We start from the raw sequence: 62,124 nt of genomic DNA on the forward strand, positions 1-62,124 counted from the left end.
CAATGTGATTTCCTGGATTTTTTTCCTCATATTGTCTCTCATAGTTGAAGTGTACCTATGATGAAAATTACAGACCTCGCATCTTTCTATCTTTCTAAGTAGGAGAACATGCACAATCAATGGCTGACTAAATACTTTTTTGCCCCACTGTATAGTCCAGAAGCTCCCTTTTGGTAAGCAACCAACCTACATATAGCAGAGAGTTTTAAGCAAGAACTCAGAGGAACAATTGGTGAGAGTCCTCTCTCAGGCAATGCTGGATGCTGGATCTTGATGCTGTTCTTCTTTGTAATAAATCTTTTTATATGCAAGTAAGACGGTGTCAGCGGAGAACTTGTACTGTTGGAAGTAAAGGCTTTTATTCATTTACTGTTTAAAGACTGGCAAAATAATTCAGTAAGTTTTGTTTGTGCTTTTTTTCTTGTGTCTTAAATCCCAATTAAGTCCAGAGTCAGTTAAGCGGGAGTTTGTGTGGAGTTACGAGCCAGTTAAGTGGGCTCCTGAGTTGTGAGTTGAGTCAACATGTGACTCAAGTCCCCATCTCTGTGTGAAGGTTTATTTACAGGGACACTGAGTATTTGTTTGTGTCCGTTATTTTTGACTTTCAGGAAAAAACACCCCTTCAAATGAACTGACCCTTTGCTAAATGAAGACTTGATAATACACCACCCAGACAATGCTATACTGTTCCCAAAATAGATGGCATGGCCAAATTATTCTATCAAACCCTCATGTGACCAAATCACCAAAAAAAAGTGAAATCAGATGCTAGAAAGTGGCTGGAATTTCTCCAAGAGATCTCCAGGTTCTTCCTGTTTGGTTTACTGCTCTATGGGTGGAAACCTCGAGGTACCTAGACATCGTCTGCAAACACGGGGAGGGTGGACCTTGAATCAGCAAAAGTGAAGTGTATCCTGCTTCTGAGCGTGAAACCCTACGTCTATAATGCCGGAGAATTTGGTCCAGGCTCAAAAACATCAATCTCAGCACAACAAGGGTACTGAACACCAGCAACACCAGTTTACTTTACCACAAAGTTGATTTCACTCTCCACATCAACCTCTAAATTACTCACCATGTGGCAAGGTCTGTTTGAGGTCCCATACCAGAAAGGGCAACTATGAGGTAAGGTGTACAGGTCTAGTCTGCCATCTCCTAAAGAAATAGTAAGACATGCAGCCCTGTTTCTTAGGTTACTGTAATTCCAGAGAGCGATGAGCTGAACTTAGTTTAAGAAAATGCTCTTCATGTGGTTATGCACAGCCTCGAATCAGAAAGAAGTGAAAAAGTCAACATGTCTAAATTTGATGGTTATGCAATGCCATCCTGTTCTACCTCAGACAAGCTGTTCAAGGATTCAAGGATTCAAGGAGATTTTATTGTCATTCGCATCACATGGTACATGAGGTGGAACGAAATTAAGATCTCATGGTCCAGTTTACACCCAAGAGCTGTTATTAAAATAGATAAATAAATAGAAAGTACACAAGAGAGGGAGAGTAGGAGAGTAGGCAGTTAGCAGCAATATGAAGTCCAGAGTGCAAGTTTGCTATAGCAGCATGATATTGACTTAGAGCAGTGGATAAAGTGTCTAGATAAAGTGTCTCAGTGCGGTTTAAAGTGACAGTGTTTGTAACAGTACTTGTTCTTGTAAGTGTCAGTGCAGTGTGTTCAGTTGAAATTTAAGAGCCTTACAGCTTCTGGTATGAAGCTGTTTCTGAGTCTGGTTGTTTTGCACTTGATGCTCCGCAGCCTCCTGCCTGAGGGGAGTGGGACAAAAAGTGCGTGTGCTGGGTGGGTGGGATCCTTCCTGATGCAGGTAGCCTTTTTCCTGCATCTGGAGGTGTAAATGTCTGTGGTGCTGGGGAGGCTGACTCCAACAATCCTCTGTGCAGTCTTCACCACCCTCTGCAGTGCTTTCCTATCTGCAGCAGAGCAGCTTCCATGCCACACGTTGATGCTGGAGCACACGACGCTCTCCACCACACATCTGTAGAAGGAGGTGAGGACTGCCCTCCCGAGTCCAGCTCGTCTCAGCCTCCTGAGGAAGTAGAGCCGCTGATGTGCCTTCCTGACCAGAGTGGAAGTGTTGTTGCTCCAGGTGAGGTTGCTGCTCAGGTGCACACCCAAGTACCTGTAGCTGTTGACCACTTCCACCTCAGAACCTCCAATGTGCAGAGGGAGGTGGTCATGATGGCCCCTTCTGAAGTCCACAATCATCTCCTTCGTCTTCTTTACGTTGATGCAGAGGTGTTTTCTCTGCACCAACCCTCCAGGTGTTCCACCTCCTGCCTGTAGTTGGACTCATCTCTGTTTGTGATGCATCCAACCACTGCTGTGTCGTCCGCAAACTTCACAATATGACAGCCTGGATGGATAGGTGAGCAGTCATATGTAAGCAGTGTAAACAGGAGGGGGCTCAACACACAGCCCTGAGGGGAGCCAGTGCTGAGGGTTATGGTGGGGGAGGAGATGTTGTGGATCCTCACAGACTGCGGCCTGTTGGTCAGGAAGTCTAGGACACAGTTGCACATGGAAGAGCTCAGTCCAAGTGAGGAGAGTTTTGTTATCAGGGTCTGAGGAGTCATGGTGTTGAAAGCAGATGTGAAGTCCACAAAGAGCATACGAACATAGGAATCCTTCTGCTCCAGGTGGGTGAGGGCAGTGTGGACCACAGAGGAGATGGCATCCTCTGTGGATCGATTCCTCCTGTACGCATACTGGTGTGGATCCACAGTGACGTTGATGGTGGCTTTGATGTGGGTCTGAACCAGTCTTTCAAAGCACTTTGTTACTATCGGCGTGAGGGCCACTGGCCGGTAGTCATTCAGACCCGTCACTGCAGAGCTCTTGGGGACCAGGATGATGGTGGCAGTCTTCATGCAAGAGGGGACTGCTGCCTGGATGAGGGAGGCGTTAAAGATGTCCGCCAGGACGTCCGAGAGCTGGTCGGCGCAGTCTCTTAGCACCCTTCCGGGGATGTTGTCCGGGCCAGCAGCTTTCCGGGGGTTGATCCTCCTCAGCGTCCTCCTTACTTCTGCTGGTGTCACGCTGAGGGGCTCCTCTCCTGGTGAGTGTGTGAGTTTGGTGCTGGGGGGGGTGTCAGGATTCTCAAAGTGGGCGTAGATCTTGTTGAGAGCCTCAGGCAGGGATGGGTCTTTGGAGCTTTGTGCAACGTTGGATTTGTATTATTTTAATTATTTTATATTATAATTTGGATTTCGGTCAGTTAAGTGCAGCTCACATTTACTGGCAGATCGCACTGACTCCAGTATATCAAGAAAAAGGCCTTCTCTATGTCAGCTGCTTGACACTAATATGTAATTGCTCTAAGAGTTATTCTTATTTTTTTTATTCTCTTAAGATTATATTAAGATTATATTTGGTGAATGGAGGAACAGCAAAGTAAGAATTTGATTGTACAGTGTAACTGCCTGCTCTGCTGTGCACACGATAATGAAACTCTTGAATCTTGAATCTGGTTATTCAGAGGTCAGGTGGTGGGTCATGTGACTGTAGATGCATAGTTGATATTTGGCAGTAGGGCAGTGGTCTTGAGGAAATAGCAGGTAATTAATAATGGTTTACACCTGTACACGGTTAAGGGAGGCCAATATATGTGTGTGGTTTTCCTCAATAAGCTGCCAGATGCCAGAGAGACTGGATTCCTCATACACAGAGCACAGAAAGCAGCCAGACAGTCTACTGTGTGTATGAGAGCTGATAAACAGTCCAGCTCTGTGTTGAACTACCTCTGCCTCACGTATCTTCCTCCAAATGTTGCCAGAGGCTTTACAGAGATCTACCCAAGAAAGGCATGTAGGGATTTGTAAAGACACAAAGACACGATAGGGACTTTCTATCCACAGATCCTAATAACATAAGATAACCACATCATTGTTGGTATGCAAATATTGATGATGTGAGGAGTCAGGGCAGAAACAGAAAGTTACACACAAGACCAGGATGGAGCCAGAAAGTTACACACAAGACCAGGATGGAGCCAGAAAGTTACACACAAGACCAGGATGCACCCTAGAGGAGTTGCAGAGCTGGAAGGATGTTGACAAAATCAGCAACCACAAGGTGCCAAAGCACCGAACACACACCTGTTGCCATTGTTGACCACTGTTGTATTCATAAAAGTCGTAGTCATAACAAAATATCAATTGAGTAAAATTTTTATAAGTGTATTTGATGATTATAAATTTAATTACTTAGTTCTTCATATTTTTCTAAATCCTAGAGCTATGACCTGCTCCACAGCTTCCTCTTAAGAAGAAACTCTGTTTCTTTCTAATTTGCTAAAACCTGGTTGTGCCTGAAGTCCACCACCATTTCTACAGTCATTTGGGAGGGAAGCAGAACCAGGAGACCACCTGCTTGACTTCCTTTCTGTAGGCGGACTCATCTCCATTGGCTATGAGGCCCGGCACAGTGATGTCATCTGTAAACGTCAGGATTCTCAGAGTTGGTTCCTTGCAGATGTAGTCATTGGTATAGAGACTGAAGAGAAGGGATGAGAGCACATAACTTTGTGCTACGCCAGTACTGAGGGTCTGGGGATCTGAGGTGTGTTTTCTTGCTGCACCTGCTGTTGCCTGACTGTCAGGAAATCTATGATCCACTGGCAGACAGGATGAGACAGTGTGACCTGCAGTAATTCTGGCATTGTGTTGTCATCAAACAGAACTTTGGCATAGGTTGCAGGACATGTCGTCGACCTTGTCTTTACCTTTTTACTCCAACTACAGGAGACTCAGCAGGAGGTGTATAATGGCCTTTAGATGGGCTAGGACCGGGACGATCTACTGGCCTGTAGTCATTCAGTCCAGTAATGTTCACTATTTTTTTGTGGACTAACATGGTGATTGGGGTTTTGAAGCATGTGGGAACAGATCAAACCTATTTGACCTCTACACAAGGCACTGACCTAACACGGATGACTTTGAGAGTACATCAGATGTGGTCATTGCAGCAAGGGTCACTAAAATCTGTGGATGACTGTCAGTGCCAGGGGAAGTTCAACAATGGTCGAAACAAATGTGATGTCCTTATTCATCTCATCTATCCTTTCTTGGGTCAGGGTCCGCTATGTTGCTGAAGATGGGGTTGATTTTCGGCAGTAGGGCAGTGGTCTTGAGGAAATAGCAGGTAATTGATAATGGTTTACACCTGTACACGGTTAAGGGAGGCCAATATATGTGTGTGTTTTTCCTCAATAAGCTGCCAGATGCCAGAGAGACTGGATTCCTCATACACAGAGCACAGAAAGCAGCCAGACAGTCTACTGTGTGTATGAGAGCTGATAAACAGTCCAGCTCTGTGTTGAACTACCTCTGCCTCACGTATCTTCCTCCAAATGTTGCCAGAGGCTTTACAGAGATCTACCCAAGAAAGGCATGTAGGGATTTGTAAAGACACAAAGACACGATAGGGACTTTCTATCCACAGATCCTAATAACATAAGATAACCACATCATTGTTGGTATGCAAATATTGATGATGTGAGGAGTCAGGGCAGAAACAGAAAGTTACACACAAGACCAGGATGGAGCCAGAAAGTTACACACAAGACCAGGATGGAGCCAGAAAGTTACACACAAGACCAGGATGCACCCTAGAGGAGTTGCAGAGCTGGAAGGATGTTGACAAAATCAGCAACCACAAGGTGCCAAAGCACCGAACACACACCTGTTGCCATTGTTGACCACTGTTGTATTCATAAAAGTCGTAGTCATAACAAAATATCAATTGAGTAAAATTTTTATAAGTGTATTTGATGATTATAAATTTAATTACTTAGTTCTTCATATTTTTCTAAATCCTAGAGCTATGACCTGCTCCACAGCTTCCTCTTAAGAAGAAACTCTGTTTCTTTCTAATTTGCTAAAACCTGGTTGTGCCTGAAGTCCACCACCATTTCTACAGTCATTTGGGAGGGAAGCAGAACCAGGAGACCACCTGCTTGACTTCCTTTCTGTAGGCGGACTCATCTCCATTGGCTATGAGGCCCGGCACAGTGATGTCATCTGTAAACGTCAGGATTCTCAGAGTTGGTTCCTTGCAGATGTAGTCATTGGTATAGAGACTGAAGAGAAGGGATGAGAGCACATAACTTTGTGCTACGCCAGTACTGAGGGTCTGGGGATCTGAGGTGTGTTTTCTTGCTGCACCTGCTGTTGCCTGACTGTCAGGAAATCTATGATCCACTGGCAGACAGGATGAGACAGTGTGACCTGCAGTAATTCTGGCATTGTGTTGTCATCAAACAGAACTTTGGCATAGGTTGCAGGACATGTCGTCGACCTTGTCTTTACCTTTTTACTCCAACTACAGGAGACTCAGCAGGAGGTGTATAATGGCCTTTAGATGGGCTAGGACCGGGACGATCTACTGGCCTGTAGTCATTCAGTCCAGTAATGTTCACTATTTTTTTGTGGACTAACATGGTGATTGGGGTTTTGAAGCATGTGGGAACAGATCAAACCTATTTGACCTCTACACAAGGCACTGACCTAACACGGATGACTTTGAGAGTACATCAGATGTGGTCATTGCAGCAAGGGTCACTAAAATCTGTGGATGACTGTCAGTGCCAGGGGAAGTTCAACAATGGTCGAAACAAATGTGATGTCCTTATTCATCTCATCTATCCTTTCTTGGGTCAGGGTCCGCTATGTTGCTGAAGATGGGGTTGATTTTCGGCAGTAGGGCAGTGGTCTTGAGGAAATAGCAGGTAATTGATAATGGTTTACACCTGTACACGGTTAAGGGAGGCCAATATATGTGTGTGTTTTTCCTCAATAAGCTGCCAGATGCCAGAGAGACTGGATTCCTCATACACAGAGCACAGAAAGCAGCCAGACAGTCTACTGTGTGTATGAGAGCTGATAAACAGTCCAGCTCTGTGTTGAACTACCTCTGCCTCACGTATCTTCCTCCAAATGTTGCCAGAGGCTTTACAGAGATCTACCCAAGAAAGGCATGTAGGGATTTGTAAAGACACAAAGACACGATAGGGACTTTCTATCCACAGATCCTAATAACATAAGATAACCACATCATTGTTGGTATGCAAATATTGATGATGTGAGGAGTCAGGGCAGAAACAGAAAGTTACACACAAGACCAGGATGGAGCCAGAAAGTTACACACAAGACCAGGATGGAGCCAGAAAGTTACACACAAGACCAGGATGCACCCTAGAGGAGTTGCAGAGCTGGAAGGATGTTGACAAAATCAGCAACCACAAGGTGCCAAAGCACCGAACACACACCTGTTGCCATTGTTGACCACTGTTGTATTCATAAAAGTCGTAGTCATAACAAAATATCAATTGAGTAAAATTTTTATAAGTGTATTTGATGATTATAAATTTAATTACTTAGTTCTTCATATTTTTCTAAATCCTAGAGCTATGACCTGCTCCACAGCTTCCTCTTAAGAAGAAACTCTGTTTCTTTCTAATTTGCTAAAACCTGGTTGTGCCTGAAGTCCACCACCATTTCTACAGTCATTTGGGAGGGAAGCAGAACCAGGAGACCACCTGCTTGACTTCCTTTCTGTAGGCGGACTCATCTCCATTGGCTATGAGGCCCGGCACAGTGATGTCATCTGTAAACGTCAGGATTCTCAGAGTTGGTTCCTTGCAGATGTAGTCATTGGTATAGAGACTGAAGAGAAGGGATGAGAGCACATAACTTTGTGCTACGCCAGTACTGAGGGTCTGGGGATCTGAGGTGTGTTTTCTTGCTGCACCTGCTGTTGCCTGACTGTCAGGAAATCTATGATCCACTGGCAGACAGGATGAGACAGTGTGACCTGCAGTAATTCTGGCATTGTGTTGTCATCAAACAGAACTTTGGCATAGGTTGCAGGACATGTCGTCGACCTTGTCTTTACCTTTTTACTCCAACTACAGGAGACTCAGCAGGAGGTGTATAATGGCCTTTAGATGGGCTAGGACCGGGACGATCTACTGGCCTGTAGTCATTCAGTCCAGTAATGTTCACTATTTTTTTGTGGACTAACATGGTGATTGGGGTTTTGAAGCATGTGGGAACAGATCAAACCTATTTGACCTCTACACAAGGCACTGACCTAACACGGATGACTTTGAGAGTACATCAGATGTGGTCATTGCAGCAAGGGTCACTAAAATCTGTGGATGACTGTCAGTGCCAGGGGAAGTTCAACAATGGTCGAAACAAATGTGATGTCCTTATTCATCTCATCTATCCTTTCTTGGGTCAGGGTCCGCTATGTTGCTGAAGATGGGGTTGATTTTCGGCAGTAGGGCAGTGGTCTTGAGGAAATAGCAGGTAATTGATAATGGTTTACACCTGTACACGGTTAAGGGAGGCCAATATATGTGTGTGTTTTTCCTCAATAAGCTGCCAGATGCCAGAGAGACTGGATTCCTCATACACAGAGCACAGAAAGCAGCCAGACAGTCTACTGTGTGTATGAGAGCTGATAAACAGTCCAGCTCTGTGTTGAACTACCTCTGCCTCATGTATCTTCCTCCAAATGTTGCCAGAGGCTTTACAGAGATCTACCCAAGAAAGGCATGTAGGGATTTGTAAAGACACAAAGACACGATAGGGACTTTCTATCCACAGATCCTAATAACATAAGATAACCACATCATTGTTGGTATGCAAATATTGATGATGTTAGGAGTCAGGGCAGAAACAGAAAGTTACACACAAGACCAGGATGGAGCCAGAAAGTTACACACAAGACCAGGATGCACCCTAGAGGAGTTGCAGAGCTGGAAGGATGTTGACAAAATCAGCAACCACAAGGTGCCAAAGCACCGAACACACACCTGTTGCCATTGTTGACCACTGTTGTATTCATAAAAGTCGTAGTCATAACAAAATATCGATTGAGTAAAATTTTATTTAAAAAAGTGTATTTGATGATTACCAGCCATTAGGGGTGTACTTTGTGTACTTCTGGTGCCGGTCCCAAGCCCGGATAAATGGTGAGGGTTATGTCAGGAAGGGCATCCGGCATAAAACTTGTGCCAAAACTATCATGCGGATCACAATTATGATTGCCATACCGGATCGGTCGAGGCCCGGGTTAACAACAACCGCCTCCGGTGCTGTTGACCAGCAGGGTGCCAGTGGAAATTGGACTACTGTAGGTCGAAGACCATCAGAGAGGAGAGGAGGAAGGCGGGTTAGAAGGCAGTGAGAGAGAAGGAAAGGCAGGAGTGTGGAGGTTAGAGTAGGGACTCTGAACATAGGGACAATGACTGGTAAAGGCAGAGAGCTTGCAGACATGATGGAGAAAAGGAAGGTAGATATTCTGTGTGTCCAGGAGACCAGATGGAAAGGAAGCAAGGCCAGGAACATTGGAGGTGGATTCAAACTGTTCTATCATGGTGTAGAGAGGAAGAGAAATGGAGTAGGGATAATCCTAAAGGAACAGCTTGTGAAAAGTGTTCTGGATGTAAAGAGAGTGTCAGACAGGATCATGAGCCTGAAGTTGGAGGTTGATGGTGTAATTTTGAATGTGGTCAGTTCATATGCACCACAGGTTGGTTGTCAGTTAGAGGAGAAAGAGGAATTTTGGAGTAAGATGGATGAAGTGGTAGATGGTGTCCCTAGAGAGGAGAGATTAGTGATTGGTGCAGACTTCAATGGACATGTTGGTGAAGGGAACAGAGGGGATGAAGAGGTGCTGGGTATGTATGGTGTGAAAGACAGAAATGCGGAAGGTCAGATGGTTGTAGATTTTGCAAAGAGAATGGAAATGGCTGTGGAGAACACGTATTTTCAGAAGAGGGAAGAACACAGGGTGACATACAAGAGTGGAGGGAGGTGCACACAGGTGGATTATATCCTTAGCAGGAGATGCCACCTAAAGGAGATTGGAGGTTGTAAAGTGGTGCCAGGGGAAAGTGTAGCAAGGCAGCATAGGGTGGCTGTCTGTAGAATGAGGTTAGAAACAAAGAAGAGGAAGAGAGTGAAGACAGAGCCAAAGATTAGATGGTGGAGGAGGATGGTTGCAGGCAGTTCAGGGAAAAATTGCAACAGGCCCTTGGGGGCAGTGAGGAGCTACCTGAGGACTGGGAAACTACAGCTAAGGTGGTGAGAGAAACTGGCAAGAATGTGTTGGGTGTTTCGTCTGGTCAGAGGAAAGAAGACAAGGAAAGTTGGTGGTGGAATGAGGAAGTCCAGGAGAGTATTCAGAAGAAGAAGGCAGCTAAGAAAATTTGGGATAACCAGAGAGATGAAGGAAGTAGGCAGGAGTACTGTGAGGCTAGTCGCATAGCAAAACGAATGGTGGCAAAGGCAAAGGCTCAGGCCTATTATGAGCTGTATGAGAGGCTGGACAGTAAAGAAGGAGTAAAGGACTTGTATTGCTTGGCTAAACAGAGAGATAGAGCTGGAAAGGATGTACAGCAGGTTAGGCTGATAAAGGATAGAGAGGGAAATGTACTAGTGAGTGAACAGAGAGTGATGAGTAGATGGAAGGAGTACTTTGAAGATCTAATGAATGAGGAAAACGAGAGAGAGAGGAGGACAACGGGGAGAGATAGTGGATCAGGAAGTGCAGAGAATTAGTAAGGTGGAAGTGAAGGCAGCTTTAAAAAGGATGAGGAATGGAAAGGCAGTTGGTCCAGATGACATACCTGTGGAGGTATGGAGATGTTTAGGAGAGAAGGCAGTGGACATTTTTAACCAGGTTGTTTAACAGAATCCTGGAGAGTGAGATGTTGCCTGATGAGTGGAGAAGCAGCATATTGGTCCCCATTTTTAGGAACAAGGGTGATGTTCAGAGCTGCAGTAACTACAGAGGTATAAAGTTGATGAGCCACACCATGAAGGTATGGGAAAGAGTTGTTGAAGCAAGGCTAAGGCGAGAGGTCCAGATCAGTGAGCAGCTGTTTGGTTTCATGACCAGAAAGAGCACCACAGATGCAATTTTGCATTGAGAGTGTTGGTAGAGAATTACAGAGAAGGTCAGAAGGAGCTGCATTGTGTCTTTGTGGATCTAGAGAAGCCATATGATAGGGTGCCAAGACAGGAACTGTGGTACTGTATGAGGAAGTCAGGTGTAGCTGAAAGGTATGTTAGGGTGGTGCAGGACATGTATGAGGATAGTGAGACAGTGGTGAGGTGTGCAGTTGGAGTGACAAATGGTTTCAAGGTGAAGGTGGGGTTACATCAGGGATCAGCTTTGAGCCCCTTCTTGTTTTCAATGGTGATGGACAGGTTGAGAGATGAGGTCAGGCAGGAGGCTCCATGGACCATGATGTTTGCAGATGACATTGCAATCTGTGGTGAGAGTAGAGAGCAGGTGGAAGAGAATCTGGAGAGGTGGAGGTTTGCACTGGAGAGGAGAGGAATGAAGGTCAGTAGAGACAAGACAGAATACATGTGTGTGAATGAGAGGGAGGCATGTGGAAAGGTGAAGATGCAAGGAGTAGAGGTCGTAAAGGTGGATGACTTCAAATATCTTGGGTCAACCATTCAGAGCAATGGACAGTGTAGAAAAGAGGTGAAGAAGAGGGTGCAGGCAGGATGGAGTGGGTGGAGACGGATGTCAGGGCTGATGTGTGACAGAAGGATAGCAGCAAGAGTGAAAGGGAAGGTTTACAAGACAGTAGTGCATCCTGCTATGATGTATGGTTTGGAGACTGTGGCTCTGTCTAAAAGACAGGAGGCTGAGCTGGAGGTGGCGGAGATGAAGATGCTGAGATTTTCGTTGGGAGTGACGAGGATGGACAAGATTAGAAATGAGCAGATCAGAGGGACAGTGAAGGTGGAGCAGTTTGGAGATAAAGCCAGAGAGGCCAGGTTGAGATGGTTTGGACATGTGTTGAGGAGGAATAGTGGATATATTGGGCAAAGAATGTTGGAGATGGAGCTGCCGGGTAGAATGAGAAATTGTATCTGAAAAGTGTAAAGCTGAACTTGAACTTTGATGGCTCTCCACTCCCATCTGATTGGAGAGAGAGGATAGAGAAGAAGCTGTGTGCAATGCCTGAAGTGTTCGCTCTACATGATTCAGACTTTGGTCGAACAGATAAAGTCAAACATCAGATCAAATTGAGTGATGAAACTCCCTTCAAGCACCAACCTCAACCGATACGTCCGCAAGATCTTGACGCAGTCCGGAGACACCTTCAAGAGCTAAGTGAAGCAGGAGTAATCCGTGTGTCAGAGTCGCCTTTCTCCTCGCCCATCGTAGTGGTCAGAAAGAAGAACGGAGATGTGAGGCTCTGCATCAATTACCGTAAGCTAAACCTCCAAACCATCAAGGATGCATACACGCTACCTAACCTGGAGGAAGCCTTTTCTGCACTCACAGGCTCTAAGTGGTTCTCCGTACTGGACCTGAAGTCCGGTTATTATCAGATCGAGTTAGAAGAAACTGATAAACCCAAAACAGCCTTTGTTTGTCCATTGGGATTCTGGGAGTTTAATATGATGCCTCAGGGTGTTACTAATGCTCCCAGTACTTTTCAAAGGCTGATGGAGCGGTGCATGGGAGACATCAACCTCAGGGAGGTCCTGGTGTTCCTGGATGATATGATAGTGTTTTCGGACACTATTGAAGAGCATGAGAAGCGCCTTCTTCGTATCCTGAGCCGTTTGAAAGAGTATGGGTTGAAACTCTCCTTGGAGAAATGCAAATTCTTCCAAACATCAGTTCGGTACTTAGGACATGTAGTGTCCGAGGATGGTGTCGAAACCGACCCTGAGAAGATTAAGGCCTTAAAGACCTGGCCTAGCCCAACGAACCTGAAAGAGCTACAGTCATTCTTAGGATTTGCTGGATATTACCGGCGTTTTATCCAGAACTACTCAAAGATCGTAAAGCCACTTAACGACCTCACTGCCGGGTACCCACCACTCAGAAAGACTGACAAGCAGAAAGACACCAGTGGTGAGTACTTCAAGCCGAGAGAGCCGTTTGGAAAGAGATGGACGGATACCTGCCAGACTGCGTTCGAAACAATCATTGACAAACTCACTACTGCCCCTGTGTTAGGATTTGCCAACCCTAAGCTGCCGTATGTATTACATACAGATGCAAGTACAACTGGGCTCGGGGCAGCACTCTACCAGGAGCAGGAGGGAGTCATGCGAGTCATCGCATATGCCAGCCGTGGACTGTCGAAGAGCGAATCCTGTTACCCAGCTCATAAACTGGAATTCCTCGCGTTGAAGTTGGCTGTATCAGAGAAGTTCGCGGATTACCTGTACCGCATCTCTTTTACAGTTGTTACAGACAGCAACCCCTTAACTTACCTGCTCACCACAGCTAAGTTGGATGCAACGAGTTATCGCTGGCTGTCTGCCCTCTCCAACTTCAGATTCCAGCTCCAGTACCAAGCAGGGAAACGGAACCTTGATGCCGATGGCCTCTCATGACATCCACATGCTGAACCTGTCAATGACTTGGTGTCTCAGAAAGAAGAGGAGCGAATTCATCAGTTCATTCACCATCACTTACCTGAGTCTGATGAGTTCACTCGTCTCTCTACCAAGACTGTTAGAGCAGTTTGTGAGAAGCATCTAGTCTGCCCTCCTGTGAGAACCAGCGAGAGGAGTCCCATCATCTCTCTTGTCACATCTCTTGCTATGACGGCTACAGCTATTCCTGAAAGCTTGGAGAGCTGCAGTGGTTTTCCTGTCATTCCCAGTGTATCAGAGGAAGATTTGCGACAACGACAGAAAGCAGATCCTGCCATCTGTGAAATTCTCCACCTGATGGAGACTGGGGAGACGCCCTCTCCAGCTGTCAAGAGAGAGCTGCCCGACCTTCCCATCTACCTGCGAGAGGTGAACAAGCTGGAGCTGAGAGATGACATTCTCTACAGGAAAAGGCAGATCTGCGATGAAATTCACTACCAAATAGTCTTGCCCGAGAAGTACAGAGACATGGTCTTGACAAGCCTTCACGATGACATGGGTCATTTAGGTTTTGACCGAACCCTTGACCTCACCAGATCCAGATTCTTCTGGCCAAGAATGGCTAATGATGTTGAGAAGAAGATCAAGAGTTGCAGCCGCTGTGTTCGTCGTAAAGCCCTGCCGGAGAAGGCAGCACCTTTGGTGAACATCCAAGTTGTTATGTATGAACCTGAGAGATGTCCTACCAATACTTACCACCAGGGGGGCGGACCGCCACTAGGGTATAGGGATTCTAAATGTAACTATAGCCCAACACACAGTTGAATAAACCAGTGAGTGATCCAGCAAGAAGTTGTCCTTCGTGCTCTGTGTGTCGAGTAATAATGTTTACTTAGTTACACTATAAGGGAGCAACATAACATAAATTGGCGACGAGTTGTGTATTTCGGAATAGTTCTCATCGACTGGCAGTGGACGTTTAGTCAGCTTTGAGTGAGTTTTAGACCGGAATGAACGCCCGCATTCTAGCTAATGTGCTAATCAACTATGAGCCAACCATTATCGGACGCCTCGAGAACAGCTAGTGCTACGTCAACAGATTCAACGACACCAAGGGCTTCAAGTTCATCTACAGTACGAATAATCACAGAAAGACGCATGATGGCTGGAATATATGGGCATATGGATGTTTTCGATGAGTCTGGTGAGCAATGGGCAACGTATATTGAACGTTTTGAGCATTATGTGGTGGCTAATGACATTCCTGAGGCTAAGAAGGTTTCAGTACTCTTTAGTGTTATGGGACCTAAAACGTATGGACTGCTTCGTAGTTTAGTAGCTCCCGTGGCACCTGGCACCAAGACTTACGAACAGGTTGTGACTGTGCTTAGAGATCACTTCACGCCGAAACCGCTTGTTATAGCCGAAAGGTTCAGGTTCCACAAGCGTAACCAGGGGGAAGGAGAAACGGTAGCGCAGTATGTAGCAGTGCTCAAAAAGCTATCAGAACACTGCGAGTTCGGAGGTTACCTAGAGGACGCTCTGACAGACAGATTTGTTTGCGGATTAAAGTGCGAAGCTGTGCAGAAACGCCTTCTGACTGAGGACAAGCTCACGTTCAAGAAAGCAGTGGAACACGCAGTGTCAGCAGAAACAGCAGCACGCGACGTACAGCAGTTAAGTCATTCCCTGAAAGTGAACGCTGTGTTTTCGCAAGGTGAAACATGCCGCCGCTGTGGGAAGGGGAATCATAGTGATGATGACTGCTGGTACAAAGATCGCGAGTGTCACCAGTGCGGGAGGAAGGGCCACATGAAACGAATGTGCAGGAGTAAATCAAAATGCAGTCACGAAAGAGAACGTAAACACAAAGAGGGAAAGCCTGAACAGAAAAGCCATACACACAAACGCAGCGTGAAAGATAGGAAGAAAAATATTCATCACGTCGACGCGAATGAAAGTGAAAGTGAAGGGACGAAATCAGATAGTGACAGTGACTTGGGACTGTATGCAGTGTCTCAGAAAGGGAAATATTCACGCATATCAGTAGTGCCAAAAGTCAATGGAAAGAAAATGGAGATGGAATTGGATACAGGGGCAGCAGTGTCATTGATTCCTTTTGAACTGTACCAGCGAAAGCTGCACAAACTTCCTCTGCAACCTACTGATATCATGCTAAAGACATACACAGGAGAGGCTTTGGCACCAGAAGGAGTCATTAAGGTGCAAGTGGCATTGGGCAAGCAACAGGCTGTCTTGCCACTGTATGTGGTGAAGGTGGATGCTCCACCATTATTTGGCAGGGAGTGGCTGAGAGCCATTCAACTGAATTGGAGAGACGTAAAGACTGTACATGTAATTGAGCACACACAGACAAACAGCTTAGAGACTGTGTTAAAGAGACACTCTGCTGTTTTCTCCGATCAGTTAGGCACCATGAAGGGAGTGAAAGCCCGGCTCACTCTCAGACCAAACAGTGTCCCCAAATTCTGCCCACCACGCAACGTGCCATATGCTCTCCGACCGCGAGTCGAAGCAGAGCTGAAACGCCTCACAGAGCTTGGTGTCATCTCACCTGTGGCGCATAGTGACTGGGCGACGCCAGTGAACAAGAAGGACGGCACCGTGAGACTCTGCGGGGACTTCAAAGTCACCCTCAACCCAGCTCTCTGCATCGACAAGTACCCAATTCCACGTATTGAGGACTTGTTTGCTTCCCTCGCTGGAGGTCAACACTTCAGTAAGCTGGATCTTTCCAATGCATATCTGCAGATGGAACTAGAAGAGAGCTCCAAGAAGTTGCTGACCATCTCAACACAGAAAGGACTCTTCTGTTTTAATCGTTTGCCGTTTGGGGTAGTGTCATCGCCCGCCTTGTTCCAGAAGGCCATGGACCAGGTACTCCTCGGGCTGCCACACACTCACTGCTACCTGGACAACATACTTGTGAGTGGTCCTGACAAGCAGACACACCTGAAAACCCTGGATGCAGTACTCAGCAGGCTAGAGGAATATGGCTTGCACCTCAAGCAAGAGAAATGTCTCTTCTTCCAGGAGTCCGTGGAATACCTGGGCCACATCATCGACGCTGCTGGGCTCCACAAGTCACCGGAGAAGGTACGCGCCGTCATAGACGCACCGGCACCAGGCGATGTGAGTCAACTGCGATCTTTCCTAGGAATGCTTAACTACTATGGACGCTTCATCCCTGACCTGGACACTGTGCTTAAGCCGTTGAACGAACTGCTGAACAAGGAGAGAAAATGGCAGTGGACGTCAGCATGTGCATCAGCGTTCCAGAAAGCCAAAGCACTCCTGGTGGCACAAGAGGTGCTCACACACTTCAACCCTGAGCTGCCTCTCCGCCTTGCTTGCGACGCTTCACCCTATGGGGTCGGAGCTGTTCTCTCTCATGGCATGCCAGATGGTGAAGAAAAACCCATTGCCTATGCATCCAGAATGCTCAGCAAAGCAGAACAAAACTACGCTCAGATCGAGAGGGAGGCATTAGCAATAGTCTTCGGAGTACGAAAGTTCCACCAGTATCTTTACGGCAATACATTCACTCTGCTCAACGACCATCGCCCGCTCACAACCATCCTCAGTCCAGTGAAAAGCACACCATCCATGGCTGCAGCTCGCATGCAACGCTGGGCGCTCCTGCTCTCCGCTCACAATTACACCATCGAGTACAGGAAAGGGGCCCTACATGCCAACGCTGATGGACTGTCGAGGTTACCGCTCCCTCATGCCCCCAGTGAGAAACAAGGTGCAGTGGAGGTGTTCTACACGTCACAGTTGGACACTTTACCAGTCAGCAACGCTGAGATCAAGCGTCATACCATGTCTGACTCCAACCTGTCCTGTGTCATGGAAATGGTCACCACTGGACGTTTTCCCACTGCAAAGGACGCAGGAGACGAGCTGTCACACTACCTCCAGCGCCGCCATGAGCTCACTGTGCAGCACGGATGCCTCATGTGGGGTTTGAGAGTGATTGTGCCACCCAAACTGCGCCCCCGGGTGCTGACAGAGCTACACTCAGCACACCCAGGTGTAGTGAGGATGAAGAGCTTAGCTCGTAGCTACGTTTGGTGGCCCGGCATCGACTCCCAGATCGAACACCAAGCAAAGTCATGCCACTCATGTCAACGAGTACAGAAAGACCCTGGCCTAGCACCCTTACATCCTTGGATGTGGCCATCCAGTCCCTGGGAACGGATACATGTGGACTTTGCCGGTCCATTTGAAGGGCACATGTACCTGGTCGTAGTGGACGCCCCTTCCAAATGGCCCGAGATACACATCATGGATAGCACCACATCCAGCAAAACCATTCAAGTGCTTAGGGGACTTTTTAGTTGCTATGGCATTCCACACAGCCTTGTAAGCGACAACGGCCCTCAGTTCTGCTCTGAAGAATTCAGCACGTTTCTGAAAGCCAATGGAGTCAAACACATTCGCTCAGCACCGTACCATCCTGCCTCCAATGGCTTGGCAGAGCGCTTTGTGCAAACCTTCAAGCATGCTCTGAAATCTTCCAGAGGAACTACATCACTGCAACAGCGTCTAGATACGTTCCTCCTGACCTACCGCAACACCCCTCATGCAACAACCAGAGAAAGCCCTGCAATGCTATTCATTGGACGCAAGCTGCGTTCTCGACTGGATTTCCTGAAACCTAGTGTGGCTAGAGCAGTGCACCAGTCGCAGGAGGATCAACAGCAGCGACGCTGGCTGCATTCCAAACAGAGACCGTTTGCAGTTGGCGAGCCAGTGCTCGTGCGTGATTATAGGAAGGGGGAGGATAAGTGGATGCCAGCTGTGGTGATCTAGAAGACCGGACCAGTGTCCTACAGGGTAAATGTGGGAACACAAGGGGTCTGGAAGCGTCATGTGGACCAGTTGCTGACTCGGCCTGAGTCAGACCCACCAGAGACTGTGAGTTGTCCACTGTCACTACCACAGACAACCACACCTGGTACCACACCTGACCCAAGTACACCTCAACAGAAGGAGGATACTGATACCATTCCACACGCAACACATACACCACTCAAGACACCACAGTCCACAGAAATGACACACACAGGTCGTTCTGAGACAACAGGGACTGTACGGCGATATCCTGTGAGGATCACACGTCCGCCAGTACGTTACGGAGATCAGTGAATTGTAAAAAAAAAAAAAAAAAAAGTTGAAAGAATGTTCCAGAATGTTTGCCTTTGCAGAATGTTGTTTAATGGTTGAGTTTTGGGACTCTGTAGTGATTATAAGCCGTAATATACTCATCTATTTCTTGTTAATGTTATTGAGAAGTAAAGAAAGAAATAATCTCAGGTAGTTTAAAGGAAATATACTGTAAGTTTCAGAAGAATGTTTTTGTTATGGACAGCGAATCTTAGTGGGGAGGAGATATGTTATGTATGAACCTGAGAGATGTCCTACCAATACTTACCACCAGGGGGGCGGACCGCCACTAGGGTATAGGGATTCTAAATGTAACTATAGCCCAACACACAGTTGAATAAACCAGTGAGTGATCCAGCAAGAAGTTGTCCTTCGTGCTCTGTGTGTCGAGTAATAATGTTTACTTAGTTACACTATAAGGGAGCAACATAACACAAGTTACCAGACCTCTGGAATTAGTCTGCATGGACTTTCTTTCCATCGAACCAGATCAGAGTAACACCAAGGATGTACTTGTGATAACGGATTACTTTACGAAATATGCGGTGGCAATCCCCACTCCAAATCAGAAAGCTCGAACAGTGGCCAAGTGCCTTTGGGAAAGCTTTATAGTCCACTATGGGTTTCCTGAAAAGCTGCACAGCGATCAGGGCCCAGACTTCGAATCAAAGACAATCCGAGAACTCTGTGAGCTTGCTGAAATACACAAAGTTAGAACAACACCCTACCATGCCAGGGGTAACACTGTCGAGAGATTTAATCGTACACTCTTAAGCATGGTTGGAACACTCAGAGCTGAAGACAAGACCCACTGGCGAGACTTTGTAAAGCCCCTAGTGCACGCTTATAATTGCACTAAACATGACACGACCGGGTACACGCCCTACGAGCTTATGTTTGGGCGACAGCCCCGGTTACCCATTGATCTTCCTTTCAATGTTCCATTGAACCACAGGGAACAGAAGTCTCACTCCCAGTATGTACGAGCCCTGAAAGACCACCTTCAGGAGAGTTACCAACTTGCCAGGACAAATGCTACAAATAGTGTTATTAAAAACGTCTAAAATAGATAAATAGAATTAAAAACTTTATTTCATGGTTTTGGTAATTTATTTTATCATTGGTTGAAGTTGAAAGGTCATATCTATCAGCAAATCACCGCATTGATAGTCGTTCTCTCCCGGAGGATTCTCGTGTAGAATCGAGGAAGCAAGAACAGTTGAAGTCGCGTTTGAGAGTAGCTCCAGTAAGAGGAAAGAAATCTAAGTGTATTTGACGATTTATTTTGTTTCTGTAAGAGTTTTGTTTACCCATCTGTCTATGTCAATAGACTGTGGTTTTGTTCAGAGTTTTAGTTTTGAATCACTTTCGAGAATCGCGGAAGAAAAGTAAAGTTTTGAGGAGCACGCATCCAGCGCGTGATCAAGGAAAATAGATGGCGAGCCACAAGAGCTATGAGCTACGACTGGACTGTGTGTTGTGCGTCGAAAGAAACGTCTTTTTCTTCCATTCGGGGAGAGTGGACATCGCAGTGAAGGCCGGGTGCTTCAGCCTTTCCCTTCCTTTCCCTGCTGAGATTCTATCACCAACCGTGGTAAGACTGTTCAAGTTTGAACCGTTACTTTCTCTCTGAATCATGTGAGCAGTGCGTGGAGTGCTCGCGCTGCTGAGTGAGAGGGAGTGTCTCACTTTCATTTGCTCTAAAGGACTGTTTAGCACTAAGGACTCGATTTAATGGACGTTGATACAGTTAACCGTTTTATGGTTCATGTTATGTATATACTTTGAATGTGTTTAACTGTAAGGTTGATTGATACTGCATTTACTGGTGTTAACTTTCTCATGTGGGCTTAGTGAGATGCCCTATGTTTTTTTGGTTGTAATACCCTACTGATAGAGGGTAATACCAAATGCTTTTGATTTAGTTATAACAAAAATAGGCCTAAATTGATTAACATTGAAGATGGATAATTAAAAATAATTTTAAAAAAGTAGTTATATCAAATAACTGCAAACTAATACTAGAACACTAATAAGAGCTCAACTGAGATACTAATTAAACTACTAAAACCAACTAAGTTAAATTAACTAGAGGTTAAGAATTCAAAAATCGGTTTTCCTAACTTAAAGGGTAACTGATTAAGACTCTGATTCTTGTTTGACTCTCTTTGCATTCATATGCAATTATTTATCTCTGTTATATGTCGTGTCTGTAATGTCTTGAAGGATCCTATTTCTTAATAATACATTTCTGCTACTTTTCTTTTCTCTTTTATTTTTGATAAAGCCGGCAATTCTAAACTAAACTTTTGGTCTGTGGTGTTTTCTCTGTTTTCTATGGTCAATTACTCTTTAACCAATTACTGCTCTTTTACGAACCTAGTTCTCGTCCAGCAACAACAACTGTCTTTTAACATTGTAGTAAGTGCTACAATTAGGAATAACTAGGAGTCTATGAGAACATCAGTGTAGGGTGGGCATCTAGTCCAAGGCAGGTGGTGGCAGCTGGGGCGTGGGCAGCTGGTCTGAAGTGGGTAGCAGGAGGGCTCAGCAGTCAGTCGTCCTTCAGTGTCCGGCTGGACATATGGGCGATTGTATACTCGGAAAGAAAGCAGGGAGAGGGAATTAGTTTTATTCTATCCGTTTGTACATAAACAGGGAATGTAAACATTTCCAGATGTGGCTAACGACTCCGACAGATCTGACTATGACAGCTTAACTAACAGGAGAGAACCAGAAGGACACACAGACACGGCAGCACTCTGAAACAGTTTGGCATCCCTCCGCTCCACCGTCCACAAACCTGACTGACTGCGTGCGAGTGGTGGGACGACAGCACCAGCGTCTCAGTTTACTATAATTCCCTGTGTCCATGGACCCCTGGATCTGCTGCCTTTATCTAAGGGGGAACATTAGCTACCAAAAGCTAAACTGAACAAGTGTGTTTTCAGCCTATTCTTAAAGATTGAGACTGTGTCTGAGTCCCGAACAGTTTCTGGAAGATCATTCCAGAGTTTGGGGGCTTTATAAGAAAAAGCTCTTCCCCCAGCTGTAGCCTTAGGAATTCTGGGGACTATTAATAAGCCAGCACTCTGTGATCTGAGTGGTCGTGATGGCTCATAATGAGAAATAAGGTCTTGTGAGTACTCAGGAGCGAGCCCAAGTCTTTATAAGTCAATAAAAGGATTTTATAATCAATACGGAATTTAATAGGCAGCCAGTGAAGTGATGATAGCACTGGGATCAAGCAAGAATGGGAAAGAATTCCACCTACAAAGCTTCAACAATCAGTGTCCTCAGTTCCCAAACGCTTAGTGAGTGTTAAAGGAAAGGTGATGTAACACAGTGGGAAACACGCCCCTGTCCCAACTTCTCTGGAACGTGTTGCAGGCATCAAATTCAAAATGAGTGAATATTTGCAAAAAACAATAAAGTTTATCTGTTTGATCATTTAATATCTCGTCTTTGTAGTGTGTTCAATTGAATATGGGTTGAAAAGGATTTGCAAATCATCGTATTCTGTTTTTATTAATGTTTTACACAATGTCCCAACTTCACTGGACTTGGGGTTGTATGTATAAGCGTGCCCAGCTTGCCTGTCCTCACCTCCCGCTGGAGAGGGCAGAAAAAGGGAAAGAGAGCTAGAAAGAGACGGAGCACAAGAGACTCATGTTACTGGCTACATCTACAACTAAACTAGGACAGTTTTATACTACGAGGCTCAAACATGCTAAATATGCTCTCTTCTTCATATATATGTGTGTGTGTGTGTGTGTGTGTGTGAGTGTGTGTGTGTGTGTGTTTTATCTATCTATATATCTATTGTCTGTCTATTGTCTGTCTGTCTATCTATCTATGTATCTATGTATCTATCTATCTATCTATCTATCTATCTATCTATCTATAATTACACATGACTATTGTAGAGTTATTACTATTATTATTAACTGATGTATGTTCTCACAGACAGAAGCTTTTAAGCTTAAGCATCAACAATTTTACATGGAACATTTTTTCTACGCTTTTTTTAGGAGGACAGGGTTGCAGAGTTCTACATATTTCTCCATAGCTTGGTTTTAGACTTGACTTCAACACCCACTGTAAACACTCTAGAGAATTCATAGAGTTGTGTATCGATATGATTTGTAGATTGAAAAACGTAACATATTTCTTATGGTATGACTTAACCTGTTCACCTTGAAAGTTTATGTCAGGCAACTCAAAGCCTTTCTTCCGCAACTTGTAAGTCTTGGTGGCTGGATTTGGCTCCATCTGTGGGCTAGCGGTCTTGGCAAACAGCACATCTTCATCACTGGATGAGTCATTGGACAAGTCACTGTCTTGGGAAGAAGATTCACCACCATCTCTTTCATGCGGTTGAAACAACTCATCAGAATCGCTATCAAATTCAGGGCCAAAGTCACTAACATCAGCTTCAAGTTGCTCCAATACTTGTTTTACAGTGAACTTTTGCTTTCCCTGTCTTGAAAAGGGAGCGGCCATACTCCCTAAAAATAAAGAGGTATTCACTTTCTTAGTCTCTGCCCCTGTACTAGCAAGGTAACTTACTAAAACATATAAAAATACATTTATTTCAAGGCTTTAGCCAATTTCAAGACTGTCACAATTTTCTATCTACAAAGGACCAATACACCCAGAGGGTCATTTTTACCCATTGTTTTTTGAACTAGCTAATAGTCACTAATTTCTCCTAAAAGAATATAAATCATACTTCTATACATTCTACAAGCTATTACTAAACAGATTAACAAAAATACAAAATTTTTACCAACCTCTGATTTGCTGAAAGGCCAAATTAGTTTCCTGGGTTTGCAGCTCAACAAAACAACATGTGGGCACCCATTTGTCACTGACACTGTAACTCAGCTGAGTTCAATATTCACTACATAGGTGTCACTATGCAGGGGTCGGAAGTGGCACTCTGGGCTTTTGAGGTTATATTTTATTTTTTAAAACGTTTGTTCATTTTGGATGGCAGCAATTAACCACGAACCAAATTTGACCCCGTGGGTTCTCCAGGGTTAAGTTTGTAGTTCTCCACTACAACACATTAAAAAGGAATATAATAAAATCTGATCTTTTATATGTAAATAAGGAATTAAAGCTTTTTCTTTTATTTGCTATGAATGCCTCTCTTCAGTTTCTGAATTGCGGGTAACCTGGTCTCTGTAGCCACATGCAGCTGACAAAGTGTAAATATATGGATATTTTCTTTATTTTACCATGATGGTTAATCAAATACAACACACACAACACAAAGCATGGACATAATCTATGTTGGGGACACTGTGGACATGTCCCCACATTTTTTTGTAAATGTAAATTTTGTCCCCACCACTTTTTGAAAGTGTAGGCATTTTTAACTTATCGCATCTGGACATCAGGTGGTGCCAAAGCATCAGTACTGTCAACTCATGTGGTTCACCTGTGTCTCATCATACTGGCTTTATGAGCCCCCAGTTTGACGACTCTGTGTGGTGAATCTTTCGGCCACTTTTCCATGTTTTACTTGTGTACTTTAGTTCCTATGTACTTCAGGTCTTGTGCATTGTAATTCTAGTGTACTTTAATTCTTGTGAACTTTTGTATACTTTAGGTTTTTGACCACTTCAGATATACATACCTCCCCCTGGATTCTGGTCTCGTTAGGGTCCAGCCTTCACCACCAGCCACCAGCAGAGAGCAACAGCGGCGAGGTGGCCAGCCTGCATCGCTGGCCGCCAGCAGAGAGCAATGGTGGATGAGTGCCATAACTTTAGGGAACTCCAATTCCACAAAGCCCTCAGGCTCCTTGAGCCCGACCTGACACACCTTTGTACTTAAGAATCAGAAGAAGAAGAAGAAGAATCAGAAGAAGTTTTATTGCCATTGTCAATTAACAGGATTCACAGACTAGGAATTTGCTTCGGCATGAAGGTGCAACATAAAAACAAGTAGTACTAGGCAAAGCAAAATTAAGTCCACATAAATAAATACTCTATGCAAATATATAGATAGAATGAATAAAAATAAAAATACAAAAGGCATGTACAACAGTACTATATACAAAAGTGCAGGTGGAGTAGTGCAATTCAAGTAAAGTGACCAAAGCAGGGTTATAAAGAGGTAAGTGACGTGATTATATATTGTTCTTGAGTCCAATGGCAGAGGGGAAGAAACTGTTCCTGTGGCGGGAGGTTCTGGTCCGAATGGTCCGAAGCCTCCTGCCCGAGGGGAGTGGATCAAATAGTCTGTGTGCGGGGTGAGAAGGGTCTGCTATAATACGATCCGCTCTCCCCACAGTCCTGGAGATGTACAGGTCTTGGAGAGATGGGAGGCTGCAGCCTATCACCTTCTCAGCGGAGCGCACAATGCGCTGCAGCCTTTGTCTGTCCTTGGCAGTGGCCCCAGTATACCACACTGTGATGGAGGAGCTGAGGATGGACTCGATGAAGGCCATGTAGAACTGTACCATCAGCTGGGCCGGCAGTTTGGCTTTCCTCAGCTGCCGCAGAAAGTACATCCTCTGCTGAGCCTTCTTGATGAGGGAGCTGATGTTCAGCTCCCACTTGAGGTCCTGGGTGATGGTGGTGCCAAGGAACCGGTAACAGTCCACAGTGGTGATGGGGGTGTCGGTAAGGATAAGGGGGGGCAGGGGGCTTGTGGCTTTCCTGAAGTCCACAGTCATCTCCACTGTCTTCTGGGCATTGAGCACCAAGTTGCTGTTGCTGCACCAGGTCACCAGCCGGTCCACCTCCTTCCTGTAGGCAGACTCATCATCGTCTGAGATGAGTCCAATGAGGGTGGTGTCGTCCGCAAACTTAATCAGTTTGACAGAGTCATGGATGGAGGTGCAGCAGTTGGTGTACAGGGAGAAGAGCAGGGGGGAAAGTACACAGCCCTGAGGAGATCCTGTGCTTAAAGTCCGCGTGTCCGAGACAATCTTCCCCAGCCTTACTCGCTGACTGCGGTCTGTGAGGAAGTCTGTGATCCACCTGCAAGTGGAGTCGGGCACATGGAGCAGAGAGAGCTTGTCCTGGAGCAGAGTGGGAAGGATAGTATTGAATGCAGAGCTGAAGTCCACAAACAGGATCCTAGCGTAGGTTCTTGGGGAGTCCAGATGCTGCAGGATGAAGTGGAGGGCCAGGTTTATGGCATCATCTACAGACCTGTTGGCTCTGTAGGCAAACTGCAGGGGGTCCAGAAGGGGGTTGGTGATGGACTTGAGGTGGGATAAAACCAGACGTTCAAAGGTCTTCATGACTATCAGGGCCGTCAGGGCCACAGGCCTGTAGTCATTAAGTCCTGTGGCGCGTGGTTTCTTGGGGACAGGGACGATGATGGAGGACTTGAAACAGGCTGGGACATGGCATGACTCCAGGGAAGAGTTGAAGATTCCCGTGAAGACTGGGGCCAGCTCATCAGCACAGTGTCTCAAGGTGGCAGAGGACACGGAGTCAGGGCCTGAGGCCTTGTGTGGATTTAGCCTCTTAAACAGCCTGTTCACATCCTCCTCCTGGACTGAGAGGGCAGAGGGGGCAGATGGGCAATCCAAAGTGGTTGAGTGTATTGTGGTGTGGGGGGTGGAGGATGGGGGTGTGAGTCCATGACTTCAAAACGTGAATAGAAGTCGTTAAGGTCGTTAGCCAGTTTGAAATCTTCTGAACAATGAGGTGCTCTGGGCCTATAGTTGGTGATCTCTTTCAGCCCCCTCCATACAGTGGCAGAGTCGTTAGCATAGAACCGCTGCTTCAGACGAGCTTTGTACTTGGATTTAGCCTTTAACACCTCCCTGCTAAATTCATACTTTGCACCTCTGTATCTGACTCTGTCTCCCTCTCTGAAAGCAACCTCTTTCTGCTGGCGAAGCTGTCTGAGTTTTGGTGTGAACCAGGGTTTATCATTATTGAAAGTGATTCTGGAGCGTGATGGGATGATGCTGTCTTCACAGAAATGTATATATGACGTCACGGTATCTGTGTATTCATCTAAACTGTCTGTAGAAGCCTTGAACATGTCCCAGTCTGTGGTGTCCAAACCATTCCAGAGAAGGAGAGCAGTGTTGGGAAATCACTGTCACATCGGAGCACCAGGCGTTGTTGATGTAGAAACAGACTCCTCCACCTTTCGTTTTACCTCCGGCAAGTTCCCGTCGTCTGTCCGCGCGGAGGAGCTGGAATCCCTCAAGATGGAGCGCACAGTCCGGGGTCTGTGTGTTCAACCACGTCTCGGTGAAGCACAACACACTAGAGGAGGAAAAGTCGCTGTTTCTTCTCATCAGCAGCGCTATCTCATCCATTTTATTGGAGAGTGAGCGGACGTTGGAGAGGAAAATCCCAGGTAGGGGCGTGCGCGTCCCCCGTGTGCGAAGGCGTACGAGTGCACCAGCTCGCTTCCCTCTTCGGCGGCGTCTCACTTTTTTGTTTAAAAAGTGCGCTAATAATGGAGCTGGAATCCCTCAAGATGGAGCGCACAGTCCGGGGTCTGTGTGTTCAACCACGTCTCGGTGAAGCACAACACACTAGAGGAGGAAAAGTCGCTGTTTCTTCTCATCAGCAGCGCTATCTCGTCCATTTTATTGGAGAGTGAGCGGACGTTGGAGAGGAAAATCCCAGGTAGGGGCGTGCGCGTCCCCCGTGTGCGAAGGCGTACGAGTGCACCAGCTCGCTTCCCTCTTCGGCGGCGTCTCACTTTTTTGTTTAAAAAGTGCACTAATAATGAAGAAGGCACTAGAAAAACTGGTGAAATGTCTGTAGGGGTTGTTGTTCTGATGTTTAGTAGCTCCTCGCGGCTGTAGGAGCACGAAGACACACGAATAACGCACAAAAACAAACAAAACAAAGAGCACCCGAACGCCAGGGCAGCCGTACGTGGCGCCATCTTGGATCCAGATGTGGCAAACAGCAGCCTTTTGTCACACCTTTGTAGAGGATAACTGGCCCGTGCTCAGTGCTCTTGTTCACCTGAATTCTAATGTGTGTCACCTGTGCTCTTGATCATATGACACACCTAGTTTAGTGTATAGCCCGGCTTTAGCAGAGGGACTGTGTGAAGTATTGTATCCGCTGTGTGATCTACTGAGCGTTCTTTCATTGTGGGCTTCTCATGCCTGACCTTTGCCTTTCGTTTCTGGACTTTGCCCCTTTTTGCTCTGCCCTTTGGATTTTTCGCCCTGGTGTGTGATTCAGATTTTTGACCTTTTTGCCTGTTTTCCTGACTACGTTTTGCCTTTGCCCTTTGGACATTTCACCTGGTGTTACGTCTGTGTGTTTGTTTCTCTTGTGCTTTCTGGAACTGACCCATGCTTGTTTTATGACGATGACTATGGATTGTGATTCTATCAGTAAAGCCTCCTTTGTGTTTTCCACCTGTGAGTGTTTGAATCTGCTTGGCACGTTACAGAATACCTTGCCACAAATGCAGACGGCAGACCCAGAGACATTTCAGAAAGCTCTGGCAGAGCAAGGACAACTCCTGAAATGGCACCGACAGGTATTGTCTGAAGTAACTTCTTCCCTTTGGCCAACAAGGAATCTTTAGCCAGTTGGTCCAACTAGTAGCTAGTGTTAAAGGGTTAACCACTCAGCTTCAAAACATGAGCCTAGCTGAAACAGAGGTGAATGTTACTAGCCCCCGAGTTCAGGCAGAAACCTCATCTGCGGTCTTTCCCTTTAGCAAGCCTGATGAAAATGCTGGTGACCCAGACAAGTGCCGTGTTTTTTTGCTGCAATATTCTGTTTACTTTGAGAATTCCCCTACCAGTTCTGATCAAGCCAAATTTTCATTCACCATTTCTCACTTGATGGACCAAGCTCTGGAGTGGGCGACAGCAAGCTGGACTCATACTCATCACCTTTCATAGACTCAGTTTATTAAAGAATTGAAGACCTTGTTTGACCATCAGTATGTAGGCAAAGTGAGTGGGGAATTACTTTCAAGGTTGCTTCAAGGGACTTGCTCAGTAGAAAGCAAGCAAGCAAAATTTATTTATATAGCGCTTTTTACATCAGATGATGTCGCAAAGCAGCTTTACAGAACAATCAGTATTATAGAGAGAAGAGAAAAGAAAAGAAAATCCGGGTCCAAGCCCCCATGAGCGTCGCCAGGAAAAACTCCCTAAAGAGGAAGAAACCTTGAGAGGAACCAGGACTCAGAAGGGGAACCAATCCTCCTATGGTCGACACCGGATAGCAAACATTATTAGTATGAAGTTTTATGGTAAAGTGGGAAAAGAGAAGATCTGAGGGTGAGGACTGCACAGCGCTGTAAAGCAAGAAGCTCAGTGGTGGTCAAACCGGTCCAGAAGGCTGGTGAGCAGCGGCACCAATCAAGGCAGAAGAGGCAACAGCATCAGACACACAGGATGGGCAGCTGATCAACTCGGCAGCGAAAGGAAAGCAAAAACACAGAGTCAGTTCTGTAAAGAGTGGCTGACCACAGAGTCAGTTCTGTAAAGAGTGACTGACCACAGAGTCAGTTCTGTAAAGAGTGGCTGACCACAGAGTCAGTTCTGTAAAGAGTGACTGACCACAGAGTCAGTTCTGTAAAGAGTGGCTGACCACAGAGTCAGTTCTGTAAAGAGTGACTGACCACAGAGTCAGTTCTGTAGAGAGTGACTGACTACAGAGTCAGTTCTGTTGAGAGCGGCAGACCACAGAGTCAGTTCTGTAAAGAGTGACTGAACACAGAGTCAGTTCTGTAGAGAGTGGCTGACCATAGAGTCAGTTCTGTAAAGAGTGACTGACCACACAGTCAGTTCTGTAAAGAGTGGCTGACCACAGAGTCAGTTCTGTAAAGAGTGACTGACCACAGAGTCAGTTCTGTAGAGAGTGGCTGACCATAGAGTCAGTTCTGTAAAGAGTGACCGACCACACAGTCAGTTCTGTAAAGAGTGGCTGACCACAGAGTCAGTTCTGTAAAGAGTGACTGACCACAGAGTCAGTTCTGTAGAGAGTGGCTGACCATAGAGTCAGTTCTGTAAAGAGTGACTGACCACACAGTCAGTTCTGTAAAGAGTGGCTGACCACAGAGTCAGTTCTGTAAAGAGTGACTGACCACAGAGTCAGTTCTGTAGAGAGTGACTGACCACAGAGTCAGTTCTGTAGAGAGTGGCTGACCACAGAGTCAGTTCTGTAAAGAGTGACTGACCACAGAGTCAGTTCTGTAAAGAGTGGCTGACCACAGAATCAGTTCTATAAAGAGTGACTGACCACAGAGTCAGTTCTGTAAAGCGTGACTGACCACAGAGTCAGTTCTGTAAAGAGTGGCTGACCACAGAGTCAGTTCTATAAAGAGTGGCTGACCACAGAGTCAGTTCTGTAAAGAGTGACTGACCACAGAGTCAGTTCTGTAAAGAGTGGCTGACCACAGAGTCAGTTCTATAAAGAGTGACTGACCACAGAGTCAGTTTGTAAAGAGTGGCTGACCACAGAGTCAGTTCTGTAAAGAGTGGCTGACCACAGAGTCAGTTCTGTAGAGAGTGGCTGACCACAGAGTCAGTTCTGTAGAGAGTGACTGACCACAGAGTCAGTTCTGTAAAGAGTGGCTGACCACAGAATCAGTTCTGTAAAGAGTGACTGACCACAGAGTCAGTTCTGTAAAGAGTGGCTGACCACAGAGTCAGTTCTATAAAGAGTGGCTGACCACAGAGTCAGTTCTGTAAAGAGTGGCTGACCACAGAGTCAGTTCTATAAAGAGTGACTGACCACAGAGTCAGTTCTGTAAAGAGTGGCTGACCACAGAGTCAGTTCTGTAAAGAGTGGCTGACCACAGAGTCAGTTCTGTAGAGAGTGGCTGACCACAGAGTCAGTTCTGTAGAGAGTGACTGACCACAGAGTCAGTTCTGTAAAGAGTGGCTGACCACAGAGTCAGTTCTGTAAAGAGTGACTGACCACAGAGTCAGTTCTGTAAAGAGTGGCTGACCACAGAGTCAGTTCTGTAAAGAATGGCTGACACTCCAGCAGGTCCAGATCTGACAGGGAGACTAATCACCAAAGGCTCCACTGTACAAGTGAGTTTTTAGCCTAGACTTAAAGACTGAGGCTGAGTCTGAGTCCCGAACATTAACAGGAAGATTATTCCAGAGCTGGGGGGCTCTGTATGAGAACGCTCTCCCCCCTGATGGAGCTTTATTAGTTCTAGGTACCAGTAGTGAGCAGCACCTTGTGATCTAAGTAGGCGTGATGGTTCATAGTGGGAGAGAAGGTCACTCAGGTACTGAGGGGCGAGTCCGTTTAGAGCTTTATAGGTCAGTAATAGGATTTTATAATCAATGCGAAATTTAACTGGTAACCAGTGCAGGGCTGATAAAACTGGGCTGATATGGTCGAACTTTGTTCTTCCTTGCTTCCAGACCCTGCCCTTGATTGTATCCACCTGCGTTTATAACCTGTGTCTCATTAACCTTCGGTGTCTCTGTATTTAAGTCCTGTCTTTTTCCCTTGTTGTTTACTAGTTTTTGTAGTGTTTATGTGCGTTAATATTATATTATATTATATTATATTAGCGTTAATGTGTAACGTCGTTCTTTCGGCCTCTGTTGTTTGTTTTTCCTGTGTACATTTTTGTTATTTCTGTCCCATCTATCCGTGTTGGCTCTCTGACCCTGGACCTTTTTGACCCTGATTATGGCTTTGCCCTTAATAAATCTCGCTTCTCTCAGCACTTGTGTCCGCCTCATCATCGCTCCCATACATTACATTGGCTGTGAGTCTGTTAGGAAGGGTCTCCTTGAACAGTGTTCTCCCTCAGAAACCAGAGAATGAAGCGATAAACCAGCTCGGCAATCCTACTAAGTCCCAAGACAGAGAGAGCTCTCGATGCAATAATGAACAACACTCTCATAGAGAGATGAGAGTTTTATTCACAAAGCACACAGAAGAAGGGGCAGTCCCCTCTTTATAAACACAGAGAGCCCGTCCCACGTGCACGCAGGCAGCCAGGAAGGGCCCGACCACATTCTAACATATGTCGTAACCTGCTGGTCCATACATGGAGTTGTTTTTCTCCATCTCTGGATGTGCTCAGTTCAACATCAAAATCCAGTAAGTCAAAAGTGCAAGTGGTTTGCAGAATAAAAGAGGAACAATAGTTATTAACAGCCTGTAAGTATGCACAAAGGGCAGACACCCTTGCACCCTCAGCAGAGTCTGATTTTATTAATACATGTTAGTCACCGGGGAAGAGACAGGCCAAAGGAAAGTTAACCCTTTCATTCCCCTCTTTTATAACTCGTTGAAGACGGGTTATAAGCAATACGCACATCAGAGAGAACAGAGAAAAAGGCTCCTACACAGAAACAGAAACAGCATCATCATAAGATGGTTCCAATGACGCGTAGACGGGCTGTCGCACGGTCTGTGCCATAAAGACGTAGTCGGACCGGTGGGGGATGAGTGAGGAGGCCAGAGCGTACACTCGATCCATGAGGCACCTGAAAAGACATGGTCCCATACACAACAGTAGCAACAGCACACATACACATACAATAGGAGCTTTCATGGTGAGATACCTTCCGAGCAGAGAAAGAGCATTATCAGCAGCATCATGCTTCTGCAAAACAAAAGAGAGATTAATAATAGGCAGAGTGGGTTATAATTCAGGAGCTTTAACACAACGGGAGGCGTGGATCCACTGTGGGAAAAGGTCAGTTAAGACACCAGTACGCGTAACAGCGAGTACAGTTGTGGGCTCTGAAAAAGGAGGGTCAGAAAAACCCTTTCGTTCAAACTTTTTAACCATGATTTGGTCCCCGGGCTTATACGGATGCGTGGGGGTCTTGGGAGGGTCAGTGATGTTTTGATTGACCCTCTCCCAGTACTCATTCAAGACTGACAACAGGCGCGCTGTGTACTCACTACGACGTAATTCAAGGTCCGCCAGTCCCCCCAGAGCCGTTACTTGTCGCCATGGAACAGGAAATGGTCGTCCCATGACAATCTCGTTTGGCGATAATCCACCTAAGGTGTCTGTTCGCGTCATGCGCAGGTAGGACTTTCACCCAGTTGGTTGTGTTTTGAGTCTGCATGGCTTTTCTTAGCCGCCCCTTTATAGTGCGGTTCACCCTTTCTACCATTCCGGAGGATTGGGGGTGATAGGGAATGTGAAAAGCCCAGTCTATGCTTAGCTGTTTAGCAAGCGCTTGTGTGACCTTTGAAGTGAAAGGTGTACCTTTATCAGAGTCAATACCTAGAGGGACGCCATATCGTGGTATGATTTCCTGACATAGTTTTGTCACTACCGTGTTGGCGTTCTCCTTATTACACGGGAAGGCCTCAGTCCATCTGGAGAATTTATCAATCATTACCAGTAGATACTTGTGGGGCCCTACAGTGTGAAATCTATTTGCCATTCCTGGAACGACATCTCAGGTTTGGGAAGAACCTGGTGAGGGCCTTTAGGCTTTGGATTGTTCTGTGCACAAACTAGGCATCGGTCTAGAATGCGGTCTATAGCCGAATTCAAATTATGAATGCAAAACAATTCTGACATGTCATGCTTCACCCCTCTTCGCTCCCGATGAGAAATACCATGAAAATCGGGAACGAGAAAAGGAACACAATGGGTGGGGAGACACAGACAGCCCTTACCATCACGGAATGGCACAACAGCAGAGTCATAACCACACGAGAGCCAATGCTGCACATCCGAAGGCGAGGCAGAAGACTGGATATCAACCAGATCTAGGCCAGGGAGGCAATCAACAGTAAGAGCAGCACAGGAGAAAGAGGAGGAGTCAAGAAACGGGCAAGGGGGCCCATGGAGCGCGCCACGCCTGGCGGCAGAGTCAGCAGCGTTAGTCCCGACCGAGTCATGGTCGGAGCCACGCTGATGAGCACGGACCTTGACCACAGCAAGACGAGAAGGCAGGAAACTAGTGCGAATGAGGTCCTCGATAAGCGAGGCATGAGATATGGGCTTATTATCAGACGTAACAAAACCACGTTGAGACCATATACCTCCAAAATCGTGCACGACACCGAAAGCGTAACGACTATCAGTGTAAATAGTAACTGATCCTGAGAGAGAATACAGGCGCGCGTGATAGCATACAACTCGGCCGCCTGAGCAGAGGAGAAAGGCAGAGAGAAGGACTCCACAACAGTAGAGGGAGGGGAGCAGACAGCGTAACCACAAAGGAAAGTGCCGTCAGAAGGCTTAGAGCAAGAGCCATCCACATAGAAGGAAAGACCACTAGAAAGGGGGGTGGACAGGACGTCCGGGCGAATAGAAGTTTCAGCGGCCAGGCGAGAAGTGCAGTCATGCAAGTCAAAACAGGAAGAAGTGTGTGAGTCAGACAAGGAAAGCAGGCACATGAGAGCAGAGGACACAGAATCAAGGGCAGAGTGAGGACGGATAGAAAGATTTTCTGTGGCGAGAAGAATGTTCTCATAACCTGCATGGCGCTGGGCCGATAAATGCTGTGTGGAACAATTGTTAAGAAGCTGACACACCTGATGTGAAGTATGCAAGGTGAGGGCATGACCTAAAACGATTTTCTCCGCATCTTGTATCATGAGGGCACAAGCTGCGACCGCTCTGAGACAAGACGGGAGAACTCTAGCCGCAATGTCAAGTGTTTTCGAGTAGTATGCGCAAGGGCGCATCCCCCCCCATGGGACTGGGCAAGCACAGCAGCCGCGGCACCCCCAGACTCCGACACCCAGAGATGGAATGGCAGGTTGTAGTTAGGAAGGCCCAAGGCAGGTGCAGAACGAAGGGCAGTAAGCAGTGCCACATAGGCAGTGTTCATGGCATCAGTCCAAGTCAGGGAGGAAGACATGGGCTGTTCATGGGAGAAGGAGACCCAGGAAGGACATCATGGCCTGTTTGGTGGCAGGTTTAGGAAGGCCTGTGATGCAAGAGACCCGGTCAGCAGAGAGCAGGCGTTGACCTTGAGAGAGTTCATGGCCTAGGTACTGCACACGCGGGAGGCAGAACTGCAACTTTTTCAGTGAAACCTTGAAGCCTAAGTCAGCCAGCCGTGTGAGAACCAGCTTGGAGGCATCAACACAGATGCATTCGTCTGGGGCCGAAATCAGGAGGTCATCCGCGTACTGCAGGAGCACAGCGCCCCCGGGGAGGGAGAGGTCTGAAAGGAGGTCCCTAAGCGACGCAGCAAAAGCGGCAGGCGAGTCGCAAAAACCTTGCGGCAAACGAGTCCACGTATATTGGCGCTGACGGTGCGTGAACGCAAAAATGGGCTGTGTGTCAGGCTCAACCGGAATACTGAAAAAAGCGGAACTGACGTCAATCACGGTGAAAAATGCATGATGGCAAGGAACCGATGACAAAATTGATGTCACGTCAGAAACAATAGGGGCTATCGGCACCACTGCATCATTTAAGCGTCGCAAATCCTGTGTGAAACGCCAAGACGCGTCCGGCTTAGGAACCGGATTAATTGGGGTATTGTAGGCGCTTTGACACGGGACTACCATGCCCAGAGACAGCAATGTAGTGAGAATGGAGTCGATACCACGCAGTTTGTGTTCAGGCAGTGGGTATTGTTTCACATACACCGGTGTAGAATGTTTAAGAGTGGCCTCATATGGTTTACAATCTACACACCCCACGTCATCCTTATGGGTGGCCCAGACCGTGCGAGGAATGGAGCTGAGAGGTTCCGGGATGGTTGAGCTGTCAGAGGGAGAGAGAGAAAGGAAAGCAGGTGAAAAAGACTTATATGATTTGTTAGCAATCTCTAGAGGGAGAGCCAGTGGAAACAGTCATGCGAGAGCCGCTGAAAGTCAGAGTAATGCCAAGGCGGCTCATGAGGTCACGGCCCATGAGATTAAACGGGCAGTCCGGCATAAAAACAAACGCATGGGAAAAACGGAGGTCGTCGCAAAGAACTGATAGCGGGGGAGTGTAATGGGATACAAAGGGCTGACCAGTTATACCCACAGAGCTAGTGGTTCTAGATGACAAAGGGCCCTCATACTTAGGTCCGAGCGAAGAAAGAGTGGCACCAGTATCTATGAGAAAACTGAAGTCCACGCCCGACACGTTAAGCGAAATAACGGGAAGATCGTGGTTCTGGAAAGAGGAAAAAGTAGTGCTATAATAAGCTTCGCTCGGAACTGCCAATGACCCTCCCTGCCACAGTAATGACAGTTCCCTTTCAGAGTCATACCTGTGTTCAGTGGTGGTCGGAGAGAGGCAAGCAGGCAGGCAAACAAAGGATTAGGCAGGCAGGCTAAATAAAATTTTTGGTCAATACATAATAGTTCCCCATCGGGGAATCGAACCCCGGTCTTCTGCTTGACAGGTGGAGATACTGTCCACTATACGACCGCCAACATCTGAGCTGTGGTTTTATTCCACTCAGTCTGGAAAGTGTTTGTCAGTCCTGTTTGCCGAACTAGACTTTAGAAGTTGGATTCAGTGTTTATTATGTGCATTTCATTATGAAGGTTATGTGCATACAGAAGTGGTTACATATCAAAGGTAAGCTATAGACCGGTGCGTCTGTGGTCTGTAAGGAGTGCTGGATGTGTGTGTATGTGAGGGACTGTAACAGTGTTAAATCTCCACTGGAGGGCGCCAGAGCTTTCTATTTCAGCTCAGATCCTCTTTTTCAGATTATATAATAATTCATACTGATGGATTACACACACACACACGCATAGTTTAGTTAGACTGAATCAGTCATTTCAATAAATATATAAGCACAAATGAATGAACATAATACATGAAATATGAAACATAAACAGTAAATTGAGTGTAGAATGTAAAAAGAATTGAATATATAAAGCAAATACAATACATACAATTTATTATACGACCTATATGTTATAGAGTGTGTGGTGGAGTATATAAAGTAAAAAATAATGAAATACATACAGTACAGTTATGCAAAATGGAGAGTAGGTAAAAATGATTTCAATATATAAAGTAAATAAAGCACTGTATATAAAGTAAATGCTGTAGAAATAACTGTCTAATGTATTTATACATACAGATAGTATGTTCCAATATTTTGGAATGTACAAATGAAAGTGTAATCATTATATTAAGTAAAAATGGTGGAATTTAAGCTAAAAGTAAATGAATCTATAAATAAAATGTTGAATAGCGTATATGAAGTAAACAAATACAATGTTAATAATAATAATACAGAATAAAGTGAAGAAGACATGATTTAAAAAGCATATATATAGTATATATAAAGAAAATATAATTAAATATACAATATAAAGGAAAAGTTATGTTATACAAATAACAGTTATGCATTATTATACAAGTTATGCCATAGATGGTTTAATACAAACTGTGAATATTGTACAATATGTTATACTATATCATCTACATTATGAATGTACAATGTGAAAAAATGGAGTATAGAAGGTAAAAAGTGTTCAATATATAAGACAAAAGTTATTGAACATATAAATAAAGATACAAAATATTTAAAGTGAAAAGGGCTTAAATTATCTGCAATAATTTTTAATGATAATACTGACTTTACACAATCAATGATTTTATTTAGTATATAACCTAAACACTTTACAGTAAATATTATAAAGAAAATATTGTCCAATATATAAAGTAAACGTTATATTATAAGTTAGAAATGTGAATGTAGTAAAACTCGGCCAGAAGGGTGTCCAATAATCCCGGCTCATACATGTGACCACAGGGCCTGTCTGTTTATCCTCTTTGAGAGTTACTTTTAATCCTCTCTATCTCTCTCTCTCTCTCTCTCTCTCTCTCTCTCTGTGTGTCTCTCTCTCTCTCTCTCTCTCTCTGTGTCACTCTGTGTCTCTCTCTCTCTCTCTCTCTCTCTCTCTCTCTCTCTCTCTCTCTCTGTGAGGAGATGTGATGGCGGCGGCGGGGCAGAAAGTGGTCCTAATCACCGGCTGCTCGACTGGAATCGGCCTGAAGATTGCCGTTCTCCTCGCCAAGGATGAGAAGCAGAGATATCACGGTCAGTGAGGTTCTGAGGACGATGGTCCCTGTAATTTAACCCCTTAAAATCCACACTCTGCTTTTAATCTTTAGATTTACTGTCCAGTCATTACGGCTCCAAAAAAGATCACAACTCTTTAGTGGTGAGCAGGTCATACGGTCTTAAAGATGGTTCTTCAATGGTTCTTTAGTAAAGTCAGTGGTTGTAAATAGAACCATAAACACTCATAGAAGTATTTTCATGGTGAATTGGTTCTTCAGATTGACGGAGAACGTGCTGTATATGGATTTCTATAGAGCCTGTTTAAAAAGGGTTCTAAATAGCACCAAAAAGGGTCCATGTTCTGCTTGTTAAAATAGAAGAACCCTTTTTGAGGCTTTGGAGAACCCATTCTCCATCAATCTGATGAACCATTTCACCATGCAGAGAACCGTTTAAGCATACAAATGGTTTTTTGAGTGGTCGTGGTTCTATATAGAACAATTTTCTTTACTAAAAAAACATTTTTTTAAGCGTATCAGTAACTTGGAACCAAACTAGCCAAACAAATGGGAATAGAAATAGAAACATATTAGATTAAAGCTCACAATTAGCTCTATTGAATACCATTAAAATATACTAATAATAATCTATTGAATACCATTCCAATATGCCAATAATGCTCTATTGAATACCATTCCAGTATGCTAATAATGCTCTATTGAATACTATTCCAATATGCCAATAATGCTCTATTGAATACCATTCCAATATGCCAATAATGCTCTATTGAATATTATTCCAATATGCCAATAATGCTCTATTGAATACTATTCCAATATGCTAATAATGCTCTATTGAATACTATTCCAATATACTAATAATGCTCTATTGAATACTATTCCAATATGCCAATAATGCTCTATTGAATACTATTCCAATATGCTAATAATGCTCTATTGAATACTATTCCAATATGCCAATAATGCTCTATTGAATACTATTCCAATATGCTAATAATGCTCTATTGAATACTATTCCAATATGCTAATAATGCTCTATTGAATACTATTCCAAAATGCAAATAATGCTCTATTGAATACTATTCCAATATGCTAATAATGCTCTATTGAATACTATTCCAATATGCCAATAATGCTCTATTGAATACTATTCCAATATGCTAATAATGCTCTATTGAATACTATTCCAAAATGCAAATAATGCTCTATTGAATACTATTCCAATATGCTAATAATGCTCTATTGAATACTATTCCAATATGCCAATAATGCTCTATTGAATACCATTCCAGTATGCCAATAATGCTCTATTGAATACTATTCCAATATGCCAATAATGCTCTATTGAATACTATTCCAATATGCTAATAATGCTCTATTGAATGCCAAATATGCAGGAATAATGCTAATGATGGATGTAAATAAACAGAGTACAGCTGAAATATGTGTTTGCTTTCCTGTAAAATGTATTAAATGTAACTTTCTATGTCCCTCTGGTTCTACCCCACAATATATTCTCATATTGGGACTGCTTTAAGAATATTATAGGATTATTCAATCAATTTGTAGATATTTTTACTCTTTTTATGTAGCAGAATGATCTAATTCCACTGGCAGATAATCTTACTTGTCAACTAAATTTAAGATTCTGTGTGCCAGGTTAATATTTCATGCTGCATAATGTGAATGGTTTAGGAACTATTACCCTAACTATTACAAAATGAAAACTTTTGTTAAGTTGGTTTGAAAAAGCCAACTTACTGTTCTTCGTAATCTTCTTTTTTATAATTATTCTATACTCAAAAAACTAAATGCTGCTCCTCCTACAGTTTTTAAGATAGAGCCATGAAACTTTGCAGGATCGTACGGCCGATACACGATTAGGTTGCTTATGCTTTTCTAAGTGATCCGACATACAGTTTTCATGAAATTATTGTTCTAATACGATATTTTTTCCTATAGGAAATGAATAGGCCGAATGTTCGGGACATTCAAATTAACTGCCACAACACACACAGTTCATTTCATTCTAACTAAATTAATTTGGCTCTGAATTTAAGGTGGAACTGCAATTAATATAGCACTAAATTTAAAGTGGCACAGAATTTAAGGTGAAACTTCATTTAAGGTAGAACTAAAATTAATGTGGCACAGAATTCAAGGCAGAACGTCATTCATGGGAGTACCTAGCAAGAAATTGCCATCTACATTGGATACTGCAGCTTCTGCTTAGCAAAATCTTGGCAACATTTTAAGAACCATCAACAGTCTTGAACCTTTTAACGTTTTAACATAACTGGCTTCTTCAAAGTTTGTTCAAGAACTTTCCTTTTCTAGCTATTATTATTAATATTATTATAATATTATATTATAATATTATTATTAATTATTATTATTATTATTATTCTTAAGTACCATCAAATCATTTCTGGATCCTGCTGACAAGTGAGCTTTTAGTGTTTTTGGGGCTCTACACTCTCCTTCAAGGGTTCCTTATTAAAGAAAATGGTTCTATATAGAACCATGAACATTCAAAGAACACTTGGCATGATTAAAGGGTTCTTAAGATTGAAGAATGTTTTTGAAAAGGGTTCTTCTATTGTAACAGGCTTGACATTGTAACAAAAGAAGAAGCCTTTGGTGCTATATAGAACCCTTTTCATAAAGGTTCTATATAGAGCTGTATGAACCATTTAATTATGCAAATGGTTCCTAGGGTGTTCATGGTTCCTTACAGAGCCATTTCCAGGAGATATTTGTGAGGAAATTTTACTAAAGAACCCTTGAAGAACCCTCTTTTTGAAGTGTTTAGGCAAAAAAGCAGGAATGCTGTCCTTGGGTCCAAATTTCTTAAAGGCACAACTGTCTACATTGCAAAAGTGATATCTTAGCAAATGAAATCATCTTACATCAAGTTCATGCATGCAATATTTTACTAATATTAACAGTAATATATTACTGTTGTGATAATATTATGAGATTATTTCACTTATTTCTGGATATTTTTGCAATTTTATTAAATGAAAATATGACTATTGGCAATTAATATGTTTTTTTATGAAATGATGCCTGAAACACCCCACATTACCCCCCAAGAGATAATTTGAGTCCAGTTCAATTTAAACAGCGGCTTCCTCAAACCCCAAGAACGCTTTAGTAAAAGATCAGAAAATAACTAAATACATAATCAACAATGAATTAAACAACACAAGACACACTTTGTAGAAACACTTCATGACTTAGGAAGATTCTTTCAAGTTCGTTGTTCTGCTGAGCTCCAACTCTGTTGTGGACAAAATCTGTCAACCACTTCCACATCTTCTCCACCACGGTAAAGCTGGCTTCCTATTTACCAAACTTTATTTTCATTTTGAGATGAAGTTTCTTTTCACTCTGTTCTTTAACTTTGTATAAGGACCTTCAGATCTTCCTGAATTTTGCTATGAGTGTTATACACCAATCAGGCGTAACATTCTGACCACCTCCTTGTTTCTACACTCACTGTCCACTTTATCAGCTCCACTGACCGTATAGCTGCACTCTGTAGTTCTACAGTTACAGACTGTAGTCCATCTGTTTCTCTGATACTCTGTTACCCTGTTCTTCAGTGGTCAGGACCCCCATGGACCCTCACAGAGCAGGTACTATTTGGGTGGTGTGTCATTCTCAGCACTGCAGTAACACTGACGTGGTGGTGTGTTAGTGTGTGTTGTGCTGGTCTGAGTGGATCAGACACAGCAGTGCTGCTGGAGTTTTTAAACACCTCAGTGTCGCTGCTGGACTAAGAATAGTCCACCAACCAAAAATATCCAGCCAACAGCGTCCTGTGGGCAGCGTCCTGTGGGCAGGCGTCCTGTAGGCGGCGTCCTGTGGGCAGCGTCCTGTGACCACTGATGAAGGACTAGAGGATGACCAGCACAAACTGTGCAGCAGCAGATGAGCTGTCGTCTCTGACTTTACATCTACAAGGTGGACCGACAAGGTAGGAGTGTCTAATAGAGTGGACAGTGAGTGGACACAGTGTTTAAAACTGCAGTTCTGAGAATGACCCACCACCCAAATAGTACCTGCTCTGTGAGGGTCTAATGCACTGCTGACCTATTCTTAGGTTATAGAAGTGTATGGTAAAACTTTAGACCAGCTGAGTCCTGGTCATTTGAGGGGTTAAACAAAGAGAGACAGAGAGACAACAAAACAAAGAGAGAGAGAGAGAGAGAGACTACATATGTAAGACTCTTTATCCCTACTTACCCTTAAGTCTCTTCAGCTATTTTCAGACCCAAACAATGACGGATCACATATATAACACCAGAGCTGCACTAAAAACAATTACAGCTCTGCCTCTAAAGCTGTACCATCCTTTGACAGTCTGTTTAACCTTACCATCACATCTGACCTCTGATGACCTCTAAACCACATTCCTGGCAGCAGCTCTAATCAAATGGATCATCAAATGAATCAAATCTCAGGAATTTCTTTTTGACCAGTTGGACTCTTCACTGGGAGTCCATGTCTGCAGGTTTCTTGGTCATTCAGACAAGTTCATCAAAAAGGTCCTTCTTGGTATTTTCAATCAGACGAGTCCTTCAGCGGTTTTGTTTTTCAGACAGGTCCGTTATTATTTCTGTGTCCAACAGTGAGTGTTTATCAGACAGTGGATGTGGGGGTCGGGGGGTGTCCAGGATCTCCTAGTTGACCTCTTGGACCCCCTGTATGTCTCAAAATCAAAGTTCTGGGGATCCCTGAGAACAAATTTATTATGACATTATGCTTTCAGGTAAAACAGATGCTCAAATACAAATTTAGTAAAGATCATTGTTTATCTGCTTCACCCACAATCAGTCTTTGGTGTTTGACTTGGTAATCTAAACTAGAGCTGCAGCACTGTTCTGCCTCAGGGTGACACTGTAGCAGACTGGTTCCTTCCTGGTTCCAGTTGGTCCTTCATAGTCTAGCAACTGTAACTATGTCCAGTACACCTCAAAAAAAACTTTATAATATGTCATAGCATATTTGTAAATCTTAAAACTCGTCCACGTTGTAACGATTGCCTACATGTATTGTACTACTGCGCATGCGCGGGGGAGTTGTAGCCCCTCTGTGCAAGATGGTGAGCTGCTGTAGCCCAGCCTCCGGTATGCTGTAACTATCTTCTGAGTTATCTGGACAGTGATGGTGAGATAATTGGGTGACCTATCATTAAATACGTCTTCTACACCGCATGGAGTGTATTCCTGTCTGTGTGCCTCCAAAGAAGCCAGGAATCCTTGCTATCTCTTCTACCACTGCCCGCCCCCCCCTTTCACCATTACAATGTCCACAGAAACTGGTGGAAAGAGTGAATTTAAATTCATTTTTCAAACTGAAGACAGAAGAGAAGCTCAGTTAATGTGAGCAAGATCAAATTATTAAACTAGAAAAGAGTATTTCTGGAAGAACAATTGTTAAAGCAAATATTGAAGCTAGCATCAGCATGGCTATGGTAAGTGGGATAGCAGACAATCAATGCTGGGGAAGCCAGCCAGTATGGATAAAGAATGACCAATCACAGCTTAGAGTGCAGAGCAGAGATTCTATTGTGATACCAAGGTTTTTTGCAGATTTACCTGATGGAACTGAGAAACTATTAAGTTTAAGAGTTAAATTCGTTTCTTTCTAGCAGCTTTTGGACCAAGAAGAAGAACCTCTGTTTTTTCCGAGTTAAGTAGGAGAAAGATACTTGACATCCAGTCTTTTATGTCTTTTATACAGTCGTCAATCTTGCTAAGTTGAAGTTTATCATTCCGAGTTTACATAAAGGTTGATTGATTTGATTGATTGATTGATTGATTGATTGATTGATTAATTCGAGATAGGTCTATTATTTCTGCCAAAATGCCTTTGATTAAACCTGTAGGAATTGGATCTTTTTCTCAAAGATTTTGAGGAGGTCCTTCAGTGGTATTTTCCGTCATATGAGTTCCACAGTGGTACCATCCATTCAACAGGTCCATGAATTTTAGTATACATCAGACAGGTTGTGTCAATTATACATGTCCATTATTTGTTGTATCCATCCAAATAAGTGTATTTTAGACAGATACATTATTTGTACTGTCCATCAGAAAGATGTTGGTGTCTATCAGACAGATCAATCAGGTTTAGTGTTCATCATGCAATTTCAATAGTGGTAGTGCCATCCAACAGGTCCATCAATGATGGTGTCCATGACACAAGTCCATCAATTATGATGTTCATGATAGCAGTCCATTAATGGAAGTGTCTGTCAGACAGACCCATGAGTGGTGTTGTCCCTCAGACAGGTCCTTTTGATGTATTGTCCATTAGGCAGACCCGTGAGTGGTGCTGTCCCTCAGACAGATCCTTCAGAAGTAGTGTCCATCGGGCAAAGCCATGAGTGGTGCTGTCTCTCAGACAGGTCCTTCAGAGTTAGTGCTCATCAGAAAGACCCATGAGTGGTGCTGTCTCTCAGACAGGTCCTTTTGGTATATTGTCCATTAGGCAGACCCATGAGTTGTGCTGTCCCTCAGACAGGTCCTTTTGATGTATTGTCCATTAGGCAGATCCATGAGGGGTGCTGTCCCTCAGACAAGTCCTTCAGAGGTAGTGTCCATCAGACACACCCATGAGTGGTGCTGTTAGACACCATCTATGTCTCTCTTACTCTGCATCTTTCTTTCTTTCTGTTTACAGTGATAGCAACAATGAGGGACCTGAAGAAGAAGGATAAGCTGGTGGAGGCAGCTGGTGATGCCTATGATAAAACTCTGTCTTTACTACCACTGGATGTCTGCAGTGACGAGTCCGTCAAACAGTGCTTGAACAGTGTCAAAGGCCGGCACATCGATGTACTGAGTGAGCATACACCTTTACCTGAGCTATATAACTCCAAATATATGAGTTTAATGACCTTTTCAAAAGCCTTTCAAAAGGGACAGGAAGCTGTGTTGGATTCTATCTGTAGCCCCTTCCAATGGTCAAATAATGAAAAATTGGTTCATTAAGTTAGTTGCACCTCTTATTGTCAAAATTATATTCAGTAGTCACTATAACCACATTATGGAACGTGGTGTAATCTTAAAGGGATGATCAGCATCTAATTGGTGGGACCTCTAGCACTGTGGTGATGAAGTACTGAAGAGAACTAAAGAGTGATGCATCTTGTAGAATCCAAGACGACCCACAGGCTCTATTCACTGGGCAAACTGAGCTGAGCTGGTGGAGGGAATGCTTGATTGACCATTTAGAACAGGAGTGTGAAAATCAACCACTGAAATGGCCATATTGAAAAATCTCAGTAAAACTGTGGGCCAGAGAACATCTATCGACCCCCTAATTAACCTTCAGGATCCCCTGACTGTCTCAAAATCAAAACTCTGATGGGGTTCCCCAAAGATGATAATGTTTTGATGAAAAACTAACTTGATAGCTCTGTTATAGGTGATCTGCTATAGGGTAGTTTGTGCTTGGTGGTTAGCATTCGCTTTGTTGTTACTTTATGCTTGGGGGTTAGTTTTCACTTGGTGGTTAGCTTTTGCTTAGTGGTTAGCTGTCACTTTGTTGTTACTTTACACTTGATCATTAGTTTTCTCTTTGTTGTTAGCTTTCACTTGGCAGTTATTGATCACTTTGTTATCTTTTGCTTGGTGGTTGGCTTTTTCGCTTGGTTGTTAGTTTTTGCTTTCTCTCTGTAGGTTTCTTTGACTCCAACTCATGGAAGGCAGGATGAGCACAGAACTACGTGCCATGCAGCACCATGCAATACAATACAATACAACACAATAAACTCCAATACACAGTGCATTCAACAATAAACTAAGCTACAAAACACAGTATAATACAATAAATATGTTATACAAGTGGAGCACAATATATTGCAAACAATAGTTAATTCAATGCTCATGACAGTCTTCAGTCTATGTTTGATGACAGTGGGAGTTCATTCCATCACCTGGGTGCCAGTACAGAGAACATTCTCAACACTTGTCTTCCACGCGCCTTGAAGGATGGCGGGTCAAGCCGAGCTGTACTCGAAGCTTGAAGGGCTCGTGGTACAGTTCGAGATTTCACCATTGCCATCGGCCATAGGCCAGCCTTAGGGTTTTAAATCTGATGCAGCTACAGGAAGCCAGTGAAGCGAGCGCAGCAGTGGGGTGACGTGGCTGAACTTGATTGAAGATTAGCTGTGCTGCCACGTTCTGGATCAGTTGCAGAGGCTTGATGGGAAGACCAGCCAAGAGCAAGTTGCAGTAGTCAAGCCTTGAGATGACAAGAGACTGCACTAGCATCTGGGTGGCCTCTTGGGTGAGGAAGGGTTGGATCCTATGGATGTTGTACAGGAGATACCTGCATGACCGAGTCAGGTTTACAATGTGAGTCGAGAACGATAACTGCCTATCCAGAGTCACACCAAGACTTCTTGCCTCTACAGACAGAACAATCAGAGTGTTCTCAAATGAGACAGTGAGATCAAGATGAGGACCGGTAGTTGCAGTGGTGAATATCAGCTCAGTCTTGCTGGGATTGAGCTTCAGGTAGTGAGCTGCCAGCCATGAAGAGATGTCAGACAGACATGCCGAGATGCGACTGGAAACCTGTGTGTCAGAGGGTGAGAATGAAAACATTAGTTGATTGTCATCGGCATAACAATAAGAGAAGCCATGAGTTGACCAAGAGAGCTAGTGTAAAGCTAAGAGAGAGCTAGTGTAAAGAGAAAAGAGAAGAGGACCGAGCACCGAGTCTTGTGGGACTAGAACCTACTTGAAGCCGACCGAAAGTCTTTTTCCATGGCTTCGCCAAACTCCTCCCACGCCCTGGATTTTGCTTCTGCCACCATTGCAGTTGTCACCTTTTTTGCCTATTGGTACCTCTCTACTGAGTTGGGAGTCCTTCGGGCCCTAAATCTTTCTTCAGCTTGACAGCCTCCCTTACCACTGGTGTCCACCAGGGGGTTCTTGGGTTACCACCCCTACAGGTTCCCACAAGCTTTTGGCCACAGCTATGACTGGCTTCCACAATGGAGGTTTTGAACAGGGTTCATTCAGACTCCCTGTCCCCTACCTCCCCTGGGACATGAGAAAAGCTCTCTCAGAGATGGGACTTGAAATCATTCCGAACAGGGGCCTCTGACAGTCGTTCCCAGCACACCCTCACTATCTGATCCAACTCACCACCAGATGGTAATCAGTTGGCAGCTCAGCACCTCTCTTTACCCAAGTGTTGAGAACATACGGTCCCAAGTCAGATGAAACAACAAAGAAGTCGATCATTGACCTCTGACCCAAGGAGCTCTGGTACCATGTACACTTATGAACATCCTTGTGTTTGAACTTGGTGTTCGTTATGGACAATCCATGCCTGGCACAGAAGTCCAATAACAATTCACCATTCGGGTTTAGATCGGGCAGGCTGTTCTTCCCAATCATGCCTCTCCAGGTCTTCCAGTCATTGCCAACATGAGCATTGAAGTCCCCCAGTAAGACTATGGAGTCTGTAGGCGGGACCCTTTCCAGAACCCTGCCCACTCGCTCCTAGAAGGCCGAATACTCTGACCTGTTGTTTGGTGCTTAGGCACAGACAACAGTCAGAGTTTTCCTCTCTGCAATTTTAATTTGCATTGAGTCGACCCTCTCGTCCACCGGGACAAACTCCAACTGCCTGGTCACCAGCCAGAGACTTGTGAGTATCCCCACTCCTGCCTGGTGCCTCTCACCCTGTGCAACCCCTCAGTAGGAGAGAGACCAACCCCTATCAAGGAGTTTATTCCAGAGTTGACACTGTGGGTGGAGGTGAGCCCAACTATATTTAGTTGGTACCTCTCAACCTCGTGCATAAGCTCCAGCTCCTTCCCCCTAGTGAGGTTACATTCCATGTGCCAAGAGCCAGTTTCTGCCGCAAGGGCCTAAGCCGCCAAGGGCCCCCCTGCAATCTCCCATTGCCTGTGCAGCACTGCACCGCTTCCCCATGCTGGACCTTGTGGGTAGTGGGCCCACATGCTCTGCCACACACTTCCATTGGGTAAAATAGAGTAGAGTCAGTGTAAAAGGACTATGTTACATCAACATAAAATTCAGCTGTTAATGAAAATATGAAAACTTTCAGTACAGTTTATTTGGGTTTCATTGAAATAGAATTCTCTTTTGCTCAACATACAGTTGTTATTTACTGAAATGCACTATCATTGCTTTTTGTCCTTGTTACATAAACCGGTTACTTAATTAATTTGTTAAAATGTCGACAGGTTTTCAGTCTGTAAGTTCAGTAGTGCTGGTGGTCCTTTTTTCAGTGTACATGTGTTTTGTGTGCTTAAAAGTGTAAGATTAACCTAATTAAAACAAAAACATAGACGTAGGTTCCCTGGGGTTTTAAGGTGCTCCAGACAGAAGATACTGAAATAGCACCTCACTACTTGTTCAGCTAATCTGAGGGTTTATTTATGGACCACAGATCCTCTTTCGACCACAAACACAGACTCAGTTGACTGAGACATTTAACTTTAGAAAGTATTTATTTATATTATACATGATTTGTGCTCTATCTCTGTAGTTAATAATGCAGGTATTGGCCTGGTGGGGCCTGTAGAGAGCATCAGCATGGAGGATATGAAGAAGGTGTTTGAGACGAACTTCTTCGGCGTGATCCGCATGATTAAGGAGGTCATGCCCGACATGAAGAGGCGGCGTTCAGGTCACATCATCGTCATGAGCAGTGCGATGGGACTACAAGGTTGAGGAGAACGTGTATTTGTGTGTGCTGTGAAGAAGGAGATCTTTTTATACCGAATACTTTAAAAAAGTCAGGGACCTCCTCTAATTCATTTCCAGTCAAATCAGCCGTTAATTAGCTTTAAGTCACTCTTTCCTTTCATTGCAGCTCTGTTCTTTTCAGGAGCCTCACTTTCAGCTCCTCAAAGAATCTGCAGCCTCCAAAGCTCAGTCTTAGAAGCTGGTTGATGATTTCCTGAAGTAATCAAACCCATTCAGTGGTGCTGTGGTCTGAACTCTGGGGTGGTCAGTCCATTGTTCAGCTTCTTTGTTTGATGTGTCTGTGTCCTTTTCTCAGTGAGGTTCTTCTTGATCAGCTACACGTCCTTTCAGACCCACAGCGCTGAGTGGTCTTCTCACAGTGGAAGGATGGACAGAAACACCTGTGGATGTTTTCAGATCTAAAGCAGCTTGATGTTCTCCTCTCTCTCAGAGATCAAAGCTTTCAGTGCTGTTTATCTGATGGGGGCAGTTTTGGGGTCAACAAGCTCTTCCGGGTGGTTGTTAGGAGCCTCATTTTCTCTGGAGCTTTTAATCAGTTTGTAATAACAGAAAACCCCTTTTTGGTGCTGCATAGAACTATTATCCTTACAAAACAACCCTTGAGGAACCATGATTTTTACGTGTGTATGTAATGGCTGATTTGACTGGAAATAAATCAGGTGAACAATAGTTTCTGACTTGTGTATTAATGATGATGATTTTTATTCAAATCAAAAACTGTCAAAACTGATGTTCCTCTAGTGGTTTTGTATATGTGTAATTTTCTGCTTCTCTGTGTGTGTGTGTGTGTGTGTGTGTGTGTGTCTGTAAGGTGTGATATTTAATGATGTCTATGCTGCGTCTAAGTTTGCCATGGAGGGTTTCTGTGAAAGTTTGGCTGTACAGCTGCTTAAGTTCAATATCACGTGAGTGCTGCTCTCTTTTACCTCCCCTTAGCTCTCTCTCTCTTTCTCTCTCTCTCTCTGTCTCCATCCTTAAGTGATTGATAAGGTGTTGAAAAATCCATTCCTATGGTAAGTGATTGCTAAGGTGTTGCTAAGCTGTTGCTATGGTATATCACTTGGGTGCTAAGGTGTTGCTAGGCTGTTAGTGTGCAAATATGAAGTAATAATATAAAGTAAACAAAGAACAGTTGTTAACAGTTGCTGCACCAGTAACAGACAGAGGCAACATATTAATCAAATGGTTGATGTAGTGTAGTGGTTTTATAGCGGTTGGTGTAGTGTAGTGGGTATATAGCGGTTGGTATAGTGTAGTGGGTATTTAGTGGTTGGTGTAGTGTAGTGCGTGTATAGCGGTTGGTATAGTGTAGTGGGTGTATTGCGGTTGGTAAAGTGTAGTGGGTATATAGTGGTTGGTATAGTGTAGTGGGTATATAGCGGTTGGTGTAGTGTAGTGGGTGTATAGTGGTTGGTGTAGTGTAGTGCGTGTATAGCGGTTGGTATAGTGTAGTGGGTGTATTGCGGTTGGTAAAGTGTAGTGGGTATATAGTGGTTGGTATAGTGTAGTGGGTATATAGCAGTTGGTATAGTGTAGTGGGTATATAGCGGTTCGTGTAGTGTAGTGTAGTGGGTATATAGTGGTTGGTTAGTATAGTGGTTAACACCTCTGCCTTCTACACTGTAGACTAAGGTTCAATCCCCACCAGTGCAAGCACCCTACACTATACAAATAAGAGTCCTTGGGCAAGACCCTTAACACCACCTTGGCCTACCTGTGTAAAATAATCAAATCGTAAGTCGCTCTGTATAAGAGTGTCTGCCAAGTGCTATGAATTTAAATGAAATTCAAATTAAATACACACGACATATTAGACACTAAAGAATAACAGGGATAACGGGTTACTTGGTAAGAGATATAATGAGTATATGGAGGGAGCAAGTAAACCAGGTTCCACAGAATTTCAGGAATCAATGATTAGTCTTGAGGTTGGAGAAGATTTGAAACCTGTGTCAACCATTGAACATCTGGCGATAACCATAATAATGAAGTACAATTTTTGCCAAATAAGCCCATAGCAGATATTCCTGAATGTCTTTTGGGATTATGTCAGGACTGTGATTCTAATTCAGTTAATTTCCATTTTCCTTTTTCAGTCTGTCCATGATTGAGCCTGGTCCAGTCCACACGGAGTTTGAGATGAAGATGATCGAGGACGTTTCACAGAAAGAGTACCCAGGTGCTGACCCGGACACCATCCACTACTTCAAAAATGTCTACTTGCCATCCTCTGTGGACGTCTTTCAGACACTGGGTCAGAGTCCTGATGACATCGCTAAGGTCAGCTGACTCTCAAGCTATGTTTATGTGCTGGTGTTGATGTGTCTCACTACAGAACTGTACAGAAAGATTGGAGAAGACCAGCTCACTCATGAAGATACCTACGTCACAATGCACATCAAATACGATGCCAAAATGTCAGTCAGTTTTGTCCATGTATATGAATTTGTGGCATGTAAAATGATAATGCTTATTGGATATTTACAGCTAGAATATTGAAGACTGTTGGTGCTCCAGTCACTGGGTTTTCAGGTTGTCCATATGGTAGATATGCATGCCATACCTGTAAATCAACCATGGAAGAGCAGGTTGACCCCAAAACTACACCCATCAGATAAACAGCACTTAAAGCTTTGATCTTTGAGAGAGGGGAGAAAATCAAGCTGCTTCAGATCTGAAAACATCCACAGGTGTTTCTGTCCATCCTTCCACTGTGACAAGACCACTCAGTGCTGTGGGTCTGAAAGGACGTGTAGCTGATCAAGAAGAACCTCACTGAGAAAAGGAGACGGACAAATCAAACAAAGAAGCTGGATGATGGACTGACCACCCCAGAGTCCAGACCTCAGCACTACTGAATGGGTTTGATCACTTCAGAAAATGATCAAACAGCTTCTAAGATTTTCTGACACTGAAAAACGATAGCTTGTGTTTAGTTCAATAAATGAAGAGTAAGTCTCTGACTTTTGCATAATACTGTATGATATATGTTTGTTTTATGTAATCTACAGAGTAAATAATTTCAGACTATTGAGATAGACTCTTGTGGGACTTTCCAAAGGCACAATGTCACAATAGGGATTATTCATCCACATATACCAGAATAGGCGGATTTGCTATCCCACTTCTGACACCAGTATGGCATTGACATAGAGTAAGAAAGGCACATGCAAACACAGCCAGGTCACCTCTAGCCATACAGATCCACTCCGCAGAAACCATTCATCCCAATTATCTAAGCCCAATGGCCAACACATAACACAGGTAACACATACACATAACTTGAGACTAATAGAACATAGCATAAACAACAATAAACAGTCCCTTTTCCAGAAGCATGCTCTCCCATGAGCCTCTTTGTAGGCCCTTTATTTAGCCATGCCTCCCAAGCTTCTCGCAGTGCAGCCAGTAGTGGAACGCTATCAAATAAACAATGTAAGAGTTTTAATTTAGTGGTTTCTAATATTTTTATAAGAAGATGCACTGTGCGTTTGCAGATTCACTTGGTTCTTCATAATCTTCTCTAGAATCTTAACCTGACCCACAGCTTCATCTTCTAAAGAAACTCTCTCTCTGTCTCTCTCTCTCTCTCTTTCTCTCTGTCTCTGTCCTTCTGCAGTGCACTAAGAAGGTGATCGAGGCGAGTAGTCCCCGGTTCCGTAACCTGACGAACCCCTTGTACACTCCAATCGTGGCGCTGAAGATGGCCGATGAAACAGGAGGCCTGTCGGTCAGAGCCTTCTATCACATGCTCTTCAACCTGGGTGGACTGATGCACATCAGCATGACTGCACTAAAGTACCTGACCTGTGGGTGCTTACGCAGCCGCACCATCTCACCAAACTAACTCTTCAACAAACACACAGACTCATTATCGCTCAGGTGGTGCGCCTTACTGCATTGCCATGGTTACAGGCCATATATTGGGGAGGAGGGGAAAATTGTATTATTATATATTATAATTGTATATTCAGTAATTCATTTTCAGAGGGTAAAAATGCTATGGAAGTCTTATGTGCATGTAAGTTTGTATAGAATTCATCCACATTTTACAATGTGTTACAAGTTGGGACGTTGTGTAAAACATAAATAAAAACAGAATACGATGATCTGCAAATCCTTTTCAACCGATATTCAATTGAATCCACTACAAAGACGAGATATTTAATGTTCAAACGGATAAACTTTATTGTTTTTTACAAATATTCACTCATTTTGAATTTGATGCCTGCAACACGTTCCAGAGAAGTTTCAATGGACTTTCAAAAGTCCATTGAAATCTCAAGCTTTTTTAGTACTTCCTTAAAAATTGGATGTTATGTATCACTTTTGTAGCTGTTCTGCATAAACATATCACTGTCCAGTGTACAAAACTATTCAGAAGAAAGAATTACGATGTGTTGAAAGCTATAGAGCTATAGAGCATGTCATGCACCTATCTTGGTGTTTGAGGTGTTTGGACTGTACAGTTAGCTTTTAACTAAAATAGCTAAATGATGGTGGCATTTTTTTCGTCAATGGCATGTAGCACATTTTGATTGTGGCTCACTGAAACTCCTCACTGAAACGAGTGCTGAAGATAGGGACTCAAATCTGAACGGAACCCCTGTTTTTCTGTGTGTATCAGTTAGCTAAGCTACTCTTGCTCCACTATACTATCCTCAGTAGCACTAGAAGCTAGTGTTAGCTTAGCAAGTGAGCTAAAACAGCTTCATATACCCAAACATTTCACTGTTGTCAGAAGAAAAGCTCAGTTTTTTTGTTTTTCAATTTTTTACATAATTAAAAAAAATTTCTTAACCTTTACATTATTTGTAAATTTCATGAAGAACAGACCAAAGGAAATGGCTCAAAATTACTTGAAAAGACATCTGGTTCCATTGACTTACATTTAAAGTAAAGTAGGTTTTTTCCTTCTCCTGTAGTTATTTTGGAGATACGGGGTTTTCGGACCACAACAGCGATATGTATATATATATATATATATATATATATATATATATATGTGTGTGTGTGTGTGTGTGTGTGTGTGTGTGTGTGTGTGTGTAATGGTTTACAATAGTTGTATTAATATTATGCTATGAAATTCCTGCTAAATGGGTTTGGCGTATTACAGTTTCTATATATATAGGTGACTCGGCGCCTCGGCAGTAGAGTGGTTGCATGCTGCCGTGGTGAGACCAGCTTTGTATGTTCAGCTCAGCAAACCTGCAAAAACTCTGTAAAGTGTTGTGGTGCTCGACTTTTGTCCCTATTGTCTTGAAATACATGTAACAGATGCCGGTTTACCCAGTTGGGCTCTTCTTTATTTAAAGAGTTATAAACTCGAAGCTAAACCTGAGCTGAGCTGTGCTAACGATAGCCTGTTTCCTTAGTTGTATGCTGACCGGAGCACGAACAGAGGCTTATACTGTGGCTGCCCTGCTCATTACAGGTGTGCTCTATTGGTGTTTTAATGTGGATTAGAACAGAGTGAATGAGCACAGCAATGCTGGCTGGTTTAACTCCATTATATTTAGTTTCAACATGTGGTCTGGATGCCATGTTTTGTCTTCAACACCAGATGGCACTATTCATATTGATACTGTGACAATTGACCCTGATGTGAATGTAAAATATAGATTGGTATAAATCTAAAAAACTGAACATATGAAAACACGAGCACTTCCACCACTGTGCCATCGTAGCGGTTTGTAAAGGTAAGTGTATTATGCTCATGAATTATACGTCTCGTCATTGGTTTATTCTGGAGATATTTAGACCACTGCAGTCCTGGGCAGTAGAAGGCCGTGTTGAATGCTGACCGGAGCACGAACAGAAACTTATGCTGTGGCTGCCAGACTCATTACAAACTAATAAAACTGCATCATCCCAATCTGGTGTCCATCACTGACCAGGGCGGACAAACACCCAATAGAAGGGTCACATATATAATATTTAGGGTTAAAAAGCCATTTTTAGTGTGTTAGTGGGAATAAAAATAATACATGATATTAAACACTCAGCATGATAGTAAACACTCATGAGCTCCTTGTGACTCCTCGTGACGTCACGTGACTGAATCACTGCATCATCAGAACAAACTAACGAGCAGAATGAGCTCCGCTGAGAAGATCATTAACTCTGATCAGCTCTCAGCTTCATTATTAGAGCCAGACGAGGAGAAAAAGGAGAGATGAGCTGCTTTTCCACCGTTTACAGGCTTTAACATCTGTCCGGCGCTGTTACCATGGTAACGCTGAATGATGGAAAAAAGCACATGACGTCTGAGCGTCACATTATGGTCAAACGGCCATGAATCGGATTCGTATCCGTTCTAGGACCACATATGAAAGTGGCTCAGGTTGGATTTGAAAAAATATCAGATTTGTGTCCACACAGCGCTGAAAACACCAGATCTGAGTCACATCAGGGCAGAAAATCGGATTTGTGTCACTTCAGGCTGGTAATGTGAACGTAGACAAGGTGCCTGAGTGTGGGTGTCCATGGTTTTTCCTGCCTTCTGGCCAGTGAGTGCTGGGATAGGCTCCAGCACTTAGACGATGAAAAAATAAATGATTATGTTGAGATTATGGATCATAAAAGAATTTGCACAGAAAACTCAAAGTCTACTGTTCATCATCTATGAGGCGTCTGATCTTCAACTTGATATTTCAGCCTTTTATTCAGTGCAGTCCATGATGCTGTTATTTGCTTTGATGAGCCACAGGTGGCCGAGATCATAGGAAACGTGTTTGACTTTCTGAGGATGCTGGACTTGGTGCCACCCAGTGCCAGCAGGGTTACTCATCGAAACTCCATCCCTGCAAGACACCAATCAAACTGGTTATTCAGTATCACAACAAGGCATTGCAGCAACACTTAGTTTTGAAAGTTGCTTAAATACTATTCTTAAACCTAACCCTGACCTTAATGTCAACACTAAACCTACTCCTAAACCTGACCCTGACCTTAACGTCAACACTAAACCTACACTTACTCCTAAACCTGACCTTGACCTTAACGTCAACACGAAACCTACACTTACTCCTAAACCTGACCCTGACCTTAAGGTCAACACTAAACCTACTCCTACTCCTAAACCTGACCCTGACCTTAACGTCAACACGAAACCTACACTTACTCCTAAACCTGACCCTGACCTTAAGGTCAACACTAAACCTACTCCTACTCCTAAACCTGACCCTGACCTTAACTTCAACACTAATCCTACACCTACTTTTAAACCTAACCCTGACCTTAACTTCAACACTAAACCTACATCTACTTTTAAACCTGACCCAGACCTTAATGTCAACACTAAACCTACACCTACTCCTAAACCTAACCATGACCTTAACTTCAACACTAAACCTACCCCTACTCCTAAACCTGACCCTGACCTTAACGTCAACACTAAACCTACACCTACTCCTAAACCTAACCCTGACCTTAACTTTAACACTAAACCTACCCCTACTCCTAAACCTGACCCTGACCTTAACTTCAACACTAATCCTACACCTACTTTTAAACCTAACCCTGACCTTAACTTCAACACTAATCCTACACCTACTTTTAAACCTAACCCTGATCTTAACTTCAACACTAAACCTACATCTACTTTTAAACCTGACCCTGACCTTAACGTCAACACTAAACCTACAGCTACTCCTAAACCTGACCCTGACCTTAACTTCAACACTAAACCTACACCTACTCCTAAACCTGACCCTGACCTTAACTTTAACACTAAACCTACACCTACTTCTAAACCTAACCCTGACCTTAACTTCAACACTAAACCTGCACCTACTCCTAAACCTAACCCTGACCTTAACGTCAACACTAAACCTATCCCTACTCCTAAACCTGACCCTGACCTTAACTTCAACACTAAACCTACACTTACTCCTAAACCTGACCCTGACCTTAACGTCAACACTAAACCTACACCTACTCCTAAACCTGACCCTGACCTTAACTTCAACACTAAACCTACACCTACTCCTAAACCTGACCCTGACCTTAACTTTAACACTAAACCTACACCTAGTTCTAAACCTAACCCTGACCTTAACTTTAACACTAAACCTACACCTACTTCTAAACCTAACCCTGACCTTAACTTCAACACTAAACCTACATCTACTTTTAAACCTGACCCTGACCTTAATGTCAACACTAAACCTACATCTACTTTTAAACCTGACCCTGACCTTAATGTCAACACTAAACCTACCCCTACTCCTAAACCTGACCCTGACCTTAACGTCAACACTAAACATACACTTACTCCTAAACCTAACCCTGACCTTAACTTCAACACTAAACCTACCCCTACTCCTAAACGTGACCCTGACCTTAACTTCAACACTAATCCTACACCTACTTTTAAACCTAACCCTGACCTTAACATCAACACTAAACCTACCCCTACTCCTAAACCTGATCCTGACCTTAACTTCAACATTAAACCTACCCCTACTCCTAAACCTGACCCTGACTTTAACTTCAACACTAATCCTACACCTACTTTTAAACCTAACCCTGACCTTAACGTCAACACTAAACCTACACCTACTCCTACACCTGATCCTGACCTTAACTTCAACATTAAACCTACACCTACTCCTAAACCTGACCCTGACCTTAACGTCAACACTAAACCTACACCTACTTCTAAACCTAACCCAGACCTTAACGTCAACACTAAACCTACCCCTACTCCTAAACCTAACCCTGACCTTAAAGTCAACACTAAACCTACCCCTACTCCTAAACCTGACCCTGACCTTAACCTCAACACTAAACCTACACCTACTCCTAAACCTAACCCTGACCTTAACGTCAACACTAATCCTACACCTACTTTTAAACCTAACCCTGACCTTAACGTCAACACTAAACCTACACCTACTCCTAAACCTATCCCTGACCTTAACGTCAACACTAATCCTACACCTACTCCTAAACCTAACCCTGACCTTAATGTCAACACTAATCCTACACCTACTTTTAAACCTGACCCTGACCTTAACGTCAACACTTAACCTACCCCTACTCCTAAACCTGACCCTGACCTTAATGTCAACACTAAACCTACATCTACTTTTAAACCTGACCTTGACCTTAATGTCAACACTAAACCTACACCTACTCCTAAACCTAACCCTGACCTTAACTTCAACACTAAACCTACCCCTACTCCTAAACCTGACCCTGACCTTAACGTCAACACTAAACATACACTTACTCCTAAACCTAACCCTGACCTTAACTTCAACACTAAACCTACCCCTACTCCTAAACGTGACCCTGACCTTAACTTCAACACTAATCCTACACCTACTTTTAAACCTAACCATGGCCTTAACATCAACACTAAACCTACACCTACTCCTAAACCTGATCCTGACCTTAACTTCAACATTAAACCTACCCCTACTCCTAAACCTGACCCTGACTTTAACTTCAACACTAATCCTACACCTACTTTTAAACCTAACCCTGACCTTAACTTCAACACTAATCCTACACCTACTTTTAAACCTAACCCTGACCTTAACGTCAACACTAAACCTACACCTACTCCTACACCTGATCCTGACCTTAACTTCAACATTAAACCTACCCCTACTCCTAAACCTGACCCTGACCTTAACTTCAACACTAAACCTACACCTACTCCTAAACCTGACCCTGACCTTAACGTCAACACTAAACCTACCCCTACTCCTAAACCTAACCCTGACCTTAAAGTCAACACTAAACCTACCCCTACTCCTAAACTTAACCCTGACCTTAACCTCAACACTAAACCTACACCTACTCCTAAACCTAACCCTGACCTTAACGTCAACACTAATCCTACACCTACTTTTAAACCTAACCCTGACCTTAACGTCAACACTAAACCTACACCTACTCCTAAACCTAACCCTGACCTTAACGTCAACACTAATCCTACACCTACTCCTAAACCTAACCCTGACCTTAATGTCAACACTAATCCTACACCTACTTTTAAACCTGACCCTGACCTTAACGTCAACACTTAACCTACCCCTACTCCTAAACCTGACCCTGACCTTAACTTCAACACTAAACCTCCACCTACTCCTAAACCTAACCCTGACCTTAACGTCAACACTAAACCTACCCCTACTCCTAAACCTGACCCTGACCTTAACGTCAACACTAAACCTACACCTACTCCTAAACCTAACCCTGACCTTAACTTTAACACTAAACCTACCCCTACTCCTAAACCTGACCCTGACCTTAACTTCAACACTAATCCTACACCTACTTTTAAACCTAACCCTGACCTTAACTTCAACACTAAACCTCCACCTACTCCTAAACCTAACCCTGACCTTAACGTCAACACTTAACCTACCCCTACTCCTAAACCTGACCCTGACCTTAATGTCAACACTAAACCTACATCTACTTTTAAACCTGACCTTGACCTTAATGTCAACACTAAACCTACACCTACTCCTAAACCTAACCCTGACCTTAACTTCAACACTAAACCTACCCCTACTCCTAAACCTGACCCTGACCTTAACGTCAACACTAAACATACACTTACTCCTAAACCTAACCCTGACCTTAACTTCAACACTAAACCTACCCCTACTCCTAAACGTGACCCTGACCTTAACTTCAACACTAATCCTACACCTACTTTTAAACCTAACCATGGCCTTAACATCAACACTAAACCTACACCTACTCCTAAACCTGATCCTGACCTTAACTTCAACATTAAACCTACCCCTACTCCTAAACCTGACCCTGACTTTAACTTCAACACTAATCCTACACCTACTTTTAAACCTAACCCTGACCTTAACTTCAACACTAATCCTACACCTACTTTTAAACCTAACCCTGACCTTAACGTCAACACTAAACCTACACCTACTCCTACACCTGATCCTGACCTTAACTTCAACATTAAACCTACCCCTACTCCTAAACCTGACCCTGACCTTAACTTCAACACTAAACCTACACCTACTCCTAAACCTGACCCTGACCTTAACGTCAACACTAAACCTACCCCTACTCCTAAACCTAACCCTGACCTTAAAGTCAACACTAAACCTACCCCTACTCCTAAACTTAACCCTGACCTTAACCTCAACACTAAACCTACACCTACTCCTAAACCTAACCCTGACCTTAACGTCAACACTAATCCTACACCTACTTTTAAACCTAACCCTGACCTTAACGTCAACACTAAACCTACACCTACTCCTAAACCTAACCCTGACCTTAACGTCAACACTAATCCTACACCTACTCCTAAACCTAACCCTGACCTTAATGTCAACACTAATCCTACACCTACTTTTAAACCTGACCCTGACCTTAACGTCAACACTTAACCTACCCCTACTCCTAAACCTGACCCTGACCTTAACTTCAACACTAAACCTCCACCTACTCCTAAACCTAACCCTGACCTTAACGTCAACACTAAACCTACCCCTACTCCTAAACCTGACCCTGACCTTAACGTCAACACTAAACCTACACCTACTCCTAAACCTAACCCTGACCTTAACTTTAACACTAAACCTACCCCTACTCCTAAACCTGACCCTGACCTTAACTTCAACACTAATCCTACACCTACTTTTAAACCTAACCCTGACCTTAACTTCAACACTAAACCTCCACCTACTCCTAAACCTAACCCTGACCTTAACGTCAACACTAAACCTACCCCTACTCCTAAACTTCCACTTCTAACAGAGAATAACTGCTTAATGACATTACCGCTCATAGATATCTCCAAACACTTTTCCATCAGTGGAAACCTCAATCATTGAAAGAGCTCTGGGAATCTGCTCCCAGTTCATGGAGCCAGCACAAAAACTTGGAGTGACATCCTGAAATGAAGCAGATTCAGAGCAGGAATTCACTAACAAGGCAAATAAAGCTGGTGTCCTGGCTGTTTCCATGTGTGGTTCCATTTGTGTCTTTGTCTCTCCGGGTCTGAGCCCCATGAGCGTTGATTAGCAGCAGCATCTGAGGGTGAGGCCTGCACAGCATTGTAAAGCATGAAGCTCAGCGGTGGTCAAGCTGGTCCAGAAGGCTGGTGAGCAGTGCCTCCTGATAAGGGCAGAAGAGGCAGCAGCATCAGATGCTCAGGATGGGCAGCTGATCAGCTCGGCAGAGAAAAGAAGAAAACACAGAATCAGTTCTGTAAAGAGTGACTGACCACAGTCAGTTCTGTAGAGAGTGGCTGACCACAGAGTCAGTTCTGTAAAGAGTGGCTGACCACAGAGTCGGTTCTGTAAAGAGTGACTGACCACAGAGTCAGTTCTGTAGAGAGTGGCTGACCACAGAGTCAGTTCTGTAAAGAGTGGCTGACCACAGAGTCGGTTCTGTAAAGAGTGACTGACCACAGAGTAGGTTCTGTTAAGAGTGGCTGACCACAGAGTCGGTTCTGTAAAGAGTGGCTGACCACAGAGTCAGTTCTGTAGAGAGTGACTGACTACAGAGTCAGTTCTGTAGAGAGTGGCTGACTACAGAGTCAGTTCTGTAAAGAGTGACTGACCACAGAGTCAGTTCTGTAGAGAGTGGCTGACCACAGAGTCAGTTCTGTAAAGAGTGACTGACCACAGAGTCAGTTCTGTAGAGAGTGGCTGACTACAGAGTCAGTTCTGTAGAGAGTGACTGACTACAGAGTCAGTTCTGTAGAGAGTGGCTGACCACAGAGTCAGTTCTGTAAAGAGTGGCTGACCACAGAGTCAGTTCTGTAGAGAGTGACTGACCACAGAGTCAGTTCTGTAAAGAGTGACTGACCACAGAGTCAGTTCTGTAAAGAGTGGCTGACCACAGATTACAGTATAACAGAGCAGCAGAGACTCCAGCAGGTCTAGACCTGACAGGGAGACTAATCACCAAAGGCTCGACTGTACAAGTGAGTTTTTAGCCTAGACTTAAAGACTGAGGCTGAGTCTGTAGATCACCTTCATAATGTAGATCTCGTCTGCAGCCTTGACTCCCCAGCAGCTGTACGGCCCACAGTTATAGTACTTCAGCTCTCCTATGATATTTATCCAGGAAGACCCTTGCCCCCAAGGAAGGCAGAAGATATCATCATTCATGTTGACGCCTGCTGGAGAGTTCATCCCTCCTGCGTCCACCTGTGTCAGCAGGCCTGGGAAACAAAGGCAGACAAACAGGTAGATCAGAGGCAGAAAAAGCCTAAAGCTCATAAACTTCACATTATCACACCTCAATACAAATACAACACACAACTCTATGTATTTCATATCTGACATTAATTTCATTATTTTTTCCAAGTAAAACACAGACCAGCTCGCCTGAAACAACAACCCAATCTCCTCCTACAAGTTTGTAGATGTAATTGTTGGAATCGACTCCCCAGACGCCAGCAGGTCCCACACTAACGTGCTTCAGAGATCCAGGAACCAGGATCCAGCCGGTGCTGTACATCGTGTAGATCTGATTACTGAAGCTGACTCCAAACATTTGGCCGTTTCCAACATCAAGCTGCTTCAGCTTGCCTGGCACCACTCTACACTCTAGAGCTGTAAGGATTGTACATCATGAGAGAAATGAAAAGGAGACCTATTACAGCTTCCACCTCAAGAATCATCAACTTTATGCTTTCACCACCCAAAAATCAGTTAAAGTCGAGACCCTCAGGGTAAAATATTCCTCCAGTAAATGTAGAAGTTCCTCCCTTTAGACCTCCACTTGAGTAAAAGTACTAAAGTATTTACCTTCTAATGTACTTAAGTATAAAGTAAAAGTACTAAAAGAGTAATTCTGGCTCTGATGTCCTGTTATCATTTTTATAACCAGACTGGCTTCATGAACTCATTTCAGGTGAAAGTCCT

At 44.0% G+C, this 62,124-nt stretch overlaps 2 protein-coding genes across 4 annotated transcripts; both read left to right on the forward strand.

Moving 5' to 3' along the window:
* The first annotated feature begins 14,543 nt into the window (after nt 1-14,543).
* LOC108413446 (uncharacterized protein K02A2.6-like) lies at nt 14,544-18,218 on the forward strand. Its single transcript, XM_017685960.2, has one exon. The coding sequence runs from the start codon at nt 14,544-14,546 to the stop codon at nt 18,216-18,218; it is 3,675 nt and encodes a 1,224-aa protein (XP_017541449.2).
* A 15,627-nt stretch (nt 18,219-33,845) lies between these two features.
* LOC108413450 (retinol dehydrogenase 8-like) lies at nt 33,846-52,367 on the forward strand. 3 transcript variants are annotated; one of them, XM_037543192.1, is made up of 7 exons: nt 33,846-35,241; nt 37,390-37,500; nt 44,178-44,339; nt 48,030-48,209; nt 49,062-49,155; nt 50,347-50,530; nt 51,870-52,367. In XM_037543192.1, the coding sequence occupies exons 1-7, from the start codon at nt 35,010-35,012 to the stop codon at nt 52,095-52,097; spliced, it is 1,191 nt and encodes a 396-aa protein (XP_037399089.1). In that variant the 5' UTR covers nt 33,846-35,009; the 3' UTR covers nt 52,098-52,367. The 3 variants fall into 3 exon arrangements, with proteins under 3 accessions (XP_037399089.1, XP_017541454.1, XP_017541455.1); XM_017685965.2 differs by having other exon boundaries at nt 33,846-34,043; XM_017685966.2 differs by lacking the exon at nt 33,846-35,241 and having other exon boundaries at nt 36,785-37,500.
* The last annotated feature ends 9,757 nt before the right edge of the window (nt 52,368-62,124 follow it).

Source organism: Pygocentrus nattereri, chromosome 12 (genome assembly GCF_015220715.1).
Source record: "Pygocentrus nattereri isolate fPygNat1 chromosome 12, fPygNat1.pri, whole genome shotgun sequence".
Classification (NCBI taxonomy): Eukaryota; Metazoa; Chordata; class Actinopteri; order Characiformes; family Serrasalmidae; genus Pygocentrus; species Pygocentrus nattereri.

What these genes read in the sequence shown, in the direction of transcription:
- LOC108413446 (XM_017685960.2), top strand. Translation starts at nt 14,544, where the DNA reads ATGGCTGGAATATATGGGCATATGGATGTTTTCGATGAGTCTGGTGAG.
- LOC108413450 (XM_037543192.1), top strand. Translation starts at nt 35,010, where the DNA reads ATGCCCAGAGACAGCAATGTAGTGAGAATGGAGTCGATACCACGCAGT. An exon ending in TGAGAAGCAGAGATATCACG is followed by an intron (nt 37,501 to 44,177) that starts GTCAGTGAGGTT and finishes TTCTGTTTACAG; the next exon opens with TGATAGCAACAATGAGGGAC. An exon ending in CAGTGCGATGGGACTACAAG is followed by an intron (nt 48,210 to 49,061) that starts GTTGAGGAGAAC and finishes TGTGTCTGTAAG; the next exon opens with GTGTGATATTTAATGATGTC.